This window comes from Balaenoptera borealis (genome assembly GCF_965194805.1).
Source record: "Balaenoptera borealis genome assembly, chromosome: 9".
NCBI lineage: Eukaryota > Metazoa > Chordata > Mammalia > Artiodactyla > Balaenopteridae > Balaenoptera > Balaenoptera borealis.
This window is the reverse complement of record NC_138873.1, coordinates 40,693,230-40,765,318: the sequence shown is the minus strand read 5'-3', so window position 1 is coordinate 40,765,318 and position 72,089 is coordinate 40,693,230.

Genomic DNA, 72,089 nt, shown 5'->3' with positions numbered 1-72,089 from the left:
ACCCCAAACACAGTAAGTTAAGCAAAATGAGAAGACAGAGAAACACACAGCAGTTGAAGGAGCAAGGCAAAAACCCACCAGAACTAGCAAATGAAGAGGAAATAGGCAGTCTACCTGAAAAAGAATTCAGAAAAATGATAGTAAGGATGATCCAAAATCTTGGAAATAGAATGGAGAAAATACAAGAAACGTTTAACAAGGACCTAGAAGAACTAAAGAGCAAACAAACAGTGATGAACAACACAAGTAATGAAATTAAAAATTCTCTACAAGGGATCAATAGCAGAATAACTGAGGCAGAAGAACGGATAAGTGACCTGGAAGATAAAATAGTGGAAATAACTACTGCAGAGCAGAATAAAGAAAAAAGAATGAAAAGAATTGAGGACAGTCTCAGAGACCTCTGGAACAACATTAAACCCACCAACATTTGAATTATAGGGGTCCCAGAAGAAGAAGAGAAAAAGAAAGGGACTGAGAAAATATTTGAAGAGATTATAGTTGAAAACTTCCCTAATATGGGAATGGAAATAGTTAATCAATTCCAGGAAGCACAGACAGTCCCATACAGGATAAATCCAAGGAGAAACATGCCAAGACATGTATTAATCAAACTATCAAAAATTAAATACAAAGAAAAAATATTAAAAGGAACAAGAGAAGAACAATAAATAACACACAAGGGAATCCCCATAAGGTTAGCAGAAACTCTGAAAGTCAGAAGGGAGTGGCAGGACATATTTAAAGTGATGAAAGGGAAACACCTACAACCAAGATTACTCTACCCAGCAAGGATCTCATTCAGATTTGACGGAGAAATTAAAACCTATACAGACAAGCAAAAGCTAAGAGAATTCAGCACCACCAAACCAGCTTTACAACAAACACTAAAGGAACTTCTCTAGGCAGGAAACACAAGAGAAGGAAAACACCTACAATAACAAACCCAAAACCATTAAGAAAATGGTAAAAGGAAAATACAGATCGATAATTACCTTAAAGATAAATGGATTAAATGCTCCAACCAAAATACATAGACTGGCTGAATGGATACAAAAGCAAGACCCGTATATATGTTGTCTACAAGAGACCCACTTCAGACCTAGGGACACATACAGACTGAAACTGAGGAGATGGAAAAAGATATTCCATGCAAATGGAAATCAAAAGAAAGCTGGAGTAGCTATTCACATATCAGACAAAATAGACTTTAAAACAAAGACTATTACAAGAGACAAAGAAGGACATTACATAATGATCAAGAGATCAATCCAAGAAGAATATATAACAATTGTAAATATTTATGCACCCAACATAGGAGCACCTCAATACATAAGGCAAATACTAACAACCATAAAAGGGGAAATCGACAGTAACAAAATCATAGTAGGGGACTTTAACACCCCACTTTCACCAATGGACAGATCATCCAAAATGAAAATAAATAACGAAACACAAGCTTTAAATGATACATTAAACAAGATGGACTTAATTGGTATTTATAGGACATTCCATCCAAAAACAACATAATACACGTTCTTCTCAAGTGCTCATGGAACATTCTCCAGGATAGAGCATATCTTGGGTCACAAAACAAGCCTTGGTAAATTTAAGAAAATTGAAATCGTATCAAGTATCTTTTCCAACCACAACGCTATGAGATTAGATATCAATTACAGGAAAAATTCTGTAAAAAATACACGGAGACTAAACAATACACTACTTAATAACCAAGAGATCACTGAAGAAATCAAAGAGGAAATCAAAAAATACCTAGAAACAAATGACAATGAAAACACGACAACCCAATACCTATGGGATGCAGTAAAAGCAGTTCTAAGAGGGAAGTTTATAGCAATACAATCCTACCTTAAGAAACAAGAAACATCTCAAATAAACAACCTAACCTTACACCTAAAGCAATTAGAGAAGGAAGAACAAAAAAACCCCCAAAGCTAGCAGAAGGAAAGAAATCATAAAGATCAGATCAGAAATAAATGAAAAAGAAATGAAGGAAATGATAGCAAAGATCAATAAAACTAAAAGCTGGTTCTTTGAGAAGATAAACAAAATTGATAAACCATTAGCCAGACTCATCAAGAAAATAAAGGGAAAAGACTCAAATTAATAGAATTAGAAATGAAAAAGGAGAAGTAACAACTGATACTGCAGAAATAAAAGAGATCATGAGAGATTACTACAAGCAACTACATGCCAATAAAATGGACAACCTGGAAGAAATGGACAAATTCTTAGAAAAGCACAACCTCCCGAGACTGAATCAAGAAGAAATAGAAAAGATGATAGAAACAGATAGAGAGATGTACCATGTTCTTGGACTGGAAGAATCAACATTGTGAAAATGACTATACTACCCAAAGCAATCTACAGATTCAATGCAATCCCTATCAAACTACCACTGGCATTTTTCACAGAACTAGAACAATAAATTTCACAATTTGTATGGAAACACAAAAGACCCTGAATAGCCAAAGCAATCTTGAGAAAGAAAAACGGAGCTGGAAGAATCAGGCTCCCTGACTTCAGACTATACTACACAGCTACAGTAATCAAGACAGTATGGTACTGGCAGAAAAACAGAAATATAGATCAATGGAACAGGATAGAAAGCCCAGAGATAAACCCATGCACATATGGTCACCTTATCTTTGATAAGGGAGGCAAGAATATACAGTGGAGAAAAGACAGCCTCTTCAGTTAGTGGGGCTGGGAAAACTGGACAGCTACATGTAAAAGAATGAAATTAGAACACTCCTTAACACCATACACAAAAATAAACTCAAAATGGATTAAAGACCTCAATGTAAGGCCAGACACTATAAAACTCTTAGAGGAAAACATAGGCAGAACACTCTATGACATAAATCACAGCAAGATCATTTTTTAACCCATCTCCCAGAGAAAGGGAAGCAAAAACAAAAATAAACAAATGGGACCTAATGAAACTTAAAAGCTTTTGCACAGCAAAGGAAACCATAAACAAGACAAAAAGACAACCCTCAGAATGGGAGAAAATATTTGCAAATGCAGCAACTGACAAAGGATGAATCTCCAAAATTTACAAGCAGCTCATGCAGCTCAATATCAAAAAAACAAACAACCCAATCCAAAAATGGGCAGAAGACCTAAAGAGACATTTCTTCAAAGGAGATATACAGATTGCCAACAAACACATGAAGGAATGCTCAACATCACTAATCATTAGAGAAATGCAAATCAAAACTGCAATGAGGTGTCATCTCACATCAGTCAGAATGGCCATTATCAAAACATCTACAAACAATAAATGCTGGAGAGGGTGTGGAGAAAAGGGAACCCTCTTGTACTGTTGGTGGGAATGTAAATTGATACAGCCACTATGGAGAATAGTATGGAGGTTCCTGAAAAAACTAAAACTAGAAGTACCATATGACCCAGCAATCCCACTACTGGGCATGTACCCTGAGAAACCCATAATTCAAAAAGAGTCATGTACCAAAATATTCATTGCAGCTCTATTTACAATAGCCAGGACATGGAAGCAACCTAAGTGTCCATCAGCAGATGAATGCATAAAGAAGATGTGGCACATATATACAATGGAATATTACTCAGCCAGAAAAAGAAACGAAATTGAGTTTTTTCTAGTGAGGTGGATGGACCTAGAGTCTGTCATACAGAGTGAAGTAAGTCAGAAAGAGAAAAACAAATACCGTATGCTAACACTTATATATGGAATCTAAAAAAACAAAACAAAACAAAAGGTCATGAACAACCTAGGGGCAAGACAGGAATAAAGAGACAGACCTACTAGAGAATGGACTTGAGGATACGGAGAGGGGGAAGGGTAAGCTGGGACAAAGTGAGAGAGTGTCATGGACATATACACTACCAAATGTAAAATAGATAGCTAGTGGGAAGCAGCCGCATAGCATAGGGAGATCAGCTCGATGCTTTGTGACCACCTAGAGGGGTGGGATAGGGAGTGTTGGAGGGAGGGAGATGAAAGAGGGAAGAGATATGGGGACATATGTATATGTAAAACTAATTCCCTTTGTTATAAAGCAGAAACTAATGCACCATTGTAAAGCAATTATACTCCAATAAAGATGTTAAAATAAATAAAGTGTCATCTGCAATGGGAAAGATGGCTTAACCACACACACACAAAAAAAGGGCTACCACTATTGCCAAGAATAAAGTGGATGTTTAAAAATTAAAAAAATTTAAAAATAATAATAATAAAATAAAAAGATCCTTTGTATTTCTGCAGTGTCAGTTGTTACTTATCCTTTTTATTTCTAATTCTATTTGTTTGAGTCTTCTCCCTTTTTTTCTTTATGAGTCTGGCTAATGGTTTATCAATTTTGTTTATTTTCTCAAAGAACCAGCTTTTAGTTTTATTGATCTTTGCTATTGTTTCCTTCATTTGTTTTTCATTTATTCCTGATCTGATCTTTATGATTTCTTTCCTTTTGCTAACTATGGGGTTTTTTTTTTGTTCTTCTTTCTCTAATTGATTTAGTTGTAGGTTAGGTTGTTTATTTGAGATGTTTCTTGTTTCTTGAGGTAGGATTGTATTGCTATAAACTTCCCTCTTATAACTGCATTTGCTCCATCCCATAGGTTTTGGGTCATTGTGTTTTCATTGTCATTTGTTTTTAGGTATTTTTTGATTTCCTCTTTGATTTCTTCAGTGATCTCTTGGTTATTTAGTAGTGTATTGTTTAGCCTCCATGTCGTTGATTTTTTACAGATTTTTTCCTGTAATTGATACCTAGTCTCATAGTGTTGTGGTTGGAAAAGATACTTGATATGATTTCAGTTTTCTTAAATTTACCCAAGATATGCTCTATCCTGGAGAATGTTCCATGAGCACTTGAGAAGAAAGTATATTTTGTTGTTTTTGGATGGAATGTCCTATAAATACCAATTAAGTCCATCTTGTTTGATGTATCATTTAAAGCTTGTGTTTCGTTATTTATTTTCATTTTGGATGATCTGTCCATTTGTGAAAGTGGGTGTTAAAGTCCCCTACTATGATTGTGTTACTGTCGATTTCCCCTTTTATGGCTGTTAGCATTTGTCTTATGTATTGAGGTGCTCCTATGTTGGGTGCATAAATATTTACAATTGTTATATCTTCTTCTTGGATTGATCCCTTGATCATTATGTAGTGTCCTTCTTTGTCTTTTGTAATAGTCTTTATTTTAAAGTCTATTTTGTTTTACATGAGAATTGCTACTCCAGCTTTCTTTTGATTTCCATTTGCACAGATGAATGGATAAAGAAGATGTGGCACATGTATATAATGGAATATTACTCAGCCATTAAAGGAAATGGAATTGAGTTATTTGTAGTGAGGTGGATGAACCTAGTGACTGTCATACAGTGTGAAGTAAGTCAGAAAGAGAAAAACAAATACCGTGTGCTAACACATATATACAGAATCTAAAAAAAAAAAAAGTTTCTGAAGAACCTAGGGGCAGGACAGGAATAAAGACACAGACCTATAGAATGGACTTGAGGACACAGGGAGGGGGAAGGGTAAGCTGGGATGAAGTGAGAGAGTGGCATGGACATATATACACTACCAAATCTAAAATAGATAGCTAGTGGGAAGCAGCCACATAGCACAGGGAGATCAGCTCGGTGCTTGTGTCCACCTAGAGGGGTGGGATAGGGAGGGTGGGAGGGAGATTCAAGAAGGAGGAGATATGGAGATATATGTTTATGTATAGCTGATTCACTTTGTTATACAGCAGAAAGTAACACACCATTGTAAAGCAATTATACTCCAATAAAGATGTTAAAAAATAAAATAAAATAAAATAAAAAAAAGTGGTATCTAAGGTCTGTTCTGACATAAAATTTTCTGGATGTAGGCAAAGAATAAATTCCTTTAAGAAAAATAAAACTGTGTTTGAGAGTTGTAAAAAGAAAGTCAGTTACAGAATATGAAAAAGGTTTTTCATTTTTCTATAGCTTGTTAACATAACGAACCTTGAATAGAAAATGCATGTTCTATCTGAATTGTGTTAACATACATGGCTTTATAGCTTTTTGTAGTCTTAAATGTTGGGGAAAAGAAAAGGTAAGTTAGTTCATAAGAGTCATATTTATATATGATGATATGAACTATGTTTTGCATATTTTCTATGTCTTTTTCAGGGGTGGTTTAATAATGTTAAATAATAAATTAATTGACTGGATAGAAATACATGCCTAAATTAAACATTTAGACAATAAAAATTCAGTTCTATAAATGATATTATCATTTATAATAAGTGACTGAAATGTTTGGAAGGAATTGTCTATCACTGACTATTGTTACTGACTCAGCCTTACACACTGACAAAGGAAAAATACGTACTATCATCAACAAACATACTTTGGTTGAGTTAGCTTAACTTTGAAGTTTGAAAAGTAAAGAGGGAACATATTTCTATGTGGAAATGTCTTAATACCCACATCTTCCATCACTAACTTCAAATGCAATTTTTTGAACACTTAGGTTAGAACATAAAGTGAGAAATAGAATCCAATTCTCCCTCCCCAGAAACTAGGGGAGACCTGTAGCAGCAAGGAAAACTAGAGAGGATGTATTCTACTTGTAAAAATATCAAGGAAAGAATGTATTCTACTTGTAAAATTGTCAAGGAATTTCCATGAGGTATAGGACATAGGAGACCATACTGAAGGAAGGATTGACTCTAAACTCTTATCCTATAAGATAATATCTTGCTCAGAATTAGTTGGAACATGCTACCACAGAATCTGGCATGTGAAACTTAAGAAGGCATAACCAGTCCACCCTTGACTAGTTAGCTTGTTGGGGGAACCTATCAATTCAATGACCACTGTATAAAGTATTCTTGAATCAAGATATCGTGAATAAAGGGGGTGAGAAGAAACTTTTAGAGATGATAGATATATTTAAGGCATTGATTGCAGTGATGGTTTCGTGGATGTTTACTTAGCTCCAAACTCATCAAGTTGTATACGTTAAATATGTACAGCTTTTTGTATGTCAAGCATACTTCGATAAGGTGGCTAAAATAATAAAAGAAAGCCCTAGGATGAATGAGGAGTATGGAGACTGTTCTCTGCTGGCCTACAAGAATTATCAAATTCTGTTTTAAGATGAAGCCTCTACACCCATAATGTAAACTAATTAGATTAAAGGATGTGCCTTAACTGTATTACAAAAGTCATTTGATATGGAATATACAGCATACATTCTATAGATACAGAATACACTTTAGTAAACCAGCTACAATCTCAGAATCTATAATAATTTACCATGAGTAATATTAAATTTATCAAAGACAAATAATTTATATGGCAAACTATGTTTTAAATAGATTGAAGTTTACTGAGAATAAACTTAAATTTTAATAGCTTTTAGAATAAATTATTCTCACACAAATGCAAAATTCTAATTAAAGTTGACTTTGACGCCTCTATTTGAAAAATACTCTATTAGCAGTTAATTGCTGATGTACGTGAAAACATGTGTTTCTTTGTTTTAAAAAATTTCTATACTGCAGCTTTTCACTAATTCAAACTGACTCCTCTCAAACTGCTTCTCACCTCTGTGATATTAATTTTTTTTATTTTTAAAAAATTTTAATTAAGGTATAGTTGATTGTGATATTAATTTAAATAGGTGATATTTTACTGCTATGGCATTCACCATTTCCAATTAAGAGTGATATCAGACAAATCAAATTCAAAATAAAGCAGAGGCTGCAAAACTAAATTTAAAAAAGATAACGTGGCAGCATTTTTTCTGGCTTACACGATATAAAGACACTTTTGTCATTAGCAATAGAGGCACGACCATTTTAAACTCTGGCAAACATGACAAACATCAACAAGAGGTACATTAGCTACATGTCAACTGCCACCAACCTAATTTTGGACCAGATAATCTGTTTCCCCAAGTAGCTAAGTTTCTAAAATATTATAATGCAAGTAACATAATTCTGAATTTTCCACCCTCTGTGCCTCTAGGTCTGTTAGATTTAGACCAAGATCCACATCAATCTGAGGGAAAGCTATCAAATCAAACTCTTCTTTCAGCCAAATCTGAGAGTGAGTAAATCTTCAGATCCTTCTCTTTAATGACGTGGAAATGGAAACAAGTCATCATAACCACAAAAAAATATGTGGTTCTAAATAAGGACACGTATTATAAGTCTGTCCCTCTGAAGTAGATAAACGGTGTGAAAAAGAAGAGAAAATATATAATTTAAAAATGTGTATTTAATGTTTTCACCAAGATTCAAGATAACATTGCATCTGTGAAATTAGGCTGGCAGTTATGGTAAGAGAATAAATTGAGATCAGTAAAGATAGTATGAAGATGTAAAATTGACAACTAATTTTAAAATTGTATTAGAGATAATAAGCAGGATACTGAAGGCTCAAGAAAATTAAATTCATCAAGTAAAGTACAAATACATTCTCAAAACTCAAAATAAAATAATAAGGAAAACAATAAAAATGAAAAATGGGGAGCAGATCCAATGAACTTATAATAGGAATCACAAAAGGAGCAAGCAGTTGATTGAAAGTTGATGAGTCTGGACATTCAGTCCAAGAGATTATACCAGGAATCAGAGCTGTGCAGAAGAAAAGGCATAGCATATCTTAAGATTCATTTCACATGAGGACCATTTCAGTAGAATTGAAATCTGCATGTTATATTAGGTGGTTACAGAAGGTAGGGGAGGATTCAGACTTTCACAACTGAACAGGTACAAAGAAAGAACCAAACCCAAATCAGAATTGTCAAAAACTAAGAGATCACCTTGGGAACTAAAATTCAGAAGTTGGACTCTACAAAGTGTTAATGTAACTGGGAGATGTGAATCTTTCAAAAATTTCTATGGATGAGGATGTGATAAGCTAGACAGCTGAGAGTGTTGAGGCAGTTTGATTAGATTAAGAAGAAATGGCAATTAAATATATAAGAGGAAAAAAGTTTCTGAGCTAAAGAAAGTTCTGAAAAGTCCTTTAGTATCAGGCAAAATTGTGGAAGTAGGGCAAAACATAGATGTATTCTAGAAACATTATAAAGATTTAAAAATCTAAATGAAATTGATAATTGGGGGAGGAGGGATATGAATCATAAAATAGACTCAAAAATAAGAAGCAGTCCACAGACAGAATTCTTGTTCTTTTTCCTCCCCCTCCTTCTGTCCTCCTCCTTCTTTCTTTCTTTCCTCCTCTACTTACCTGCACCCCTCTCTTTCTGTCTCTGCTGCATTAGCTCCATTTAAGGCCTTCCAACTGATTAAGCTAGGTTCACCCAGAGTATTATCCCCCTTACTTAAAGTCAATTCCATTTACTTAAAGTCAGCTGATTTGGTACTTTAATTATATCTGCAAAATCCCTTCGCAACAACACACCTTGATTAGTGTTTGATTGAATAACACAGGACTATAGCCAAGCCACGAGGACATCAAAAAAAGCCATCTGGACAACCACAACAGAAAATAAGGCTTTCCATCTTTTTCCTTTTTGCCCTCAACCACCCTTTTCCAGTTAAAGAAGAAGTCAGAATCCATGGCTAGTGAGCTGAGGTGGGCAGAATAGAGGACCCACAAGACAAGGTTTTGAGAAGTTGACTGACTACATGTCAAACAACACATTGCCTTCCAACCTCAAGGAGTACAAAATTGTTGGAAGGGAAGAAACTTTAAGTTCATGGTTTTTGTTATTACACTGAATAGGTCACTTTAACTACTAAAATTAGACCACTCTTGTGACTGAAAGTCATCATAAAACTTTTAAATGGGAGTAATTTGAAAATGTTAGGGGCCTACCAAAGATTTTATCTGTGATTAATTAAAAAAAACAGGCCACCAAGCAGAGTTACAAAGAGACAGTAAAGAAGGAACAGAGTTGTTTCTTCTTGAACGCTATGAAATCTCTTTTGTTAAATGTAATAGTTTTTTTATAATAATTTACATCTTCAGTGCTAGATTCCCCCCCCAAACTTCAGAGTAATATATCCAACTTCTTCAATATTCTAATTAGAGGTCCAATACTTACCATATCTGAACTTGATTATACTCCTAAATCTGCTGCATTCCAAGTCCTCCACTTCTCGGGAAATGGCATCAACCTCATCCTGCTTCTCAGTACAAACACGGTTAACTCATCCTTTTGCATCTTATTCTCTCACTATCCAAATACAATACACTGGATTTCAAAAAATTTTCCTAAACTAACTCTTACCAACATCCATTTTCACTCCCACCTTAGTATTATTCCCCATCGACTCTGGTCAGAATTCCTATAATTACCTTCCAATAGCTCTTCTGTTATCCTTGCCCCCTGTAAATCAGTTTTTAACTTGGTAGTCAGAGTTAACTATTTAAAACAGGTCACAAAAGTGAACAGACCCCATAGAAAGCAAGGTTAGGAAAACAGAAGAAGGTAAGGAAAAAAATGAAAATGTAAAACAGAAATAATGAGATTAAATAGATCCAAGGGAAAGTGATCAAAATAGTAGACATGCAATAAATATTGACCATACTATAATAGAGTAGGAAAAAGAAAACCCTATATTTCAAAAAACTTTCTGAAATAAAGACTTGGAACTAAACATCAAAAACATACACTGTGTACCTGGAAAAACTTATCTATAATGGTCAATATCAGGATATATTCTAGTAAAATTACTGAAATTTAAAGATAAATAGAAAAAATACTATAGGCTTCTAGACATTAAGACCAATTCACATACATGAGATAGAAAATCTGATGAATATAAGATTTTGAAAACAAAACTTTATAGTAGAAAAATGAATTAACATATTTAAGATACTCAAGGAATAGAAACTGTGCATCAGTGTTTTACATCCAGCTAAACTGACATTTTCATACAAACCCCACACGTAATCATTAAATTTAAAAGGTAGGGAATAATGTTCCTGAACTTATTCCTATGAAATCTACCAGAGAATACACTGTCAACAACCAAGAAATGACTTAGAAAAATTTTACATAAAGACTGGCTATGAGCACTAAATATATTTAACTATAAAATGAAGGCTATATGGTTGTGTTTAAGTGCAACAGACTGTTATGTAATTGTATTCAATATTTGCCCTGGTAATATAGGTAAGATACTTGCAAAATGGGAAGGAAGTGGGAGAGTACATATATGGAAAGTTAAATAAGCTCATTGATTGCCATATAGTTATTAGCAAAAATACACATACATATTACTTTCAATTGATGCTGTGGCAAAGAAAAAGCAGTGGAAAGAAAAGGTTATTAAGAGACAAAAAGAAGAGACTACTAGTAGCTTCAATACTATTCATAGGAAACAACCAAGAAAGAGTGTCTAAATGAAGAAGAGTGAAGGGTGTTATATAAAAATCTTAGTTGTAACTTTTTAAAAATCCATTAACATAAAAATATAAACTTTTCTAAATACCAAAAGATAGGGCTTCCCTGGTGACGCAGTGGTTAAGAATCCGCCTGCCAATGCAGGGGACACGGGTTCGAGCCCTGGTCTGGGAAGATTCCACATGCCGTGGAGTAACTAAGCCCAAGAGCCGTAGCTACTGAGCCCCTATGCCACAACTACTGAAGCCCGCGTGCCTAGAGCCCGTGCTCCACAACAAGAGAAGCCACCGCAATGAGAAGCCCAAGCACCTCAATGAAGAGCAGCCCCTGCTCACCGCAACTAGAGAAAGCCCACGCACAGCAACGAAGACCCAACGCAGCCAAAAATAAATAAAATAAATAAATTTTAAAAATAAACCAAACAAAAGATATAACAAGGGAAAGTGGGGCAGGGTAAGTGAAAGCATGCAAAGGAAAGGAAATAAACTATAAAACTATATATATATATACACACACACACACACACACAAATATATGTGTGTGTGAATAAACACTGATCATTCAAAAATATGTAACTGGACACAAAACACCTATTAAAAGAAAAAGTAAATTTTTCCTATAGGCTAACAAAACAAAGTCCAATTCTATGCTGTATTTAAGATAGAATTAGATGATAGATAGATAGATGATAACAGGCAAATAAAAAGAAGCAGAGGTCACAAGTCACAACCTCGCCATCCAACAAAACAAAATTTAGACCCCAAAATTAAACATTAAAATGGCAAAGGACACTTTACAAAGCTAAGACTACAGTTCACCATGAAAATATAATTATTATTACTTATGAATCCCATGAAAGAGCAGCAATTTTCATAGGGCAGAAACTATAGGCATGGAAGAAGTGAAAATTTCTAAAACATTAATAAGAGATACAGCACACTTCTGTCAGAGAATAGAAAAAGTTGTAAAAGAGCTTCACCACCCCTCAAGAGAGTGGGAAATAAAAGTGGAAGACATAAACGGCTATGCCAGAGTTGTGAACTGGATAAATTCATTGTTACCTAAGTTGTTCCAGAGCACAGAAAAGGAGGAAAAACTTGAAAATTATTTTTATAAGACAAATATAATGTAACGTTAACATAAAAATAAGACAAGATCAGACAAAAGACCTTACTGATAAATATTCCTCATGGATATTAAGGCAGAAATCTAAAATATTAGCAAAGTAAATCCAATAGCCTGTTAAAAATTAACATATATAGACCATAAGGGATTTATTCCAGGAATGCAAGAGTGGATCAATATTAAGAAAGCCATTTATTTAATCCATCATTGAAATAAACCTAAGCTTTTTGAAAAAGCATATGAATATCTCTTCAGATCTTATGACACTTAACAACTTTCAAAATCCTTTCATGTTAAAAGCATTCAATAAAATAGGAAGTGACTTGACTTCCTTAACATGCACTCAAACGTACAATCACACACACACAAACACACATAAGCCGTTATTGTGCAGTATACGAAACAACAGAGGCATTCCTGCAATGAAAGCAACAAAAAAAAGGATCTCTACTTTCTCCACTATAATTGAGCATTGAGTGGGAATAATTGACATGAGCAAGCTGCTGGATACAAGTATTTTTAAAGGACCAGGTAAACCTACCTCTGTTTATGGGGAAATAATTGTATAGCTAGAAATCATCCAGCAAAAATATTAACAGAAAAATTCTTATAAAATATAAGGGAACTGAGTAAAGTGTAATGATCTAAACCTAACACAGATAAATAGATAGTCTTCTCATGTAAAAATTATAACTGATTAGAAGATTCAGTGGAAGGGGAAACTCCATGTATCATAGCAAACAACAATAAAGGTACAGAAACTATGAGTACTGAAATAAAAAACATACACAAAGAGAATTTAACAAGTAGAAACACTCACCATGGCATAAAGAATATTCAATATCACATATATGTCAATTCTTTCTAAGTTTATTTATAAATTTAATGTAATTCCAATAAAATTATCATCCGTGTGTTTTTCCCTGGAGCTAGACAAGTACATTATAAACTTCATATGGAAGAATGCATGAGAAATTAGAGCCACAATAACCCTGAAAAAAAGAGTTTTCACACACACACAGACACACACAAAAAAAACACACATACAAATCCAGTTAAAAAGAGTACATGTGTATAATTTATTTAGATTAAATTCAAGAATAGTCATAGCTAATATTGTAACATGAGTCAAAAGAGCAGTTACCTTTAACTGGGAGAAGGCAAGGAGGAATCTGCTGTGGCAATGAAATTTTTTAAAATCTTGTTTGATTGTGACTGTATGAGTATATGCATATATAAAAATTTTAAGATTTGTGCAATTTATAGTACATGGGTATATTTTTTAATTAATAGACTTTATTTTTAGAACACTTTTAGATCCTCTGAAAAACTGAGTGGATACTATAAAGAGTTCTCATATAACCCCCTAACCTGCACACAGTTCCCCCTATTATTGATATCATGCATTAGTGTGGCACACTTGTTACAATTAATGAACCAATATTGACACCTTGTTAATAACAAAAGACCATAATTTACATTAATATTCATCTTGTGTTGTATAGTTCTATGAGTTTTGACAAATGTATAATGTAATAAATCCATCATTACAGTATTATTCAGAATAGTTTCAGTATTTCAAAAATCCTCTGTGCTTCATCTATTCATCCCTTCCCTCTTCCCTGGAATCCCTGGCAATCAATGAACTTTTTACTGTTTTGCCTCTTCAAGAATGTACTGTAGTTGGAATCATATAGTATGTATAGCCTTTTCACACTAGCCTCTTAGCAAAATGCATTCAAGGTACGTAAGGTACGTCCGTATGGTTCCATGGCTTGATAGCTCATTTCTTTTTATGTAATATTCAACAGATTGTTTATGCAATCACCTACTAAAGTACTTCATTATTTCCAATCTTTGGTGGTTATGAATAAAACTGCCATGAACATTTATGTGTTGGGTTTTGTGTAGACGTAAGTTTTCAACTTAATTGGGTAAATACCTAAGAGAGTGATTGCTGGATTGTACGGTAAAATTATGTTGAGCTTGCTTTGTAAGAAATTTCCAAATTGTCTTCCAAAATGGCTGTACTATTTTGCATTCCTACTAGCAATGAATGAGAGTTTCTGTTGGGTCCCATCCTCACTAGCGTCTGGTGTGCTATTTTTTGGATTTTAGCCAATCTAATAGGGATGGTGTATCATCACATTATTATTTTAATTTACAATTTCCTAGTGACATATGATGTTTAGTATCTTTTCATATACTTATTTGCCAAATGTATATCTTCCTTAGGGATGTATCTGTTCAGAGATTTTGCCCATTTTTTATTTGGGTTGTTTGTTTTCTTACTGTTTAGTTGTAAGAGTTCTTTGTATATTTCTGGATATAAATCCTTTATCAGATATGTGTTTTGCAAGTATTTACTCTCAGTCTGTGGCCTGTCTTTTCATTATCTTAACAATATCTTTTTAAGGGAATAAGTTTTTAATGTTAATAAAATCCAATTTAATTTCTCTTTCATAGACTGTGCTTTTGGTGCTCTATCTACAAACTCATTGCTGAACTCAGGGTTACTTACATTTTTGGTCTGTTATCCTCTGGAATTTTACAGTTTTGCATTTTACATTTAGGTCTATGATCAATTTCAAGTTAATTTTTGTGAAATGTTAAAGTCTGTGTCTACATTAATTTTTTGCATATGAATGCCCAGTTGTTCTAGCACCACTTACTGAAAAACATTTTCTTTATTGAATTGCCTTTGCTGCTCTGTAAAAGATCAGTTGACTATATTTGTATGAATCTATTTCTGGGCTTTCTGGTTTGTTCCATTGATACATTTGTCTATTATTTGGCTACTACCACACTGTCTTGGTTACTGCAGTGTTTTACTAAATCTTAAAGGTAGTGTCAATCTTCCACTTTTGTTCTTCTTCAGTATTATGTTGTCTATTCTCGGTCTTTTTGCCTGTCCATAGAAACTTGAGAATAAGCTTGTATATATCCACAGAATAACTGCTGTGTTTGGGATTAAGATTGTATTGAATCTACAGACCAAGATGGGAACTTGAACACGAAATAGCTCTCCATTGTATAGAGATTCTCTGATTTCTTTCATCAGAGTTTTGTAGTTTTCCTCATGAGATCCTGTAACATATTTGTTAGATCCAGACCTAAGGTTTTCATTTTTCTTGGTGCTAATGTAAATGATATTGTGTTCATAATTTCACATTCCAAATTTCATTGCTGGTATATAGACAGCAATTGACTTTGGTTTATTAACCTTATATCCCTCAACCTTGTTATAACTGCTTAGTTGCTGGAACTTTTTGTTGTTATTAATTCTTCAGAATTTTCTACATAGATAGTCATGTCATCTGTGAACAAAGACAGTTTTTTTCTTCTTTCTTAATCTGTATACCTTTTATTTCTTTTTTTTTATAATTTTTTTTTGATTTATTTATGGCTGTGTTGGGTCTTCGTTTCTGTGCGAGGGCTTTCTCTAGTTGCGGCAAGTGGGGGCCACTCTTCATCGCGGTGCGTGGGCCTCTCACTATCGCGGCCTCCCTTGTTGCAGAGCACAGGCTCCAGACGCGCAGGCTCAGTAATTGTGGCTCACGGGCCTAGTTGCTCCGCGGCATGTGGGATCTTCCCAGACCAGGGCTCGAACCCTTGTTGCCTGCATTGGCAGGCAGATTCTCAACCACTGCGCCACCAGGGAAGCCCCCCCCCCCTTTTTTTTTTCTTACTGCATTATCTAGGATGTCCAGTTCAATCCTGAATAAGAGTGGTGATGGTGACATCTTTGCCTTGTTCCCCATTTAGGGGGAAGGTATTGAGTTTCCCACCATTGATTATATTAGCTATAGGTTTTTGTACATGGTCTTTATCGGGTTGAGAAAGTTGTCCTCTATTTGTAGTTTGCTAAAAGTTTTATCATGAATAAATGTTGCATTTTGTTAAATGCTTTTCTCCAGTGATCATATGATTTTCTTCTTTACACTATTATTGTGAATGATGACAATTTTTGAATGTTTAACCAGCCTTGTATACCTGCAATAAATAGTACTTGGTCATGGTGTGGAGTTCTTCTTATACATTGTTGGATTTGAACTGCTAATATTTGTTGAAGGTTTTTTGCATGAATGTGCATGAGAAATATTGATAGGTAGCTTTCCTTTCTTAAAATGTCTTTATCTAGCTTAAGTATTAGGATAATGCCTGCCTCATAGATTGAGTTAGAAATTATCCACTCTGCTTCTATTTCCTCAGAGATATTGGAGAGAATTGTTAGCATTTCTTTCATAAATGTTTGGTCAGAATTCACCAGTGAAGCCATCTGGACCTGGAGCTTCCTTTTTTGGACGATGTGACTGGTTAAATTTATGTGTCAACTTGAATTTGCCACAGGGTGCCCAGAAATTTCATCAAATATTATTCTGAATGTGTCTCTGAAGGTCTGAGGGGATGAGATTAACATTTGAATCAGGAAACTGAGTAAAGCAGATTGCCTTCCCTGATATAGGTGGCCCTCATGCAATCCATTGAAGGCTTGAATAGAACAAAAAGGCTGACACTCCTCCAAGTAAGAGAGATCTCCTTCTGCCTGAGTGCCTTGAGCTGGGCAGTCTTTTTCCTCCTTTCAGACTCAGTTTGAAAAAGCGGCTTTTCTTGGGTCTTAAGCATGCAAGCTTTTGAACTGGAACTTATGGGCTCTCCTGGTTCTCAAGCCTTTAGACATACACTGTAACTATACCATAAGCTCTCCTGGGTCTCCAGCTTGCCAACTGCAGATCAAGGGACTGAGATTCTCAGTCTTCCATAATCACATGAGCCAATTCCTTATAATAAATCATATATATATATGTATGATTTATATGTATCCTATTAGTTATATCCTATTCGTTCTATTTCTCTGAAGAACCCTCACTAATACAGAAGGTTATTAATTATTGATTCAATTTTCTTAATCAACATAGGTTTATCTTGATTATTTCTCCTTTTGTGAGGTGGTAGCTTATGTCTTCCAAGGAACTGGTCCATTTCATCTAAGTTATCAATTTGTGGGCATACCATTGTTCACAATATTGCTTTATTATTCTTTTAATGTCCCTCAGATCAGTAGTGATAATCCCTCTTTCATTTCTGATATTATTACTCTGTAACTTTCTCTTTTTTTCTTAGTTAGCCTAGCTAGAGTTTTACCAATTTTACTGATAATTTCAAAGAACTAGCATTTGATTTTAGACATGTTAATTTTCCCTGTATTTGTTAATATTTTTCACAAGTAGCTTTTTATTTTGTTTGTGCTATCCTTTATCATTGTTGTTTTTTAGTTGTTTAATGTGTATGTAGTTAAACATAAATCTTTTCTTTTATGACTTCTGGGTCTCTTAAATAGCTTAAGAGAGAGTCTCTTACTCTATCTCACCTCCCTGAGGTTATTCAAATATTTTCCAAGCTTTCTATAGCTTTTTTGGTTTACATTAGACACTTACATTTTAATATAACCAAAATTTATTTTACCTATTATAAAGTGTGTATCTCAGTTATCTTCCAGATAAAAAGTCTGCACCATTTATTAAACGAACTATTGTTCTAGTTCAAGGACAAGCTAAACTATAGAAGCAGAGACAAACTTTCCATTTAATTCAGGTATATCACCCTCATCACATAGCATTCATCTCTGAGTCATCAGTTCCCAGATACCAAGAAGGGAAAAGGGAATATGAGAACACATACCCAATCATAAAGACAAGATCCAGAAATGACACATTCCACTGCCTCATTTCCATTTTCTTTCCTTTTCCCTTTGAGCAGTGTTTAGTCACATGGCCATGCCTAGATGCAAGAGAGCTTGAAAAATGTGATCTTTAGCTGGTGGGTCATGTACCCTGCCCAGGTAAAACTCTATTAACATGGAATAGGAGGGAAAAAGGTTAGGATGTCATCTAACACAATTGTTTTTCTCCTTCTAAATTAAAATGTCCACTAAATCCTTATATATGCTAGTTTTTTCCCCTGGATTTATTCTCTTCTACCTGTCTTTTGTTCTGTTGCTATACCAACATGATTACACTTTCCTTACAGTGATTTTACAGCAAGTGTTACCCATTGATGAAGTTTCTCTGCTCCCGTAATTTTGCTTAATTCTTCCACACAAATTTTGAAATTATTATAAATCTAAACCATTAATATTCAAATTAAATTGTGTTAATTTTGTTTACTAATTTTAGTGTATCTTCTTGTGATTTGAGAAGTCATTTTATTCAATGGCTATAACAAGCTTGCTAAATAAAAGTACTTCTTAAGTTTTCAAAGCCTGAATATAATGTGAGGTTTGTTTATTTGCAATAACCATACATTACTCATAATTTCTTCATGTTTATATATTTAGCTTCATTAATATGCCACTTAGTGTTTTTCTATCAAAGTCACAATATTAATATTGGTATTCTTACTTTCTTTTTGTTTACACTTGCTTTATCAAGCTTTCCTTGGAATTCTGAAATTATACCAAGAGATGTTTCAGTGTATGGGGAGGCATTTCTATTATTTATCACTGAATTTTGGAATTAATTCTTCATGAAAATAAGTGAGTCCTTTTAATTTACAAGCTTAAGCTCTTCCTTTGATCAAGAAACTAGCTCCATTACTTGTATGATTATAAATTCAGTATCTGTTCCTATTTCTATTTGTGAAACTCATCTTTTTAAATTTTTAAAATTTTATTTTTATTGAAGTATAGTTGATTTAAAATGTGATAGTTTCAGGTATACAGCAAAGTGATTCAGATATATATATGTATATATATACACAAACACATATATATTCTTTTTCAGATTCTTTTCCATTATAGGTTTTTACAAGATATTGAGTATAGTTCCCTGTGCTATACAGTAGGTCCTTGTTGTTCATGTATTTCATATATAGTAGTGTGTATATGTTAATCCCAAACTTCTAATTTATCCCTCCCCCTGCTATCCCCTTTAGTATCCAAAAGTTTGTTTTCAAAGTCTGTGAGTCTGTTTCTGTTTTGTAAATAAGTTCATTTGTACCATTTTTTTAGATTCCACATATAAGTGATATCATATGATATTTTTCTTTCTCTGTCTGACTTACTTCACTTAGTACGATAATCTCTATGCTCATCCATGCTGCTGCAAATGGAATTATATTTCATTCTTTTTCATGGCTGAGTAAGATTCCATTGTGTGTGTGTGTGTATATATATATATATATATATATATATATATATATATATACCACATCTTCTTTATCTATTTATCTGTCATTGGACACTTAGGTTGCTTCCATGTCTTGGCTATTGTAAATAGTGCTGTTATGAACACTGGGGTGCATGTATCTTTTTGAGTTAGAGTTTTCATCTTTTCCAGATGTATGCCCAGGAGTAGGATTGCTAGATCACATGGTAGCTCTATTTTTAGTTTTTTAAGGAACCTTCATCTTGTTCTCCATGGTGGTTGTACCACTTTACATTCCCACCAACAGTGTAGGAGGGTTTCCTTTCCAGCATTTATTATTTGTAGACCTTTTGAGGATGGCCATTCTGACCTGTGTGAGGATAGCTCATTGTAGTTTTGATTTGCATTTCTCTAATAGTTAGCAATGCTGAGATCTTTTCATGCGCCTGTTGGCCATTCTGTACACTTTCCTTGGAGAAATGTCTATTTAGGTCTTCTGCCCATTTTTTAATTGAGCTTTTTTTTTTTTTGATATTGAGCTGTATCAGCAGTTTATATATTTTGGAAATTAATTCTTTATCGTATCTTATATTTTCATTATCTATTTCCAATTCTTTGTGGTAAGATACATCTTCTACTGGATTTTTCCAAGCACTCAATCAGTTCAGCAGTAAGCACATTATTTTTCAAAACATTTTTTAATTTTTAAATTTAAAAATCACATTATTTAGTTTATAAGTCCTTTGGGGTTTATGGAAGTAATTAGGACTCTTCATAAATATTCAGTGTTCTTCTCCTTCTAAGCACATGGTATGATTAAATTTTCCTACCCTTACAATGTACCTTGTGACTCTCTTTGGCCAATAATAGATAAGCAGCAGTAATATGTGTTATAACTGGGCAGAACTTTAAGAGTTCATGTGCAATTTTTCATTCTGGGTTCATTCTGGGTTCCTTTTCCCCAGCCTTAATAATCATTGAGCAGCTTGCCCTTCCTGATTTCTGTACTCAAGTAGAAATGGAACTAGGAGTGAGATAGACTAGGGAAGTTCACTGAAGCTGCTATTTTCCCAGGGGTCTCATTATACCTTTCCACTAGTGAATCCCCAACCACTGAGAGCTGAACACACAATAAGTGTTTTAGAGTTTTGCGGGAGTTTTTTTCTAAGAAAAAAAAATTGGAAAGTTCGGGGGGGAGAAAAACGTAGATTTCACAGTCTACTGAGAATGAGTGAGAGAAGAATACACTATATATAACTGGATCTGTTAGCACCCAAACTAACAAATTTGAAAAGCATATGAGGGTTAATGAGGGTCATGTCTTCTAATAGTGACATACTTTGTTCTGTGTCTTACTCTTGATAAACTAAGCATATCAATAAATATGTTTACTAAAATTGTATCAGGTAAGTTTAAATAAAGGTAAATATGATGTTTGTCCTTACAATCACAATTCTGGCATCTGTTATTCCATCCTCTTTCTTCCTTGGTATAGTCTAAACAGGTATAGAAGTTCATTGCTGCTAAATCTCCCCTCAGTAAAGGAACATCCAAAGAACCCTACTCTATATACCTAACTAACATATTTTGAAAAGTTGGGACAGTTCCTATGGAACAAGCAGAAAGAACTGAATCTAGTTAGTTTTACTGCTACAGAGTGTCTGTTTTAAAGACTCATTCTATACAGGCAGATAGACAATAGTGTTTTGTAGAATAAACCTTACTATTCCCTGCTCAAGCTTTGGGAATTCTTTGGGAGATGATTAAATGTACTTAAGACCAGCCAAAATTGTTACATACTTGGGCTCCCAAGGTCCCAATTCTTCCTGATTAGCTTTTTCAGTTCCCAGTTACTTCCCTGAGAAGACTTTTCCTAGGAAAACATCAAAACTGATTATAGTATCTGTCTCCATATGGTTACAGATCATATCAATTTCCACCCATTTCACCTCCAAGGATAAGAAAACTTAAATCTTTGAAATACAGAAGATATTCTTATACCACACCCCCACCCTTCCTTTGAATAATTAGTACTGATCAACCTATAGTTGGCCCTGGGAGTTCTCCAAATGATTCCAAGATGTAATTTCTACTTTTTTGGACTCTACCCTTTTACTCTACTCTTTTAAAGGCTATATCAGTGATTTCAAGGTGATTTTTCCATCTTGGCCTTTGTGATGAAGTAGCTGACATTTCTTTCACTTAAAAACGAGGCAGGGACTTCCCTGGTAGTCCAGTGGTAAAGGATCCGCCTTTCAATGTAGGGGATACAAGTTCGATCCCTGGTCAGGGAACTAAGATCCCACGTGCAGCGGGACACCTAAGCCCGTACCCACAACTACTGAGCTTGCGCACCTCAACTAGAGAGAGAAAAAAAATACCCACACGCCACAGCTAGAGAGAAGGCCGCGGGCCACACGAAGAGCCCGGGCGCTGCAACTAAAAGACCCGACACAGCCAAAAATACAGAAAATTAATTAATTAATTAATTTTAATAAAGGAGGCAAACAATTACCTTCTGATAGTAGAGGTTGAGATATTTAAATTTTACCTATAGCGGTTTTGGTATATATATCACACACAATAATATTCTTTAGTGAAAATATGTTGTTTACCTCTCCAGTGTCAAATTCTCCTTCCTTCCAGCAATGATATTGTAAGTTTCTATTAAAGAATTTACTCCTCTCCAGCTCCCTGCCAATGTGGTTTAACTAAACTTGACTCTACCCTTGGGGCCCTAATTGGTCTAAGTTAGTTAGTCTATCTCAGCCTTTGGCTAAAGTGACTAGGTCAGAGAAGGACACAGAGTAAATGCATTTTTCCTGGGGCTCTGGTAAGAGAGATTTCTTTTTTCCAGTGGCTTATTTATGTGAAGTAGGAGGCTTAGATATTCTACTATAATCATCCTACTATCGGGCGAGGATGATGGCAACACACAGAAGAAGAAGATCTGAAGGATAAGTCCTGTTGACACCATTTAGGGGAGCAACAAGGGAGAAGGAGCCTACTTCCTTGGCATCTTCATGAAGCAGAGCACCATACTAGCCAGGTAGTTTCGTGAAAAAGAAAAGAAAGTCCGACCTTCTCCAAGATACTCTTATATTAAGCCTCTGGTACATGCAGCCAAATATATATTCAGACTAAGGCATATCTAAAAATATAAGCATGATATAAGCAATTAAAATATGTTTAATTAACATTGAAATGGTGTCCATTCTTTAACCTCAGCAGTGGACCCAGAAAATCTAGTGAGAAGAGAGAGATAGAGTATAACTTGGTGGTGTCATGTATTGTTTTCATTTCTTTTAGAATCATGAAACCACTTAGTACTGCACATTTAAATAAACAAGGCATGTGGTGGGTTTTGACAGAGTAATCTAAATAGCAACTGTGTTGTTATTGTTGTTACTATTTTTAATGAATGTTGAAACTTTACATAAAGTTTACATAACCAAATTTGATGACTATTAATAACGTTCTTCCTGTATAATTAGCACAATAATTCTCTATCCTACAAAAATTTTATTAAAGTCACTAATTACTCGTGAAAACTACTTTTCATTGGTACTTTAATAAAATTCATTGAGCCTAGCATTACAATGAAAAAGTTGTTACTTTGGTGCAAATGTTCAGTTTTGTTGATTTTTGCCTGATATTAGGGTAAACATGGACCATGTTTTAGGAATTCAATACTTTGGATATGCTGGATAATAAAATGAAGAGTCCCACTCAGTTCATAACAAAGTGGTCTTGGCAGACACACTGACAGAGGGGCCCAAGGCAAAGGTCTGGACTTGTAATTGGAGCATATGTGGAACTTCTCGTGGGTCTTCATTCCTCTGTGGTAGTAAAGTCTGGGTCCTTCTTTCTCTCTCATCCACATTCTCCCTTCCCACAGGCTCACATCATTTCTGTAGAAAGCCTCTCCTGTTCCTAGCAATACACAACAAGTTCTCTTACCTCAGAATTCATAGAACATACTGTCTGTACCACTCATTTAATACACATGTGAAACCAGGAGCCAAGTTTAATAAGAAGTTGTATTGAAGAATTAAACTTTTATGCATTTGTGCCATTTTGCCAACATATTTTAAGCATTTTAAGCACAACAGGCATAGTTATTATTAAACATATTTATAAATACACCTTTACTTCTTTGGTATTATATTGTATCTTCCTGAACACAAAATACTCCATAAAGGTTTTGTTGAAATTAGTCTGTCATCATTTTTATTCTCTTCACTCCATAATAATTAATGGATTACTGACTATGTAAGACTGAACTGCATATGACTGAACTACATATTGATGATTTAAACCACTTCAAAACTGTTCTCAATGCCTTTTTGAAACAAGTAAATATGAACAGTTTCTCTATACTTTGTGTGTATATATATAAAGATCTAGAGCTAGGTTGATCAATTTCAATTGGATTGTAAGGCAAGAACTATGATAATTATTTACTTTTGACTAAGAATTTTAAAATAAGAGTTGAGAGACGAAGTTCCAGTGCAGGGTAAGCACATCCTACTCTGTCTCTCCTACTGAATGCAGCTGTAAAACCTGGACAGAATGCATGAACAGCTATTTTATGTCTCTGAAAAGTAAATAGTAGCATATAGATAAGGAAAGAAGACCAGAATCAGTGATAAGTTTTCCATTTTTTCCCCTTCAATCTCATCTCAATGATGTTCAAAACAGAAAGGAGTATTGGGGTGCAGATAGAGAGCACTCAGGAAGGAGCACTCTAGCTCTGACTCAAGAATTATAAAGGGAACTCCTAAAACACAGAGTGTGGAAATGCCTTTTTGTCTTTTTCTCTAGTCTCTCACACCTTAGCCCAAAAGCAATCCTGTGGTGAGGTGGCAGCAGCAGTGGGAACTGGACCCTGCAGGAAGCACAAAAATCTGAAGAGGGAACCTATCTTTCTGATTGGTAGAACTGTAATCCCATGAAGGTAGGTCACATGACCCATTGCTTTTGCCTCTCTGTTCTCCAGATGTGAGTGCAGTCCTGGAAGCAAGTAGCAAAGCATGGTTATAAAGCACTACTTTACTGAGTAAGACTGAAAAAGGGAGCCTCAGAAAACTGGTAAGTACTGGAGAGATTGCAGAGAGAGAAAGAGAGCAACTCAGGAAAACAAGCCCTTAAAGTTGTTTTTGAACTCCATGGGCTCACCCTCAAGCTGCATAATGTAGATCTGATCACCGGTCCAAAGAATTTATGAAGTGAGCTAACTTACAGATTGCCATCCTGGTCCCTAACAACTGGGTGATGCACACAAGGTTTAAATTTAAATAGCACTGAACAGGCTTTGAGAACTGAACTGACAATGGAACCACAGCACACAGAAGGTGTGTTGGAACTTGTGTTCTGAACCTAACTAGGTTGATTGTCTGCTAAAATAAAATTACCAACATGTCATATAGGATTTACAACAAGATTCAGAAATTTGTAACATAATATTTAAAATGTCCAGATAGCAATCCTAAATTACTTGGCATATTAAGAACCAAAAAAATCTCACCTCACATAGAAAAAGACAATCAACTAATGCTAATGCAGAGACGACAAGATGTTGGACTTATTTGACAAAGACCTAAAAGCATCTATTATAAAAACATTTCAACAGGCAACTGTGAACATTCTTGAAACTTAAAATGAGTGGAAAAATATAAAGAAACACCAAAGAAATAGATACTAAAAAGAAGAAATAGTCATTTTATAACTGAAATATATATAATAGAAATTAAAAGCTCACTGGATAGGCTTAAAATTTAAATGGAGATTACAGAAGAGTCAGTGAACTTAAAGAAAGATCCATGGAAACTGTCAAATCTGAACACAAGCAAGAAAATACATTAAAAATAAATAAATACAGCCCCAAGGGCCTTGGGACAATAACAAAATGTCTAATATTTGTGTGTTCAGAGTCCTAGAAGGAGAGAAGGAAGAATGTGGTGCTGAAAAATATTTTGAATAATGATTGAAAATGTCCCAAATTAGATGGAAGACAAGAACCTACAGATTCAAGAATCTAATCAAAGCCCAAATGGGATTAACTCAAAGAAATTCACGTATAAACACATCATAACCGAATGTCTGAAAACTAAGAACAAGAAGAAAAAATCTTTATAGCAGCCAAAGGAAATGGCACATGTCCTACAGGGAAAGAATTCAAATGACTGCAGATTTCTCATCAGAAAACATGGAAACCAGAAAGAAGAAGGTACTTGAAGAAAAGAATTGTCAACCCCTTATTCTATAGCCAGCCAAAATATCCTTCAAGAATGAAGCTAAAATAAAGTCATTCTCAGGTGAAATTAAGTTAAGAGAATTTATAACCAACATACCTATTTTAGAAGAATTGCTAAATGAAGTTTTTTAGTCAAAGAGAAATATTACCAGAAGTAAACTTGGAAAAATCAAGAATAAAGACAAGCAACAGAAATAGTAAATATCTGAGTAAATATAATAGATCACTCCTCTTCTATTAGGCTCTTTAAAATATGTTTGACAGTTGAAAGCAAAAATTATAACATTGATGAGAATTTCAATTTATGTATATGTAATACATGAGATGCCTAAAGCACAAAGGAGAGAGGTGGTTAAAGAAAGCTACACAATAGTAAAAAATTGACATTCCACTTGCAGTGGTAGATAATTTATTCTAAGTAAGTCAAATGTTAAGTATTCATGTTATAATCCCTACAGCAACCATTAAAAAATACAAAGGTATACAGTCAAAAATATAATGGCAAAATTAAAATGCAACATTAAAAAACGTTCAAATAACCCACAGGAGGCAGGAAGGGGAATTAAAAAAGAAAGAAAAACAAGGAAAAAAAATCAGAAAAAATGATAGAACTAAAACCAAACATATTAAAATTACATTAAATGGAAATGTCCAACAAAACCAATTAGACAGATATTGCCTAAGTATATATGTTTTTATTCAACTTGTTAATATTTATATATATACATATATATATGTATGTATAAATATAAAAATCATGACTAAGTGAGTTTTTCCTAGTAATGTAGGAAGAAAAACTACATGGTCATATCTATTTATGCAGTAAAATTATCTGAAAAATTCAATATCCACTTATGATTTTTTTTTTAATTTTTTGGCCATGCTGCACTGCATGTGGGATCTTAGTTTCCCGACCAGGGATCAAACCCATGTCCCCTGCATTGGAAGCACAGAGTCTTAACTACTGGACCTCCAGGAAAGTCCCGTCCACTTATGATTTTTTTAAAAGAACTCTGAGCAAACTAGGAATATACTTATAAAACCTTATAAAAAGCATCTACAAAAAAACTATAACAAATATCATACTTAATGGTGAAAGACTACATGTATTTTCAATGACTGGAAATAGGACAAGGATGTCTACTTTCACCACTGTTGTTCAACGTGGTATTGGACATTCTAGTCAGTACAGTAAGTCAAGAAAAATAAAATGGATATGCATACGAAATGAAGAAATAAACCTGTCTGGACTTCCCTGGTGGTGCAGTGGTTAAGAACCGCCTACCAATGCAGGGGAAATGGGTTTGAGCCCTGGTCCAGGAAGATCCCACATGCCGCAGAGCAACTAAGCCTGTGCCCCACTACTACCGAGCCCGCACTCTAGATCCCGAGAGCCACAATTACTGAGCCCATGTGCCACAACTATTGAAGCCCGCATGCCTAGAACCCATGCTCCGCAACAAGAGGAGCCACTGCAATGAGAAGCACATGCACCGCAACAAAGAGTAGCCCCCGCTTACCGCAACTAGAGAAAACCCGCACACAGCAGCGAAGACCCAACGCAGCCATAAATAAATAAATTTTTTTAAAAAAAGAAATAAACCTGTCCATATTTATATATGATATGATTATCTATGTAAAAACCTGAAAGAATCTACAAAAAAATTCTAGAACTAAGTCAGTTTATCAAGTTTGCAGGATATAAATTAACACACAAAATCAACCATATTTCCACATACTAGCAATGTACAATTGGAAACCAAAGTTTTAAAAAAGAATTACATTTACAAAAAATAAAGTACTTATGTATAAATCAAACAAAACATGCACAGGATCTGTGTAATAAAAAAAAAATACAAACTCTAAAGAAAGACATTAAAGAAGAAGTAAATAAACAGAGAGACATATCATTTTAATTAGAAAATTCAACATAGTAAAGGTGCTAAATCTCCTCAAATGAAGCTACAGATTTAATGCAATTTCAAACAAAATATCATAAGTCAGCCCTGTGGCTTTGGTAGAAATGATTGACTTACACTTAGCTAGGTGCACAGGGCCAGGAGACAGACTGCATGGTTCAAATCCCATATTTACCTCTTCATTTGTGACAACATAGATGGACTTGGAGGGTATTATTCTTAGTGAAATAAATCAGACAGAAAAACACAAATACTGTATGATATCACTTATATGTGGAATCTAAAAAATAAACTAGTGAATATAACAAAAAGAAACAGACTCACAGATATAGAAAACAAACCAGTAGTTACCAGTGGGGAGAGGGAAGGGGAAGGGGCAAGATAGAGATAGGGGTTTAAGAGGTAAAAACTACCAAGCATAAAGGATATATTTTACAGTGTAGAGAATATAGCCAATATTTTATAATAACTATAAATGGAGTATGATCTTTAAAGATTATGAATCACTATGCTGTATACTTGAAACATAATATTATAGATCAACTATACCTCAATACAAAAATGTATCATAAAAATTTTTGTAGCTATGGACAAGGTGATCTTAAATATATTTGGAAAATAAAAGGAACTAGAATAGCTAAAATAATTTTGAAAAGAAAACTAAAGTTGAAGAAATCAAACAACCTAATTTTAAAACTTACCACGGTGTTACTGTAATCAAGATGGTATGGTACTGGCAAAGGGATATAAACATAGACCAATAGAACACTTCAGAAAGTCCAGAAATTGACCCATACAGATATGGCAAATAGATTTTTCACAAGTGTGAAGAAGTAATTCTGTACAGACAGAATGAATAGACTTTTCAACAAATGATGCTGGAACAACTGGATAACTGTGTGAAAAAAAAAAAATGAACACTGACTTAAACTTCATGAAAATTATTATATACAAAAATTAACACAAAATAGATCTTAACTCTAAATATAAAAGGTAAAACTTTTAAAAGAAAACATGGGAGAAAATGTTCATGGTCTGAAGTTAGGCCATGAGTTCTTATATAATAATAAATTATACTGCGTTGAAATTAAGAGGGACTGTTAAGAGAATGAAAAGACAAGCTATAGACTGGGGAAAATATTTGCAAATCAACATAACCAACAAAGGACTTATGTTTAGATAAAAGAACTTTCAAACTCCAAAGTAAGAAAACAAACTAATTAAAAAATGGGTAAAAATCTTAAACAGACCCTTCACCAAAGAGGATATAAGGATGGTATAAAAGCACATGCAAAGATGTTCAATATCATTAGCCATTAAGGAAATGAAAATTAAAGCCATGATGATATATCACTACACACTATTAGAATGGCTAAAAAAAAAAAAAACAAAAAAAAAAACGCACAGCACTGGTAATACCAAGCTCTGGCAAGGATGCAGAGAAACTGGAGCGCTCTCCCCTTGCTGGTGGGAACGCAAAGTGGTACGGCTACTATGAAAAACGGTTTCATAGGTTTTTACAAAAGTAAGCATACACTTACTTGATGACCCAGTAGTGCCATTCCTGGGTACATAAATGTTTATAGCAGCCATATTCATAATTTCCAAAACTTTGAAACGAGCCAGTCTCAAAATGTTACATACTTTCAAATTCTTTTTATACGACATTCTTGCAAAGACACAACTAAAATGATGGAAAACAGATTAATGGTTGTCAGGCATTTGGGGTGTTGGGAGCACATGACTTTTTGATACACCAGGGAGTTTTGGCAGTAAAGAGCTGTTCCACATCGTGATAGAGGTGGTGGTGATGACATGAATCTATACATGTGTTAAAATTCATAGAACAAAAAAAAGTCAATTTTACTGTATAATAACTTAAAAATTAAAATATAGTTGCAAGACAAATGACAGAAATGTTAGGATAGAGGAAGAGAAAAAGATAAAAATACTTCAGTGATCAAATAATGATTATTATGCTTGCCATAATGATTTTATATTTGTAATCTCTATGCCTCTGATAGTGAAAAAAAAACATGTAGTCTGTTTCCTATAAATCCTGAATATAATATTTTTTGTGCCTGATGGATGCCCTAACACATGATGCCTGACTGATGGCTATCAGCTCACATATTGTACACCATTTAAACACTGTGACAGGGGAGAAATTTCTGTTTGGGGATTTTTGCTGGCTTCTATGGCTTTTGAATTATGAGGTACAAACTAGCCACATGTCTTTTTCTATAAATCTAGTAATAAATTTCTCTCCTATCTGAGTTGTACATAGGAAAAAGAACATAAAGGTAATACATTCTGACACAAGGGGTTAAGGTGGGGATAGACTCATTTCCCATTTTCTTTCTTCATTATGGGTAGGAGCATTAATTGTTGTCCTGGCTAAGTTCCAGCTCTGGTGATTACTTTCACCCAAAAAATTCCCACAGTACTTTTAATTGAACAATTTATTTTCTACTTCCTGTCTTAAATCATATGCCTATGCCTATCTCTTTATCTAAGGTAAAATTCAAGAGGCTGTGGATGTTGCCATTCTCATAGAAAAAGCAGTACACTTTTTTTAAAAAGCATTTTATTCTCTTTCTGGATGAAAAAAGCTGAATAAGGTTAAAGTAAGAAACTCCCCTTCTTCAATGTAAAGGTAATTTAAACAGACTACTTACAAATATTTGATATCATTGAGTCTTCTTAATACAGAAAAGGCAGCAAGGCAGTGGACTCGTTAACATCTGATATTTTTGTAATACCTGAGAAAACATTAGATCTCCATTTTTCATTCTCAGTGTCAAAGAGATATCCACACTAGTAGAAACAGTGACCAGCCATACCCACTTATAAGTTTTCAGAAATGGTTTTTCATTTTTTTCATTTTTTTTTCTGGGCATCAGAAGGTAATCCTGAAATCTAAATGTCAATCCTAAGTGAGTATAACGTACTTTAATAAAGAAATGAGGCATTATTATTATAACTAAATACAACAGCCCTTTTTTGAAGATGGATTTGATCAGCAGGTCCCAAACTTGCCTAAGAATTGAGACACTTGCTTAAAATACAGATCTCCACGCCTCTCTTGGAAATCAGAGGGAAAGTTGTTATATAAGAAAATTTGACCTTAAAAACCCTCCATCATCCTTCCCAATCCAAAGTCTTCATGCCAATTCCCCATCTACCAGCCCACATAAGGCTCTCTCATCTCAAGAATGGCTACAAAGTGGAATTATCTGACAAGATTTTAAACTGATGCCTGATCCCACTGCAAAAGATTCTGATATGCTAGTTTTGAGAAGAAGAGTAGGCATTTGGTATTTACAAAGTTCCCCAGCTGATTCCAATGTGCACCCAAAGTTGAGAACTGAATAAGAATGGTGCTAGAATAATCCAGAACAAAAATGATGATACTTCTGCCCTGGCTTTCTGACCACACTAGAGCAGTACATAGGGTTCCACAGAGATGCAATGACTAAGTATAATAGAAAGCACAACAAGCTCAAGAATGACATAGATCTGGATTTGAATCTCAGATCCATCAGTTTTAACATGAACTACTGCCACTTAAAAGATGATTTGCCTGAGCCTCAGTTTCCCAGTTATGTAATGGGGAAAATAATGCCCATGAGTCAAATAGGTGAAACACTTGTCTACCATATTCAACTTTCTCTTCTGCCTTAGCCAACCTTTTCCATAGGCCCAGGAAGTTACTGTCTTATGAGTGGGGTGACCCTTTCTCTCCATCTACCTAGAAGGGTTCTACTTATGCTTATTAATTATTAACCATGCCAGCTTTTATTCTCAAAAGTTCTCCAGTCTGGAATATTAACTAAGTAGTCATCTTTCCCATATACCACATTTTCCACTCATCACTTAAAATTGACTTCCTTAAGGTAGAAAACTGACCTATAGAATGAACTGAACCTATCCGATTCTGTATATAACATTAACTAAAAGATGGAGTATATAAGTCATATAAGTCTATCTATGCTTCATAGCAAAGTACCCAAAAACTTAGTGGCTTAACACAACATGTATTATATCATAGTTCCCACAGGTCAGGAATCCAGGGGTGATCTCTCTGCTTCAAGGTCTATCACTGCAATTAAGTTCTTCTGACCTAGTGATCAAGAAGTAGCAGCTACTTTAGACTTATTGGTAAAACAACTGCGTATCAGAGGATGGGAAATAAGTCCAACAAAAATTCAGAGAACTTCTACCTCCATGAAATTTCTCAGGGTCCAGTGGTATGGGGCATGTTGAGAGAGTGAAGAAAAAAATGAAAAAAAATTGCAGGCAGGATGTGCATTTATACATTTTCAGGGTAAACCAGTTAGCTGTAGTAAGCTAGTAAAAAGGTCAGTTAGGGCATTATATTCATGAGTAGTCAATTACTCACCAAAAAAACAAAACAAAACAACAAAAAAAACCAGTTCCAATTTTCCAGCAAACCTTTATCTATGAAGCAAATGTGACAGCTCTATGTATAAGCTCTGCCAGGCCTTTTTAACCAACACCTTATCCTTTGGCCAGTTCTGCTCCTTTTTCCTTGTCAGAAACTTCTCACCATGTAGCTCCACACCCAGGCAACGTCCCACTTTTCAAAAGTCCCCACTGAATTTCAGAGTCCATGCCAATGAAATCCATGTAGGGTTTTTTTTTTCCCTTTAATTTCCTTAAGTTAATTCAAATGGATTTTTGCTTCTGCAATCAAAGAGTCTTTCACTAAAACAATTTAACTGAGTTACTGCAAAGATTAAATGAAACAGTGCAGACAAATCATGTAGAACTTAATTGGGACTCAAAAATAGAGATTCTTCTAAGTCATGACTACAATTATTGAAAGGACTAAACTAACTGAAGCATATGCAGAAGCAAGGGAATAAGTGGCTAAACAGTCTCAAAACCACGTCTCACAAGGAATTGCTAAAGGAACCAAAGTGTTTAGCCAGGACAAGAGAATCCTCAGAAGGCACGTGGCAATTATTTTTTCCAAACATTGAAAGCCTATCATATGGAAGATGACTCCACATACATAAAAGCAGGAAGCTGTGTGTAATGAAGAGGATGGGTGGAAGTATTTTAAGGGGCAAGACCTTCTTCCCCATTAAAAGAACTCAAGCATAAGAAGCTTTGTTGGGAATGTAGAAGATTTAAACCAGAAGATATTTAAAAGCTTTATAATTCTAAACATATATAAATTTGTGAAATAAAAGGAGAAATTTGATTTTTCTGGGCCTTAGTTTCCTCTTCTGTAAAATAGCTATGATAGTAACTGTCTTATCTACCTGCAGTTGTTGGAAAAGTCCAGTGAGACTTTAGAAGACTATCCAATATTCTATAAGATATAAATGGAAGAATCAACCCCTGACTAATTAAAATCTCCATAAAGATAAGAGATACATAATTTTAATCCTTAAATGAAATATTTATTGAGTCTTTATTATGTATTAGGCATTCCTTTAAGTTGTTAAAATACATTAGTAAACAAAACAAGGTAACAACTTATTTTCATATATAATGCCATATATGACCAAAACAATTCTTAATACTCTGGGGAATCTTAACCATGATAAATCTGCAACATGAGCTCAAGACTCAACCACCTTGCAAAACCACGGGGAAATAAAAAAAGAAAAGAAAACACTGAGCACTACCTACTAGCAGGAACTAGAATGCAGAGATAAAACTAGCTTTCGAAAAAGAAGAAAGTACTAATAGAGTGTTAATCTCAACCTTCCACTTACTCCCCTCACCCCCTTCCACCACCACTCCATCATGAACAAGAGTAGCTTTACCATTTGGCCTTCTCAGTATCCCCTGTTCTATCCCCAGGGTTTGAGGTCTCATGACACTATCTACTAAGGTAGTGCTTAGGACCTGTTTCCCTAACCACGGATAGTCTGATAATTGGATCACTGACACTGCCCCTGCCTCCCAACTCCCCTTTGAGAATTACTATTGTTTTGACAAGTATGTTCTGAGAGGCTCCTTAGGAACCAGGCACTGGGTTCTAGGCACAGGGGATACAACAATGAATAAGACATTATTCTACCTTACTGTGTTTGTAGTCTAAAGAGGATATAGATAGAGAACATATGTATAGAATATAGATATATCGCTATGTTGTATACTTGTGTGTGTGTGTGTATAAGAAAATTAACAATTTTCCTTTTTAGATCAAGTAACAGGTAGATATCAAACAATTTTCCTTTGTAGATCAAATCAACTGGAAATTTTCTCAAAATATATCCTTATATATTCTAATTTAGTAGATCTGAAGAAATGAAATTTGGAAATTAATTGATAGGTATATTGGATTCCAAATCATTGTACCAACAAGAGAATTAGATTAAAAAATAAAATTAACTGACAAAGTTTTCTCTTCCACTATCCCATCCCATTTATAGCAAAAACCTTTAGTTTTATGGGGCTGAATTAAACAATGTGCGTGATTTGGTATTTATTTCATGTTCATTTGTAACACAGACTTCATTTAAAATTTTTAATATTTTAAAGTTTCTTTAAATGTTTATAACATAGCCCAGTCTTTCCTAAATCATTCCTAATATAAGAGCCTGTTTAATCAGAGAGCTATAACTACTGTATCTCAAGTCAACTTGAATAACTGTAGTGGTGAGTGACAAAGTCTTCAATAGCTTTGCTGAGTAGAATGTTTTTAAGTAGGAAACAGATGTAGAGCCTGTACTATATTTCTCTTTCCATTCACATTTTCAAGAATGGTGTGTGGCTTTGTTTATCTTTCCTGAAAGGTATGAGGACTTTTGCACTGTTTCATTATTGTTACTGTTTCACTAAAAGAAGCTGACAGCTCTCTTAACATTTCCTTCTATTATCATGCACTCCACAATGCTCAGGTTATTTTCACTCCAATAGAATGAAAATACACCACACTTGATCTGAGTTGTTCTCCCTATAGAAGAATGAAGCCAGACTAACTACAGGCCCTAGACTGCTTCTATTGTTCTCTTGGGTGATACTTAATCACCATCAGGTTTATAAAATTACTTTTTAGGTCAATGTAAGCAACATGGCATAGCACAATGGACACTAAAACCATAATCTTTTTTTTTTTCCCAAGGAAAATCTCAGATTTTAAAGGATATTTAGCAGATACCCAAAGAAATAATAAAGCAGCTAGATAGTTCTGAACATTAAGAAGCAGGATATTATAGTGAAAAGAAATGGGCTATGGAGAGAGACCAACCTGGGTTTGAATCCTGGCTCTGACATTTTCACTGTAGCTTTAGGCTACCATAATTGACTATTTGCCTCATCCTTAACTATAAAATAAGATTTTAATACCAATCATTCAAGGTTGTTGAAATAAGTGAAGATGTATCATAAGCTCCTAATATAGTCTGAAAATAGTAACTAAATGAATGGACACCTGCATGAGAAAACATCTGCCCTTTAGTCAGTCAAAATGCACGTATTATGAACACCAACTAAATAAAACATGGTGTAAGACACTACAAAACCATTCAAATGCACTAGTAATAAAGGCCTTTTAGTTATTCATCTAGTATTTTTATCTAGTCTCTATCAGGAATGACTGATAGAATCATTAAATGTATAGGTTAACTTGTTCCTATCATCAGTGAGATTATAGGTACATAATGAATCAATGAGTCATCCTTTCTGAAGCTGACCTTCAGGTTGCCACCCATACAATAATCTCTTCCTTTAGTTTCCCCCCTCCCCATCTCTTCATTTACTGGAGTGATAGACTTCTACAGGATTACAAAGGAAGAAGGAAGGAAGGAAGGAAGGAAGGAAGGAAGGAAGGAAGGAAGGGAGGGAGGGAGGGAGGGGGAGGGGAAGGGAGAGAAGGGGAGGGGAGAGAAAAGAAGAGAAGGAAGAAAGACACAAATAGAAAAGTCTGAGATTTGGTTTAACCTGATTTAAGAACAAGCTGTATTATAACTCTCCTTAAAGAATTAGTTTTGGTTTTGTTTTGGTCCTAAATAAGTGGTTAATGGAAGGTGACTTTAATAAATTTAGGAAAAAAATCCTAACCTTCACATATTTTTTTCTATAAATTCAATGTTGCCTTCTTTCTTAATTAGGCAAGAAATACATGATCTACCCTATTTATAAAATGTTCAAATAATATACACACGTACCAAAACACGAAACTACTCTGCTACCTCCATCTGCTTCCTATTATTTTCTATCGTCAGCAGTCATTTCCTGCACTCTAATATAAATACAAAATATATACAACATGAATAGATGGATCAGTGCATGAATGATTAGACATTTGCAGTCAAGCAGCCTTGGGTTTAAATCCTGGCTCTTCTTCCCAGCTGTGTGACTTTGTGTGTATTACTAAATATCCCTAACCTCAGTTTCCTCATGTGTGAAAGGGGATAATAATGATACTTTCTTGCAGGGTCACTGTGAGAATTTAATTAGGTAAGTCATTCAAGTTCCTCAGCATAATGTCTGGCATAAAACGAACATGCAATAATTCGAGCTGTTATTGTTCTTTACATCTTCTTCATATATTTTTTTTTTGTTAACTCCCTTGTTTTCTTACAATGAACTAATGCAATTCATTAATATATGCTATTTTTAATTTTCATTTATTTTATGTTTTAGTAGACTAAATTTTTTTAGAGCCGCTTTAGGTTCACAGCAAAATTGAGAGGAAGGTACAGAGAATTCCCATATGCTCCCTACCCCTACACATGCATAGCATCCCTCATTATCAACATCCTCTACCTGAATAGTCTACATTTGTCATAATTGAACAAACGTACCTACATTGATGATGAACTGACATTAATACAAAATCATCATCCAAAGACCACAGTTTCCATTAGGACACACTCTTGGTATTGTACATTTTATGGTTTAGACAAATTTATAATGGTATGTATCCATCTCTATAGTTTATACAGAGTAGTTTCTCTACTTTTTACTTTTTTTTTTTTTTTTAAATTTATTTTATTTATTATTTTTGGCTGCATTGGGTCTTTGTTGCTGCGCATGGACTTCCTCTGGTTGCGGCGAGTGGGGGCTACCCTTCTTTGCAGTGTGTGGGTTTCTCATTGTGGTGGCTTCTCTTGTTGTGGAGCACGGGCTCTAGGCACGTGGGCTTCAGTAGTTGTGGTACGTGGGGCTCAGTAGTTCTGGCTCATGGGCTCTAGAGCGCAGGTTCAGTAGTTGTGGCACACGGGCTTGGCTGCTCTGCGGCATGTGGGATCTTCCCGGACCAGGGCTCGAATCCATGTCCGCTGCATTGTAGGCAGATTCTTAACCACTGTGCCACCAGGGAAGCCCTAGTTTCTCTATTTTTAAAAATCTGAGTGCTTGCTGATATTCAGGAAATGTCTTCTATTTATTAAGAATATTTCTTGCTTACCCTTCCATTAAGACTACTAGCTTCAGAATTTTGTGACACTTCCTTTTTATTTACCTGTGTGTTTTGCTTACATAGGCCAACTTTTCTGTACATAAAATGATGGTCACTCTGCTGTAGTGTCCAAGCATCAATACAGGTATATCAATCACACTCTTCTCATAGAAGAAGCAAGGGAGAAATTACAAAGAGCAGTGATAAAGTCCGAGCATTGAACAAAAGAAGGAGTAGAAAAGTGTTAACAAAATATGTTCATTGCACACATCAAAATGAAGAAATATAGACCCAGAGGAAATCCATATAATACTGCAGACTGAGAAAAGTAACAGGAATACCTGTGACACTAGAATAGTCTTCTCTTGAGAAACACTGTAGCAAGACAAGCTTAAAGATTTGCACAATTTCTGATCTGGTGTGGTATGAGAGCAATGAGAAGCTCATGGCAAAAACTATCCCCTTAGCTATCTGCCAAGATGCCTGAAATGTCACCATTAGAGTTTTTATATTTATATTCTTTATTAAAATACAATGTCCATAGAAAGGGACATATTATAAGTTATCAGCCTACATGTAAGAGAAAATGATTAAGGCTAATTGAGAGCAAGGCACTCTTGGTAAGGAAAACAGAATAGGTGTCTAAAGAGAAGGAACATTTCTGGTGTGGGAAGTTATGTTTGAATACAAGGGAAAGCCAAACTAAAAAGATAAGATGAAGGAAATTATTATATCAAAGACTAAAGTGAAAACAGTCCAAACAGGCAAAATTTCTCTCTTTCATTTAAGATAATGACCTACAAGCCACTGTTATACCTAAGCCCTCCAGAACGGAATTGTAATAGCCCATCTTCAATGATAAAAGAAAAAGAAAAAAAAAAAATCAGAGACTCTAGGGTTGGGTAACCTTGCAAGGATTGCCATAGCTACAGACTCTCTGATTTATGGCAGTGTTAGGAACTGGGGCCTTCTCCTTTCTGAAGTACTACAACATGCTATAAAAGGGCACTCTGAATCACAAGGCATGAAACAGCATGTCGAGGGAGGGATATTCCAAGTCAAAAATAATGGTAATAAATCAGAAGCAGTGAATGTGGCTATATGGTTTTATTTTGTTAAATAAAGTCTTTGCTACACTTTTTAGTACACTCTGTTGGTGACTAAAGCCATGACTGTCACACACAACTATAGGGATTTCTCTATTTAATAAGTATTCTCAAGCATGATACACTATCCTGCACTCAAATATTACAGAAATGAATATATTCAAGATATATATGTATAAAACCATATTTGTTTCTTTAATAAAGTAACTGAAAGCCATTCTTATTTTTAAAATTAACTATAGTTTGCCTGTAAATATATAAAGATGTAACAAAGCCCTGCTTTAATTATTAAAGCACATAGTGGGCCCTATGTGTGTGTATTTTAATTTTTAAATTCTCAAAAAGAAAAGCATAAATTTATACAGAAAGATCAAAGTTGATTTAGTTATTGAATTAATTAGACATGAATAGTAGTACTTTCCTCAAAGAACATTCTGTAATCTTGATTTGAATTGAATAAATTTTAAAATTGTAAAATTTCTTAGATTTCAAAGCAGTTCAATAGGTTCAGTCACATAATTAGTTATTTGTGAATACATGTAAAAATTGTATATTTGAATAATTAGACTGCCATCTGTTTGTCATGCAGTTTGTTTCATCCTAAAGTAGATTCTTGGGTGCCAGGGCTTTAAAATTTACTCTTTTGAGTACTTATAAGTGATTTCAAAGTCCATGACATAATAACTTACAGTTTGTCTTTGGCACAAATTATCATGTCTTGGCTCTCATTGACCTAAGCCAAAAGTTACTGTGGCTTCATGTTCTTCAGGTTTACATGAGTAAATCCCATGTTTGATGTTCATATGCAGAAAATCACCTTCTCCCACCAAATAAATAATTAAACAAATAGAAACCAATTGCTGGTACTTGTGAAGGCTATAAACAGACTGAGGAGAGAGGGGTAATTAATTCTTAATCCTAAATCAGAGGTTTAAGGTAAATTAAAAATAGAATTTTGAATGACATTGTTTATTATTTTACCACTTACTCGATATAAAAAAACAAGCAAAAAATGATGCAAAACTGGTTTAGTGTTCCAACTAGTGGACAACTGTCCATCTATTAAGATAGAAAACTGAAATCAAAATGGAAAAGGCGATGATTTTATGGTACAAGGATGTACAAAATGACTAATGATTCCTAATGGAAAAGTGATTCATGTGAAAGCTTTTAAAATATGTTCATGTTTGTGATTTGAGGCATCATAAGGAATCTGGTTGATTACCTTTCACAAACATCAATATAAGAATAGCTTTTTTCTTAATATACAAAAGAGGAAGGTGTTATACTTTAAAGAAAAGGCTATACCCTGAAGAATCAAATGAACCTAAATTCCAACCCAAGCATCACTTTTTTAAAAAAATTGGAGTATAGTTGATTTACAATGTTTCAAGTGTATAGCAAATTTATTCAGTTATACATATATATATGAGTCATATATATATATTCTTTTTCAAATTCTTTCCCATTATAGGTTATTAAAAGATACTGAATATAGTTCCATGTGCTAGATGGTAGGTCCTTGGTATTTATATATTTTTATATACAGTAGTGTGTATCTGTTAATCCCAAATTCCTAATTTACCTCTCCCCCTTTCCCCTTTGGTAACCATAAGTTTGTTTTCTACAAACATCAATTTTTAATAGTCATGTAACCTTAGAAAGCTACTTAACCATCTTTAAGTCCTAGTTTCCCCATCTGCAAATGGGACTTAAGGTTGTCGTGAGTATTAAATGAGGTAGTTTACAAAGTGCCCGCATATAGGACGCATTCAATACTTTTTTTTTTTTTTTAAGAAAAGCAAGTGATATCTGATTTAAGTTCTTTTTTTTTTTTCTAGTGGAAAAAATGACTCCATACTATTATTCACCATAGACATTTGTGTACCCTCCAATACTGAAGTACAGTTTGTGGCCACAAGTCAAGTCTAGAGCCAAGAGCCTTAGCTTCAAAAGTAACTGATTCATCAACTACTCATTGATAACACATTTAAGTAAATAACCTAACTGGTCAGATAGGCCAAAATTTACATAGATTAAAAAATAATAATAAGTTAAATCATAAACTAAGCATGTATTTTAGTTCAAATTCCAAAGTCTAATTATTTCTTTACTAAAATACAGGAAACCACTTAATTACAGTGTTGATCAAAATGCATAAAAATGAACTATGTCTTCCTTCCATGTATATAAAATGGAGTCTCATGAATATTCAAATATACTTATAAAATAAAACCATTATTTTATCTATCAGTACATTTTTAAAAACATCTTTATTGGAGTATAATTGCTTTACAATGTTGTGTTAGTTTCTGCTTTATAACAAAGAGAATCAGCTATACATATACATATATTCCCATGTCCCCTCCCTCTTGCATCTCCCTCCCACCCTCCCTATTCCACCCCTCTAAGGGGACACAAAGCACCGACTTGATCTCCTTGTGCTATGCGGCTGCTTCCCACTAGCTATCTATTTTACACTTGGTAGTTTATATATGTCAATGCCACTCTCTCACTTCGTCCCAGCTTACCCTTCCCCCTCCACGTGTCCTCAAATTCATTCTCTATGTCTGCATCTTTATTCCTGTTTTGCCCCTAGGTTCTTCAGAACCATTTTTTTTTTTTTTTTAGATTCCATATATATGTGTTAGCATACGGTATTTGTTTTTCTCTTTCTGACTTACTTCACTCTGTATGACCGACTCTAGGTCCATCCACCTCACTACAAGTAACTCAGTTTTGTTTCTTTTTATGGCTGAGTAATAGTCCATTGTATATATGTGCCACATCTTCTTTATCCATTCATCTGTCAATGGACACTTAGATTGCTTCCATATCCTGGCTATTGTAAATAGTGCTGCAGTGAACACTGTGGTACATGACTCTTTTTGAATTATGGTTTTCTCAGGGTATATGCCCAGTAGTGGGATTGCTGAGTCATATGGTAGTTCTATGTTTAGTTTTTGAAGGAACCTCCATAATGTTCTCCATAGTGGCTGTATCAATTTACATTCCCACCAACAGTGCAGGAGGGTACCCTTTTCTCCACACCCTCTCCAGCATTTATTGTTTGTAGACTCTTTGATGATGGCCATTCTGACTGGTGTGAGGTGATACCTCATTGTAGTTTTGATTTGTACTTCTCTAATGATTACTGATGTTGAGCATCCTTTCATGTGTTTGTTGGCAATCTGTATATCTTCTCTGGAGAAATGTCTATGTAGGTCTTCTGCCCATTTATGGATTAGGTTGTTTGTTCTTTTGATATTGAGCTTTATGAACTGCTTGTATATTTTGGAGATTAATTCTTTGTCAGTTGCTTCTTTTGCAAATATTTTCTCCCATTCTGAGGGTTGTCTTTTCGTCTTGTTTATGGTTTCCTTTGCTGTGCAAAAGCTTTTAAGTTTCATTAGGTCCCATTTGTTTATTTTTGTTTTTATTTCCCTTTCTCTAGGAGATGAGTCAGAAAGGATCTTGCTGTGATTTATGTCATAGAGTGTTCTGCCTATGTTTTCCTCTAAGGGTTTTATAGTGTCTGGCCTTACATTGAGGTCTTTAATTCATTTTGAGTTTATTTTTGTGTATGGTATTAGGGAGTGTTCTAATTTCATTCTTTTACATGTAGTTGTCCAGTTTTCCCAGCACCACTTATTGAAGAGGCTGTCTTTCCTCCATTGTATATTCTTGACTCCTTTATGAAAGATAAGGTGACCATATGTGTGTGGGTTTATCTCTGGGCTTTCTATCTTGTGTCATTGATCTATATTTCTGTTTTTGTGGCAGTACCATACTGTCTTGATTACTGTAGCTTTGTAGTATAGTCTATCAGTACATTTTTAGTGCAGCTTATGGTATTTATTTATTTAGTAACTGTAACTTAGGAAATTAGTAGCATAGGTTAAGAGAAAATTCAATTAACTAATCCACCAAGTTTTTATTATTCTGCTATCACTTTTGATATTAACTTGCTTTTGATCTTCAGTCAATATATAAAATATATACTGCTTTGTACTGAACTATAAAGTTTAAGAAATATTTTTGAATTAGGATTTTACTGTACAATTCACTATAAATAACAAATCTTACTTCATGTTTTATTTACCTTTTCAAAATTTTTAAACCACCTCTGTTAAAAAGAACCTCCTGGTTTAACATGAAGATTAAAACAATTTTTCTCCAAGTTGTTAGCAAATAGCTTGCTTTTCTTTCTATTCCATCTTCAAAAATTGACAGTTATCATCTTTTTAAGAAAGTAGATAAAGAAGAACAAGATACAGATCACTTTTGCATAAACTCTCCATGACATGAGTTCATCAACATGAATCAATCAGGGATCAACAGGAGGTAGTAGAGAAGGAGCAAGGGCCTGGCACTTTGCTAGGTACTATAATATGGAGCCATTACAAGAATTAAGTCCAGAGATAAGCTAAAACTATGTATTGTACATCCTAATCAATATTCAGAATAACCGTTTAGTACCAAATCAAAAGGAGGCTCTGAACTGAAAATACATCAAAAAGTTATCTTTTGTTGTATAAACTGTAATCAAATACTGAATACATCTCTGCTTGTCAGGTTGTAAAATAAGGTTGCTAAAATGAGTAAGATTTCAATGTCCTCTCTCTGGATGATTCAAGGGGACATAAATTATTGCCCAAGTACAAAAGCGTCTTTGATCACATTATGGCAACAGATTATTTTGAAAGTGTTATAAGCAATTCATTCATTAGTTTTTCAAAACACGCCTTAGACTTTGAAGTTATATTTTAAACAAACCCCCAATTACAATTTGTTTATATGGTCTTACTATTCAACATGTTATTGATAATACTTAATTTAATTTAATATCTTATGCTAGTAATAACAAGACATCAGTTCAATAAAATAGATTTATAAGTTAGTCATTGACTATTGTTTAAAATTAATTAGTTTACTGGTAACCTACCTCCTTCTTAAAAGCATCTGTGATGGTCTACATACCATCAAACTGGAAACTATTTAAAACAACAGAAGACTAAAAATTACAACTTGAAGGAATGCTGGCTTAGGAAAACTATAAGATTTAAGTTCAAAACTAAATTCTGAAACTCTTATTAGGAAGAGTGAAAAGAGCAAACGTTACTTACCAGTAGCAAATGAGGGAGAAGAGTCCTAACTTCCTGTTGCAGAAGTAAGAAAATAGTTTGCATAGGTTCACTGAATTTACAAAAAAGAAAAATGAAATGAGAAGTATTGCATTGCGTATATATTAGTTTTAGTGAATACATTAGAAAGTACTTCAAAAAAGGCAATTCTATGGGGTAGGGCTAAACTAAGTGGATAGGGAGAGAATCTAGATATGAAACATCTCAAAACCTTATTATTCAAGAACAATTAAAAGTTGATGCCTCAGTTTGTCTAAAGTTTGACAGTAGATTAATGATAGAAACATCCTCACTATCTACTAAGAACCTAAGGTGCAAGTATTCTGTGTACTGTTTGAAAGAAAATGTGTCAGATACCAAGTGTTTGAATACTCTAGTAAAGTTATATTGTAAGAGATAATTTTTAATTGTGTAAAGTTAAGTGTCCACTTGAATTCTTGACTAGGTTTATAGCTACGTAGAAGTAGGCTGCAGGAATCTCTTTAGATGGGGTCTATATTTTTTTCCCTGCAAAATAATTAGATCTGCTCATATTGTCAGTTAAAATATCAAAGTTCTATATTGTTAATATGAACAAGATAAAATTGAGTGATCATTTTAAAAAATATTTTATTCAATATTGTCTCTTCACGTTGATTTTTTTTTTTTTTTTTTTTTTGACCGCACCCTGTTGCATGTGGGATCTCAGTTCCCTGACAAGGGATCAAACTGGCGCCCACTGCATAGGAAACGCAGAGTCTTAACCACTGGACTGCCAGGGAAGTCCCAGAATAATCATTTGTTACAGAAGAAGTTATCTAATGTTATCTCTACCTCTGAAAAATGAAAATATGGGTTCTGTAATATCTGGACCCTCATTATCCTTCTTCCCCTGACACAAAGAAGAAGTGTCCATTCCCCAAGCCAAGACTAACCTTTTCACATGTGCCAGTGGATATCATTCTCCCCTACTTTCTCCAGGACTATACTCTTATCAATTTTTCCTTTCTAGTCCTCATTATCCTTTTATTTTTTTTACTGGTTCTACTGGTTTTGAACTAGAATGTTCAAATTATTCTAGTTTCTCCAATTTTTTTTTTTTTTTAATTTTCTATTTGCCCACACCTCCCTTCAGTTACAGATTCCTCTTACTGTTTTCTTTTCATAGGCAGGTTTGAGTTTGATGCTGGGAAAATAAGTAAGGAGCACATTCATCTAAAGACTTCTGTTTTTATTTCTGAGTTCAGGAAAGAATGGGTCAGAATTTTGAAAATAGTTGATAAGTTTGGAACAAGCATCATGAAGAGAAAAAAAGTGCTTACTAGCAATGCAAATTGAGGTTATTGAGCTATTAGAGTGACCACAGCTGATATCAACTTTCTCATCTAATTATTATATATGTTGAGAACTACATGTCTTTGGTAAAGAATAAGACAAGTGAAAAGATTCCACTTAATGAAACTGTAATTTTGACTATGAAAACTAACTCTTAAACTTGTGATTTCAACAAGTACCTCAATCTATTTTGCCTTAGGCTTCCATATTTGAACATATTTAGATATCAACCAAATGGTTATAACTGATAAGCTTTTGAGTTTCTGAATATTATATGACTGGCTTGAATAAATATACCTTCACTATTTTAGGTCCATAAGAATATTTTAAATGAAAAATTTACCCCTGAGTAATTATGTCATTTTAAAAGAAGAAGTAAAACTGTCACTGTTTGCAGATGACATGGTACTATACATAGAGAATCCTAAAGATGCTACCAGAAAACTACTAGAGCTAATCAATGAATTTGGTAAAGTAGCAGGATACAAAATTAATGTACAGAAATCTCTTGCATTCCTATACACTAATGATGAAAAATCTGAAAGAGAAATTAAGGAAACACTCCCATTTACCATTGCAACAAAAAGAATAAAATACCTGGGAATAAAACTACCTAAGGAGACAAAAGACCTGTATGGAGAAAACTATAAGACACTGATGAAAGAAATTAAAGATGACACACACAGATGGAGAGATATACCATGTTCTTGGATTGGAAGAATCAGTACTGTGAAAATGACTATACTACCCGAAGGAATCTACAGATTCAATGCAATCCCTATCAAACTACCAATGGTATTTTTCACAGAACTAGAACAAAAAATTTCACAATTTGTATGGAAACACAAAAGACCCCAAAGAGCCAAAGGAATCTTGAGAAAGAAAAACGGAGCTGGAAGAATCAGGCTCCCTGACTTCAGACTATACTACAAACCTACAGTAATCAAGACAGAATGGTACTGCCACAAAAACAGAAATATAGATCAATGGAACAGGGTAGAAAGCCCAGAGATAAACCCACACACATATGGTCACTTTACCTTTGATAAAGGAGGCAAGGATATACAATGGAGAAAAGACAGCCTCTTCAGTAAGTGGTGCTGGGAAAACTGGACAACTACATGTAAAAGAATGAAATTAGAACACTCCCTAACACCAGACACAAAAATAAACTCAAAATGGATTATTTAATGTAAGGCCAGACACTATAAAACTCTTAGAGGAAAACATAGGAAGAACTCTCTATGACATAAATCACAGCAAGATCCTTTCTGACTCATCTCCTAGAGAAAGGGAAATAAAAACAAAAATAAACAAATGGGACCTAATGAAACTTAAAAGCTTTTGCACAGCAAAGGAAACCATAAACAAGATGAAAAGACAACCCTCAGAATGGGAGAAAATATTTGCAAACGAAGCAACTGACAAAGGCTTAATCTCCAAAATATACAAGCAGCTCATGCAGCTCAATATCAAAAAAACAAACAACCCAATCCAAAAATGGGCAGAAGACCTAAATAGACATTTCTCCAAAGAAAATATACAGATTGCCAACAAACACATGAAAGGATGCTCAACATCAGTAATCATTAGAGAAGTACAAATCAAAACTACAATGAGGTATCACCTCACACCAGTCAGAATGGCCATCATCAAAGAGTCTACAAACAATAAATGCTGGAGAGGGTGTGGAGAAAAGGGTACCCTCCTGCACTGTTGGTGGGAATGTAAATTGATACAGCCACTATGGAGAACATTATGGAGGTTCCTTCAAAAACTAAACATAGAACTACCATATGACTCAGCAATCCCACTACTGGGCATATACCCTGAGAAAACCATAATTCAAAAAGAGTCATGTACCACAGTGTTCACTGCAGCACTATTTACAATAGCCAGGACATGGAAGCAATCTAAGTGTCCATTGACAGATGAATGGATAAAGAAGATGTGGCACATATATACAATGGAATATTACTCAGCCATAAAACGAAAGGAAATTGAGTTATTTGTAGTGAGGTGGATGGACCTAGAGACTGTCATACAGAGTGAAGTAAGTCAGAAAGAGAAAAACAAATACTGTATGCTAACACATATATATGGAATCTAAAAAAAAAGTGGTTCTGAAGAACCTAGGGGCAGGACTGGAATCAAGACGCACACATAGATAATAGACTTGAGTACATGGGGAGGGGGAAGGGTAAGCTGGGACAAAGTGAGAGAGTGGCATGGACATATATACACTACCTAATGTAAAATAGATAGCTAGTGGGAAGCAGCCACATAGCACAGGGAGATCAGCTCGGTGCTTTTTGTCCACCTAGAGGGCTGGGATAGGGATGTTGGAGAGAGACTCAAGAGAAAGGAGATATGGGGATATATGTATATGTATAGCTGATTCACTACGTTATACAGCAGAAACTAACACACCATCGTAAAGCAATTATACTCCAATAAAGATGTTTAAAAAATAATATAAAAACCATCTAAGAATAAAAAAATAAAAAATAAGATGTGTGACTTTGTATTCAAAATGCAAGAATATGTTTTCTGGATTGAGATGTGGTCTCACTCAAAGGGTGTTCACACACCCACACAAAAAAAATGAAGAAGAAGAGCACAGCAGAGGTAGATTGAGTATTCAATGTAGTGGTGCAAGGAACATACAGAGTAATTGGTGGGATCTACACAGAGCTCCAATCCCTCATTGCAGTCTGTTCCTGACATAAATCCCAGCCTTAGGAGCCCATAAAATTCTTCTATAAATCCTCCTTTTTAGTTAAGCTTAGTAAAATTTTTCTTGCTACAAATTTCTAGCTAAATTATTTGCAAAGAATTGTTTCTATAAGCCATCTCTACTTGCTCACCTCACATCATTCAAAGGACTTCAGTCCACCTTTCACCTATACTACTTAAGCAACATAAAGATCAAATAGAGCATCTTCTATTATACTCCATCAATGATTCAAAATTATGTCACATTTTAGTTTGCTTCATAAGTGGACCATAGTATTCTTGCACATGCTTTTGTTTTACTTGGAGTTTCTCCTTACATTGATCTTTCTTTTTCCTGAAACATGCAAACATATTCCTTTCTGAGGCTCTGAGAAGGAATACTCTCCGCTTCTAACCCCATGAAACCCAACTACACAGACATAAAAGTACAGACACTGCTGTCTTGCCGTGGTTAATGCCTGTTCACTCTAAAGTTCTCAGTTTTACTATCGCTTCCATGTTAAGACCTTCTCTAACTCTACCCAAATAAATTGTTTCCCTGTTTTACTCTCATAGCATGCTATGCTTCTTCATGGAAATAATCACAATTTTTAATCATTATGTAATTGTTTAATGTCTGTCCAAACCCCTACCCACCCAACATCCTTTAAAAAACTATGGACCCCCCTGAGGAAAGATGCTTTATTTATTTTATTTAACACTGTATGTCCTATGCTTTTCCCACACTTCATGCCTAATAAATGGTAATACTTCCTCTCTAATTTAAACACAGATTTATGTTTATTAGCCAAGATATTGTTAGTACTCATATTATTCTTTGGTTATAAGGGGAGTATTTGAGGGTGTTAATTCTTTCAAATGTGTAATTCTCAGAGCATGAATAGAAAATAGTTTTCTTCTTGTGTGTCAATGTTTATCTACTAGTATTCACTGTCTATAATGCAACCTTGAGATGGACTCTGAGGCTGAGGTTAGGTGCAGCAGGAAAGAGTAAATAAGAGAGAAATTCTCTCTGCTAGGGACAAAGGAAAAGTTAGTGGGATGTAGTTCTTCATTCTCATGTTTGACATCTTTGGCCTAGTAAAATTATATTACCCATGGTGCTAATTACATATCTAGTTGATTAACTGTCTTAACTGAAGTATTACTGAGATTGAAGTTCCAAGATCATCTTAGCATTTTACTGGTTTGAAAGAAATACAGGCATGAAATTTAATTTCCAGTTTAGTCCAAATGCTTCTATAGCCTGAATCCATTCAAAAGGTCTCTTTGAGTAAGTCAGTGGGTAGATCCTAGTTTGCATATCATATTACTAAATCAAGGCTAAGGAGAATTTAATATCCTCTTTAACTCTGGCTCTGAAGTATCTTAACCTCACTAGTTTCATTTGCCCATCTGGAAAATGAAGATCATAAAACCTTACATGAGTAACTATTAAATGAAACTATACATTTTTAAAGTTATACTTAATTACATTTTTGTGAAAACAATATTTTTTAATATTGGCTTCAATCTTGGTGTGATGAAATGGTAAGTGGCAAAACATCAAAAGATGATAGCTTAGACACAATTTCTAAAAATGAATAACCACTTTGATTTGAAGCAGTAATGTATGTTAGTAAAGAGAGGACCCAGCCTTGGATATGATTCCAGAAAAGATTTTAATAGTTTCATTTGGAACTAATACCACTTAACTCTTACAAAGTAGGACTCAGTAATTCAGGTTTCATTATGTAAACACCTTTGGCATTTCATTTACTTTCTGGGCATAAACAGCTCGTAAAACAATAGAAGAACAGGATTATCTCAATATTAGTTCTTCGATTAATTCTCGAAATGGCTTGAGGACAGAAGCAAATGTTTCAATCTGTTGTGTACTACGTGAAATTAGGATTTTTCTTCTTGAAAAAAATATAATAACTTTTAAGGTAAAATCTGTTTGGAGCTCAGTATTATGATTTGTGATACAAATGAACAACATCAAGAAAGTAAGCAAACACAAATGTCATAGTCAGTCCTACTCCCAGGTTGTAGTCTAGACATTGTCATTAACAATATCTATACCCCTTCCTTAGTCTTTTTTCAAGTACCTCAGTTTCTGTCTGTTCCTAGTCCTTTTAGTACTATAATCCCAGTAACTTTTAAAAATCTCCTCTGTGACCTATAATAAATTGATTATACAAACTTCCATCACTCTCATTTCTCCATTTTACACATTATCCAGACTAGCTTCCATGTTTCTTCATTAAAATCCCTTGCATATACTTTAAAGGCTATGCTAAGCTAAATCTCAACTCACTATCTACTTGATGCATATGTGCACTATGCAACCAGGTTGCCCATAAATTTATGACCACAAACCTCAGGTAGGCGTTAGTGTAGTAATGAATCTACTAATATTTCCTACCTTCTCAAAGTTCTAACGCCTCTTCTTTCATCCTCACCTCAGACCATGATTTTCTTCCAATTTTACTGAAACACACAAGCAACAAGAAGAGTCCTATTCAAGCACTTGGACACAAGAACTGCCTCTGTCTGCTTACGTTCACCTCTCTTATTAGATGAACCAGTTGTGCTCCTATCTAAAGCCAATCGCTCTACTGTGCACTAGATTACATTCCTTTTGCCAAAGGAATGACGTCACATCACTCTGGCAACTTTCCCCTATTTTTCCCACAAAATGAATTACTTTTTTCAACTACATTTTTCTTATCCACAAACATTACTTTTATCATCTTAAAAAAACAAAAAGAAGCACACAAAAATGCTTGACCCTGCATCCCCATCTAGCTACAACCCTTTCTGCTCACTTTTACAGCAAAACTTATTGAAATATTTATCAGTATTTGCCACCTCCTCCCACTCTCTCTTGAACTTGCCCCAATTAGACTTTCACCTTACCACTCTACCAACACCGCTCCTGACAATGTCCCCAAAGAATTCCATGTTGCTCAATCCAATGATCAATTCTCAGTCCTCTTATTACTTGATTTATCAGCAAAATTTGATATAACCAGTATCAATGGCCACTCTTCAGTCTCCTTTGCTAGTCCCTCTTCATCTCCCTAACATCTAAGTGCTGGAGTATACATGAACTCAAGTCTCTGTACTCACTCCATACGTGATCTCAGCTAGCATTGTGTTTTTAAATTTCATCTATAAATTATTTCCAAATTTATAGTTCCATTAGATACCTCTACCTTGAACCCCCAACCTGTAGTTCCAATCATTTACTTGACTTAGCTACCTGCATATCTAATAGGCATCCCAAGTTTTACTTGTCCAATACCAAACTCCCAGTGTTCTCCCAAAAACCTGATTCTCCTAACATTCTTCTTCTCAGTAGTAGCAACTCCAATCATCCAGGAGTTTTGTCATTCTGGGACAAAAGCCCAGAATCATGTTTGTCTCATTTTTTATTTCACAGCCCAAATCAACATGTTAGCTAATCCTACTAGATCTACCTTCAAAACATCACCTTAATCTGTGTATTTCTCATGACCTCCATTTCTGCATCATCAAGGCATAATCATCTATGACCTAAACTAGTGCAAAAGCCATCAGTATGGTTTCTCTGTCTTCTGCTACTATCTCCCTTGCTCACTTTGCTCCAGCCACACTAGCTTCCTTGATGACTTTGAAACAGGAGAGGCATGAACCTGCTCAATGCCTTTGTCCTTGCTGTTCCCTCTACCCAGGTTGTTCTTCCCCCAGATATCCACATGCCACATTTCCATCTACTCCTTCAGATATTTCTTCAAATATCCCTTCTGGTAAGGCCTTTCCTATCTAATATTATATCCCATCCATCTCACTACATAACCTTAGTAGACATTTTATATGTGTATATATGATATATATTTGATATATGAATGTATTCTATATGGTATGTCAGAGACAAGCATTTTTTTTTCAAAACAGGATATATTAATCACTCAAAGCATCAGCCATTAATATGGTCAATCACATTCCTTTGGCATGCTTTACTTTTCTTGCTGACCTGACAAATTAATTACATAGACAATATTTTCTACTTTAATATATCATTAATAAAGATATGGCATTAGGTTTAGAAGAAAAACATAATAGGCCTGAGATAATTATAAAATCTAACTTCTATTAATTTCCTTAGGTTTTTAAAAATTTTTTTTATTGGAGTATAGTTGCTTTACAATGTTGTGTTAGTTTCCGCTGTACAATGAAGTGAATTAGCTATATGTGTACCTATATCCCCTCCCTCTTGGCCTCCCTCCCACCCCCCACCCCGCATCCCACCCATCTAGGTCATCACAGAGCACCCAGCTGGGCTCCCTGTGCTATACAGTAGGTTCCCACTAGCTATCTATTTTGCACATGGTAGTGTATATATGTCAATCCTAATCTCCCAATTCATCCCACCCTCCCCTTCCCCCAACCCGTGTCTACATGTCCATTCTCTACATCTGTATCTCTATTACTGCCCTGCAAATATGTTCATCTGTACCATTTTTCTAGATTCCACATATATGAGTTAATATTTGATACTTGTTTTTCTCTTTCTGACTTACTTCACTTTGTATGACAGCCTCTAAGTCCATCCACAACTCTACAAATGACCCAGTTTCATTCCTTTTTATGGCTGAGCAATATTCCATTGTATATATGTACCACATCTTCTTTATCTATTCATCTGTCATTGGACATTTAGGTTGTTTCCATGTCCTGGCTATCGTAAATAGTGCTGCAATGAACATTAGGGTACATGTGTCTTTTTGAATTATGGCTTTCTCAGGGTATATGCCCAGTAGTGGGATTGCTAGGTCATATGGTAGTTCTATATGACTCTCATTCACATTTTTCATCTTTAAAAGAATATAAGCTTTAAAAAGAAAACAATATATTATTTTCTTCTATAATTTCTTATAGTAGTGCATTTTTTTGAGCAAATAAAATTTGGTACCAAATCAAAAGTTTCAGTAGTAGCAACACTACTTTTCAAACATCACTGATGATTTATAAAAGCAAATAAAATCATTAAATGTAAGAATAAAAGCAAGGGTTGACTTGACTGAAGCCTTTAATGCTACATTTGCTAGCCACATCAATGGTCTAAAATCGTGTTCTCAAATTTTATCATTCATTAGAATCATGTGAATGGCTGGCTAAAATGTAGATGACTATAAACCTCATGCTATAGTTTTTGACTCAGTAAATCCTGCATGAGGCCCAATAATTTGCATTTTTATCAATTCTCCAGGTGATATTAGCTCAGAAACCACACTTTGTAAACCGCTGGCTTAAACTATCTTGCAGATTTACTGAAAGATAAACTCTTTCCAGAAAAAAAAACAAAAACAAAAAACTCCCACTTTCCCCATGCTTAGAGTAAGGAGATGGTATTCATTTTTTTGTTCACCGTTTGGTGTTAGAATTTCCTTTTGCCTTTGTGGGATTCAGACCACACTTCACGCTGATACCACTAAAACAAAGCAATTTTAGGGCAATATGGCTTTAGGACATGTATCCAATAATACTGTAATGTCCTAGATTATGTAGCTACAGCTATAATTTATAATCTTATACATATGACTCTCCATTGTGTTACTTCTGAAAAGGGAAATCCGGGATAAAATGAACAGAAGTTTTAGAGTATCGTGAAGAATTATATCAAAATCAAAACAATGGCATTTCAGAGAGTCTGATTATGTGGTATTATTCTTGATTTACTAACTAGATGTGCAGCTGAATCTTTTAAAATCCAATTGCCAACATAAAGAAAAAGCCCTTAGCCTCTCCCTCATAGCTTCTACTTTCCATTGACATTTTGCTATTAAAATATGTCTTCTGACAATCTAGATGATTTTACAACCACCATCGTTTCTCTTCACACTCTTTTCAAGATTAAAGGGGCTATGAAAAGAGATAGAAAAATAAGACTATGGTGTGTACTGCTGACTGGAAAGTAGTTAGTGTGTGTGATTCACTGTAAAGTATAGTTTGATTGAGAAAAATGAGACTCTGGAACTTACAAGGTTTATCTATTCCTTTTATTTACAGTTCCTGGTAAGCAGGCAACTAAGAAGGCAACTCCTAAAATGAGCACAGTACATCACAGTTAGCTATCATGACTGAGCCTACTCAACAGGTAACATTTGTTTTGGCTATTGCTCTTAATCCTAGTTTAAGCCACTTCTTTCACTGTACTCCCATTCACTGCAGTCTGTTAGAAGGTAATACAGTACCATTTCATTCTGCTACATTCATATTTTAAAGGTAATAAACTCTAAGGCATTTGTATTCAAAATAGTGATATCATTCCCATCTATAAATTTTATACACTAACATATCTAAGTATTATGATTTTTAAAATATGTAGTACTTTTTGTTGAAAATGTTGACAGAATAGGAATGTTAAAGTGACTGCTATACAGTCCCCTGAGACATAGAAGCACAGAGTTATGAAGATGAACACCTTCATCTGGGCTCATAAAATTTTAACACATATCTTCTGTGGTGGTTTAATTTCTAAATTTAATTCTGAATCTATTTTTTTAATTACTGTCTTGATTGTTGTTATAGAAATTAGTGACTGAAGAACAATTAGGGGAAAAAAGCTCAAAACCAGAATTTCCATAGAAATAAAGGACTGAATGTGATCTACAGATTATTCTGACTATTCAGAATTACTGAGCATATGATGTGCTAGAAGAACACCACAGATTTACAAAACTCAAAAGCTACCATGACTTTTTCTCACAAAAGAAAGGGTATCCTACACCAGAAAATTAAAAGTATTGATTTAACAACTGTGCTAAGATAATCATGAGTTTGGCACACTTTGTCTCTATGGCATGACATTAAAAACAAAATCCAAGGACCTAAATGGAATATATTAATGTGTGGAAGTCAATGAAAACTCAAGATACTGAAATTGAGAATAAAATTTTCTTTGATTTATATGAAAAAAGCCCTTGATCATCAGCTACTATCTAATGGGCTTCTCCATTCCTTAGGAATAAGTAAAAAATAAATCTATGAACCTCATGATAAATACCACTAATAAAATATCAGATGGTTTAAAATAAACAAAAGCAAACTAAGATTTTAATCACTATTGACTATGTCTTAAGAAGGAATGAAATACAATTCCAGAAAATTAAAAAACAAACAACAACAAAAAACCAAAAACGCTTTCTCAGGAAAAGAAAAAAGAAACAAAGGAAAGTTTACCTTTCAGGGATTTCCCATTAATACTAGAAACTAAAATCTCTGCCATAATTCTAAACATATTTGTTAGATCCAGCATGGTTGCTCATGTCCAAAGCAGTGGAAAGCAATAGGCAAAGGATTACTGGGGCCTCATTTATCCCTTTGTATTTATGTGCTTTTTTGATATCCTGCTTCATTTTTTAAATGATTGAGGATGCTTTCACAGTTATGGTGTAACAAGGTAAAAAGTGGATGGGGAAATAAGGGCAAGAAAAAATAAAGATTGGAAGATAATAGGAAGTAGGATAAAATATACAGATACAGCTGATGATATAGATAACGTTAGATATATAGATATAGATACAGATGTTGATTACAGTATAGATACCATAAACTCCTACAGTTACCAAAGGTGGGTTACAAATTTGCCTCTAGGCTTAATTTTTTTTTTAATATTTATTTATTTGGCTATGCCAGGTCTTAGTTGCGGCACGTGGTATCTTCATCGCCGCGTGCAAGATCTTCGTTGCAGCATGTGGGATCTTTTTTAGTTGCAGCATGCGGGATCTAGTGCCCAGACCAGGGATCGAACCCAGGGCCTCTGCCTTCGGAATGCAGAGTCCTAACCACTGGACCACCAGGGAAGTCCCAAGGCTTAAATTTTTTAATTGAGAAAATCACATTTTCTAAAATAGTCAATTTTATGCAACCAGTAATGATCAAAAGTAAATGAACGTATTTGAACCATAATAATTTCTCATTTGTTTCTGATATTCTTCAGATTTCTCCACAGTCCTCCCCTAAAAGTTCCCAAATTTTATATTTTGCAACTGAAAGACAACAGTTGAAACTTAACTCCTCTTATCTGCTAACAACCTTGATTTTCAAGGTAAAATATTGCTATATTTGAGATCTATGTAGGACTTTAATACACTGTTTTCTGTGTTTTTTCTCATACCATCACTACTAATTCATCTACATTTCAAGTTATTATTACTCCCTAGAGGAAATCATAAATCATGTTTAATATATTTTTTCATAGGCAAGGGAAAAAACTGTCCATTTTGCATTATTAATTAAAACAACAAGAGTTAGTTTAACACTTACTGCTAATGGGGTCAGGAGCCATTGACTAAGCAGAGTAGCACTGCTGCTTTTCCAGCCTTTATCTAAAGTGCATGCCGGGTGACTTTATCCACCCATTTAATCTCCTAAAATTTTAAATCTAATTTCTCCTTTTAAATCCTCTTTTCTTGTTTTGTTTTGTCTCCTAACCCTTGAAGTTCTCTTAGATAAGCTCTAAATTCAGTTGAAATAATCCCTATTGATTCTTGTGTTTCTCATAAAGTTCGAGAACAGGAAAACAAACTCAGATCAAAAGCTGAAATAAATGTCACTGAGCTAATAAAAACAATAAATGCATTTAATATTTAAGCCAGCAATAGATATTTTCAGCAGAAAATATACATCCAATAACAGCAAACCTCCATAACATTTACTAAATGCTCAGCTAATCCTTATATACCCCTACATGGCAGGTGCCATTATCCGCATTTTACAGATAAGGGAATTGACAAGAGGTAGATTAGTTTGTCCAAAACCACATAGCTACTGAGGGATGGAGCTGTGATTCTAATTCTAGCAGTCTGCTCCAGCCCATGCTGGAACCTCTAAACTGCATCCCCTAAGAGGGAACTGTTCAAAGGCTGATCACCCTGTTCCATATGCAGCTTCTTATATGATCTTGATTATTTGCGCTCTCATATCCAGCTGCTCACACTCCTTCTTAGCAATTTAATGCTACCAAATAAAGCATTTAAAATTTACACAAAGGAGAAAAATTTTGAACTCAGACATTACACAGGACTGGGTCCTGATAAATAGATTTTTATAGGTAGAAATGGGAAGGCACTACTAATGGAAGAAACATCAAGAGCAAGGACAAAGTGGCAGGGAAGACAGATGTAGGCTCTGGAGTGGCAGCTGCGGAGCATGCCTTCAGTGTGCAGTGTTAGGAGAAGTCGGAGTGAAATAACCACTGAGGACCAGATGATGCGAACCTTGAATTTCAAGAAAGAACACAAGTGGAAGTCCTAGAAGATTATGGAATCAGAGAGTAATATGATAAGACATGTGAATTAAGAAACTTTCTTTTGCAGCAGTGAGAAAAATTGATAGGGAAGGCTGAAGGCTAGAGATGATGGGAAGACCAATTAGGAAGCTATTAAAATTGTCCAAACTATTGGAAAAGAGGGTGTGGGTCAGGTCAGTGACAATGTTAACAGAAAGGAGAGGATGGATGCAAGAGAAACTGCAGAAATAGAATTGACTTTTCTTGGTAGTTTCTTACACTTGGTTTCTGAGATAGAGAAAAGAAAATTAAAAATTAATTCTAAAACGTCATGACTAGTTGATTGCAAAAAATATGGAGCCATTAACCCAGCAAAAGATCATAAAAGAAAATGCTTAGCGTTAAGACAAGTTTGATTGTGAACATGATTAATGTGAGGTGATAGGACAAAATCTATGTAAAGAACCCTATCAAGTATTTATTGAGTATGGAACTCAATGGAGAGATTGAGGGGATAGATGTATATTTTAGAGTTGTCAATATAGATGATAGTTGAAATTATGGCAATAAATGACACAGCAGAGAAAAAGAAAAAGAGAAAATAATATAGAAAAGGAAACCTGAGAAGAGATTCTTGAATACATATATTTAGAAATAAAAGGAGAGTTAAGAAGGAAATGTCAAAAGGTTAGCATAAAATAATCACACAGAAGCCAAAGAATAAATTTTCATAAAGATGTGTAAAGTCTAGTTTCTGTAACAAGGTCCTTAATTCCCAGAACACCCATAATGGCTCTGCTTCCATGATACTAGCCTGACTATGCTCTACGGTGGATATTACAAGAACTATGTGAAAATCATGATTCTAACAACATAATTAGTGATTAAAAAAAAAATGAAGTCAATAAAGATATCTTGTGGATTATAAAAAAAGAAGATAATGAGGTAGAAAACGATGAGAAATGAGAAAAAGCTATTTGATTTTATAATTAGGTAACTTTTGTTAGAGAAATTTCAGAAGAGTGATAGGGATAAAATTTATATTACCAGGTACTGAAATGTCAATATATAGTATACACGGAAGTGAAAGCAAAGAGTAGGTTCACTGAGAGTTATTAAATGGTAAAATATACTGTTGTAAACATTTGTTATATTGCTATTTATTTCATTTTAATTACTTTTGGTAGCCCAGCATGTGAACCCTGTCCTACATTTGTGGGATGTCCCATTGCATACATTTTGGTGGGTGACTTGAGAAGCTAGAAAGGTGAGGCACACTCCTTTAAGCCCACCCTAGCAGCTAGGGTGAGAACACAGGGCTGGGGCTTGTCCTTGCACATGCTTTTGCCCACAACTTTGATTCTGGAGTGTGCCACACACTCCAGACAAGGAAAGAGAACAGACAGTTTCTTTGAGGAGCACCAGCAACATCCTATTTCTAGAAGCAGCAGAACCAAGTGCCAGCCCCAGCAGCTAGTGTATAGTGGTGGTGGTAATGGCACTTCTCAGGCCACTTCTGACACATGAGTTTGGCGTAGTCCTGGCTGTATTGCCCATCTTGGTTCTTTTCCAATTTTTGACTCTGGTTTTCTAGCCTTCCAGACAGTTTGGAGAACTACTCGATATGCTTTAAATACATGACTTACCTGTGTATATCAGATAGAATTGATTTCTGTTTCTCACAGCTAAGAATACTGATTGATGAGTATGACAAAAGATCAAGGTAGCTAGGAATTTTAGGCCTCTTGCTTGAGAATATTTGAAAAGTCTCAACATGGTATACAGGCTGGATAAGAAAGCAAGTGAAAATAGTGAAGGATTAATTTTATGGAGTAATGAAAAGTCCATAAGGACTTGAGATCTTGATGGGGATAAATAATAGGTTCATAAGAACAAAAGAGTAACAGAGATTAGAGGAGAAGTTAACTGTCCAGTGTAGCACAAGTCACCAGATGATATGATTCCATGCTTTCCAGACAACTACAGGCAATCAGCCTGACTTTGCCACTGGCTACACACCCTTAAGGAGCGGTTGCCAGACTAACAGGAAAGAGAGAGAGTCCATATTTATGTTACTTAGTGCCACTGCCTCCAGTTTAGATCTTCAGATAGCATTTCCTCAGCCTCTTGATTCTAGTGCATCTTGTGGTTCTCCCTGACTGACTTGATATCACCTGATTTACCTTACATTCCTTTTAAATGTTTATGTCCAAGTAATACTTGCATATAGCAAAAATTGAAAAAGAAATGAAAAGCATGTAAGGAAAAACAACAGTTTCCTGCTTCAATCCTCCACAACCTAGTCCTGTTCCCCAGAGGAAAATATCTCTATTTCTATTTTTAGTTCTTCTGAAGTAAGAGTAAATTAAAACAAAAACAAAAGACCTTGAAAATCCCCCACTATGTACACTGTATACAAAATGAACCAATATTGTTAACATTCTGGGAGTAAAAATCTTGAAAATATATATAAATAGAATTGCCATAGGGTTACATGACTATGTAACCCTAGTTTACTCTGCAAACTTCACACTTTATTTCTTCTAAAACAAGATTCCTGTGTTGAGTGGTATGGATATGTTAGCTTGTCTATTCATTTGTTTTTGTTTGGGAGTTTCTTTAACATGGAACTGAACCTCTGAGATTGGAGACAGAGTGGAAAGTGGTAATGGCTTTTACTGTTTTTAAGTAATCAAGGCAAAGCAAAAATCAAAGTGTACAGTTATTCATATTTTATTTGCCTAAGTATCTAGTGCTTTTCATTATAAATGACTGGTCAATTTTTTTTTTAAGTACTTATCTTCCCCCAAAGAAAAACATAAAAAATTAAATTTGGTTGCAATTTATATAAATTAAGATATCATCTAAATAATGATTTAGAATTTAAAAATTACAAACCTAACTGACTTCAACTACCTGATATAGAATATGTAGACATTTATTATCAGAATATTTTAAAATTTTAAAAACATGTCTTAGGGTCAGGGCTAAAAATGTTATCTATTTCATCCTTCTATCCAATGGAGAAGCTTTGTTGGAATATTTCTAATTCAGAACATCTATATCTTGGAAAACTCTAGTTATTAGAAAGTTCTTCCTTATTTTCAGCCAATGTGCTTTCTATAATGTTTCCTCTTTTGTCAAAGTTAAGCTGACTTCAAAAACACAGCTTAAGTATCCTTCATTCTCCAGAAGCTTAAAATATTAAATAAAACATTTCTCCTAGCTAATATTCACAACTTTAATTACTTTTCATATGACATCCAAACCTGTTTGTCAGTCTCTCTTAAAATATGTTGACCTGAATTGAACACAGTATTCCAGGCATTATATCATTGGTACAAGCATTTCACAGGATCAGAATGTTCTACTTCTTGTAACACAGCCTAAGAAAGAATTAGCTTTTATGTCAAATGTGGTATCATATTGACCCTGTGGTCTTCCAAAGTCCTAAGTGTTTTTCATGTACTGCTCTCAAGTCAGGTCTTCCTTTAGACCATTAAATTTGCGTAAGTTCTGTACCTATGATTCAGTGGGGAAAATGGTGTGTTCACTGCATAGTTCCATTTCACAATGTTTTCAGCCATCATTCATTTACTTATGCACAGCACAAGCCAACGAGTGATTTCAAAGACCACAGAATAAGTTATCAGCTTGCTATGGGCTTGACATAATGAGGCTGTCAACAATTTTTTACTCAAGTGAAATAAATAGCCCTAAATAATAATTATGTATTCATTTAGTGTTATTACTCCTCAAGGCATTTTTCAATCACTGATTTCTAGCACATCATGTAATATAGGCAAGAAAATGTTTGTTATGATAGGACTTACCACATGTGAAAATATATTAGCTTTATCTTAATATAAAATCTTGAAAATTCTTGCAGGAAAGGGAGCTCCTCTCTTGGTAGTAGGCGTAGATAACTTTGTTTTCGCGGTAGCTCTCCAATCTGAGTTTTACATATGTCACATTTTTGTCTTTTCATTCTAAATGCCTTTCCAATTACCACTTTTCTTCCAGTATCTTTATTTGAATGATCATAATTTCTCCTCATGATGTCATGACTTCCTGTGGGGAAATAACAAGGGTAGTTATAGTGAATGCCAGTTGGGTATAGGAAAATTCGGGCTTCTCTGACTTAGCTTCAAAAGAAAACAGGGGAAACAAACAATTACTGACCATCCTCTGTGGTGCAGACACTAGGCTGAAATATTCCAGAGATATGATCTCATTTCAGTCTCATAAGATCCTGTAAGGGACATATTATTTTATTTTTGTTTTATAAATGAAAAAAATTGGCAGAACTAAGACTCAAAGAGATTATTTGGCCCAATAGCAGAATGTGATTTAGCTGCGATTCAAACACAGGTTTTCCTGATTCTGTATCCATTTTATTTCCTCTGAAAGAGCTTAAGTGAAATTCATTACATATAGTAGGGGAATTAGGAATGCTTTTAAGCACCAAAAAAAAAAAAAAAAAAGTGTGGCATAACCTCTTCCTGTATCCAGCATAAAGAGATTCTGCAGAGGCATCAGAACCCCAGTTTCTATATACAACAGGGCTAAAGAACTTTAAATATGAACACTGTTTTAAGGAAGTTCCAGGTGAAGAAACAGATTGAATATTATATTTCATTGCACAAAGTAAAGTTGAACAAAATTCACAAATTCAGTTCCATGGCCTACTAGTGAGAGTTTAGAAATAATTAAGAGACCCCAGAAGACTTTGAAGAATCCAGATACAGTGGGATAGAAGAGAGTTACATAAGGCATCTGCTGCATAACCGTCACTAGCCTGTAGATGTGATGATCTCACTCTGCCTGTTTCCATCTACTTGTGCCAATTTCAAGGTGAATATCTTATCCATCAAACTTGTCCATTCATCTCCCAACTGTTTGATTTTCTTTGCAAAGATGAAGTAACAAGGTGATATTTTATGTTGTCTTTTGTCTTTCATGGGTTCAAAAAACTAGCTCAGTTTGTTCAAATTTTCCATATCTTGAAGGAATGTCTAATGCAGCTTTTGCTGTGGATGGATTTCCTTTTCACAGGTGGCTGGCTTGCTTACCAGCTGTTGTTTGATAGTTATTACAGTTAATTTACTTAGAAAATGAGGCTTTACTCTGCAGCACAAGGGTATTTTACCCTTAGCTGACAAATCCAATGCCCTTCTAATTGCACTGGCATACTCAGACTGCCTTGCCTCACCTTACTTATAAATCTCTGGCTCAGAAGTGTAGGAAGTACCCTGGGTTTAGAAACCCCTTAGCAACACACTTGCAATCAAGAGTCATACTAAGAGTTCTATTTCTTCACAACTATAGTTGGAGGGTTACCAGATGAGCATAGGAGAAGACCATTTCAATCTTTGGAATAGAAATCAGAACACCAAACCCTGACTCATTACGAGGAAGAGAATTATATCTAATCTATTTTATTGTATAGTAAAATCCCCTCAGATCTTCATAGCTTGCATTCAAAAGCACCAGGTCCTTGGATTCAAGGAGCTTAGGGTACCATGGTGAGAGAGTTACATGGTGAAAGTCAACTCAGTTGTTCTTTTACATTGTTCAATTTCCAGTCAAACAAAAGTTTTGTTTCTGTCATTACTTCGATGCAATTGCAATACATATAGTGTGTTGTCAGGACTGTTAATGAAAATGGATGAAAAAATTGTCTAAACTGGATGTTTGGAGGAACACCAAGAAAACTCCATGACTCAAAACAAATTTCCTACTCAGATGCTACACCTTTAGAATGTTATTAATTTGTGCGTTTTTTTCTTTGAAGTGTATTTATATTCCCAGGGTGAGCCACATGTTTAAAATATTAATGTGATATTAGATCTTTTCAGAATGCCTTTTTCCTAACAGGAGCAACTCATGGAAATAAGTTTATATATAATTATTAAGTGAAAAAGATAAATAGAAAATTACATGCATATGTATATGTATGTGTGTATGTGTGTATATGATCACAGCTATTTAAGACAAAAATACAGAAACAGATTGGAAGGAAATACAACAAAATAGTAACAATCATTGTTACCAGGAGTGTGGATTCTTATATTTACTGATTCTGAATTTTCCAAATGCTTTATATATTTTTTAAATAAAATTTTAAAACAGTAGGCTCTTGATAACAATGGTTAGTATGCATTTCATATTATTGAAAAAGGTAAAACGAAACACTGGCACTAAGAACTGGCTCTTAATGCACCCTCATTGTTCCTCCTCCTATAAGTTGCCTGGCTGGTTCTCTGGCAGTTGTTAGCACCCAGGATGTCCTCCCACTTCAATTGTAATTTTGTGGGTAATGTGTTCCTCTGACCTTGGTCAGCTCTCATGCTCTACAGAGTTATGTGTACAGACTTCTCTGTAACTTTCCCCATGTCTGTAAGTGCTTAGTTTCTACATGTCACTATCACATTCCTCTGTAAGGGTGAATCAAATTTTGTTGTATTTCCCTGTCCTTTTATTTAAGAAGTGTCTTTCCCAGGGAAAGGTATTTGAGTATCTTTCCACAAACATCAATCCACTCTTCTTTGCGACATTCATCTTCTGTGGGATTTTGTATTCCCCATCTAGAAATTGTCCCTTAACACATCATGGCATTGTTCTTTTTCATAGTACTATGAGATACTAAAATCGTACGTCAGCCTGTTTTTCTATCTTGTTCCTTCAGCTTTTTAATTTTTTTTCCCAAGGGAAATAGTTGTGAGTGTCTCTTATTAAAGGCATCACAGTGCAAGCCAATTACAGTCTCATAATACATCATACCGTGCCTCACACTAGGTTGTTTCCCAAACTAGTGAGCTACTTTTGTTCCATCTGTCTGCCTATAACCTGGTTAAATAATAATAATAAATTAAAAATAAAAAGTGAGGTCATAGAATAGTATGGCAAATTCCTTAAAAACCTTAATGTACAAATCAAAGAAGCCTGTTGAGAACTGAATGTTAATAACATTTTAGAATACTATGCCTTGTTAAAAAATTGTTAACCAGTGAAACCACATAAATCAGGTGTTTAATTCAAGGGACTCCTTGAGCTAGATTTAAAAGGAGAGGAAGAAAAACCTGTGATTGGCTGTGATTTAAAAGAAATCATACTGGGCATGGTTTAAGATTTGTTACATCTCTCCTGAAAGCTCATAAAGCAATTGATTAGCAATATATTTAACAATTTTCAGAAACCTTGAGGATGTAAAATGTCAAATGTAACCAGAAATCTTTTTTTCAGGGAGAATATATATTTCAAGATTCCATAAAAAAAAGAAAAACAAGAAATAAACAAAAAAAAAGGTTTCATTAAAATTAGGAGAGCAAGGATGAATTGTATTACAGAAAGACTGTGAATTTGAAAGCAGACATTGTCATTTGGAGTTTGGGATCAGCATCTCAATTTCTCATCTGATTTGTATTAGTCTTCTCAGATGTAGAAGGATTGTGAGGTTAGCTAGGGCTATGTCTTGCAGCTGCTCTGCTTTACTGAGGAGGCTAGTCCAAGGAAGCTGAGAGCTGCTTCAGGTCCTTTGGGAAAAGTCGATCCACTGGTTTCACACCACATTATTGCCTTTCAAAGCTGAATAATGGATTTGCAAGTGGATTTAAGAAAGTTAAGAGGAAACAGAATAACTTCTCATTATAATTTATTCTTATGTCTTTCTCTTTCCCTTAACCTATCTCAGGAAATATTAAGCATCATACTTATTTTCATTGATGGCTGGAAATATTTGCTGATTTTCAGAAGTAAAACTACTTCCATTTCCATTTTATAATATTGTTTCTATTCATAGACAAATTTTTATGTTTAAAAATATTTTGATGGTATGAGCTTAACATTGACAAATATACTTAATACAAGATAAAAAATATTCTATTTAAATTAGACACCAAAACTATGATGTTAGACTTTGAAAGAGACTCTCGTTTTAAATGTAGATCCTGTATTATTCCCTATTGATACATGAAAGCTAACAGATGGTATTAGTTCTCAGAAACAATTGACAAGTGTGATATTTGTTTTTCCTTTTCCATTTTAAAGGGGATATAGGAATATTTTTTTAAAAATTATTTTCCCTTTTGTTATATAAAACTTTCCTGCTTTGAACTTAACCAACTCAGCATGGCTAGTTGAAAAGTAAAATATGCAGGGATTCAGTTACTCATTTGTTTTTGTTATACCTAACAATTACTTTGAATTCTTTATACTTCCACAGTTTTCTTCTGGTTTGATTGTTCAGGAATCAAGTAAATACTGTCTGGATCTATATGGTATCTATCTCCCTTTACTGTCTTTTGCCCCACAGCAAATTCGAGTTAAAAAGCAGGTGGTATCTATTATGTATGCCTCCTCCCTTCACTGAAATCACTTCCTTGTGCTCCTGGGTAACATAAATTAAGACTAAGACAATTGGCCTGCAGGAATATAAGAGATTTCATAGTCCTCATGGTCAAGACTGACCCAAGGGGCTTCCCTGGTGGCGCAGTGGTTGAGAATCTGCCTGCCAATGCGGGGGACGCGGGTTCGAGCCCTGGTCTGGGAAGATCCCACATGCCGCGGAGCAACTGGGCCCGTGAGCCACAACTACTGAGCCTGCGCGTCTGGAGCCTGTGCTCCGCAACAAGAGAGGCCGCGATAGTGAGAGGCCCGCGCACGGCGATGAAGAGTGGCCCCTGCTCGCCGCAACTGGAGAAAGCCCTCGCACAGAAACAAAGACCCAACACAGCCATAAATAAATAAATAATAAAAAATAAAACTTTCTTAAAAAAAAAAAAAAAAAAAAAAAAAGACTGACCCAAGAAGTTAGAAGCTTCCAAAAGATTTCATATGCTTCCAAATTAAAATAAGGAACCAAGTTTTCTCCTACCAGCTACATCTTCTCCCAGCCTCAGCATCACACCATAATCACCCATATCCATAGACAAGTAGGGGAAAAGTGAAGCAGACAGAAGCAGGCGGGAAGAAAATGATTCATCAGGCTTGCATTCTATTCTTTCCTTACATGGGAGTAGGAAACCCCCCCCAGAAAAGAAGGGAGGTGACCTTGTCAAATTCCTTTCTAAGCATGTTAATGATAGGCCTCTAGTCAAATATACAAGTAGTATTTCCTAGAAAGGCTTTATGGATAGAATGCTTCTAGCAGGATGTACCAGCTCTGTCTAGGATTACCTATGGAAAAACACAAATAAACAAATAAAAATAAAGAAAACTCAGGAATCTATGAATAAATAGAAATAACATGTAGTCTACATAATCATAATTATGTATACAGAGAAGTAGCATAACTGAAGCAATCCCTTTTGGGTATGTGATTTAGCCAAACACATCACTCAGAGAGGTCACATGTTAAATCTTGGCCAGAGCATGCGACCGAAAAGGGACCTGGGGAATGACATCAGCTATGTCAGTCCCCTTCAAGCTTCACTATTCTTTAAGACTACTGTATCCTTGAAGTTATTAGTAAAGCTCACACAAGATAAGATCTCTCACTCTCATAAGTTTGATTTAAAATCAGATCTGTTGTTATCTCAAGAGAAATAACTCATGGCTGCCCCCTTTTGTCCTGAGAGGTCTCTGATCCTGTATTGTCAATTTGAGTTTCAACATTTTATGATTCCCAACATTCATCCACAAACCCTCCAAATTCTGGATTTTAGCGGACATTTTGGCACCCTATTTTAAAACCCCAAATTTCCAATTTCTGGATTTTTATGTACCAGAGCCTGAAAAACATATATCCTTGCATTTTACCGCCAAGCCTACATTTGTTGAGAATTCTGGCTAAACCAAGGTCTTAAATTATGTCTGTTTTATACAGATATTCTACTGCAATTAGAACAAAGAAGATAATAGTCATCCATAACTTTTCTGCCTTTGATAGCACTCTTCCAATGAAAGGACAAATGTTTCTGCCCCTACTATTCCTAATTTTATTTTAATATTAGAGTTCGATGCAATTAACATTCTAACTGATAATTTTATATCAGATATAAGCTTAGTAAATCAAATATTAGTCATTTTGAGTGTTAATAGAATAGCGATATATTAAAATTTAGATACTTAATTATTCATAAAGCATTTATTTTTTTTCCTACTATGTGGCAGATGTGGTACTATGCTAAAAGCTATGGCAAATATAAAATATTATCATGATTCTTTCTTGGAAGAGTGTTTAATATGTAGAGAGAGTAAATCCAGTAACCAGGTAATTAAAATAAAATGTGACAAATGTTAGATTAAGTGTTGAGTGCTATGGAAACACAGAGAAAGAACTGATGAGCTGGAAGGAGGAGTCAATAAGATTCCTCTAAATGGGTGGCTGTTCGTCTGAGAATTGAAGACCGAATAGGAAGTCAGGTCATTAGGTGCAGGAGGATGGAAAGGGCATTTCACTGAGAGGAAAAAGCAGGCATGCAAGCAGAGCATGAAAGATGGTAACTGTTCAGAAACAGATAAGAGAGTGTATGGAGTGACTGGAAGACAAAGGATGTGCTGGAGTACCACCAGTCTCTTGTAGGAGACCATTTTAGAAGCTATTGCAGTGGCTCTGGCTTGAGATTTTGATGGACTCAATTAAGGCAGTGGCAGAGAATATTTTTAAAAAAGAAAGAGAAAAACAGGAGATATTCAGTAGGTTTATTGAGTATGCTATGAGTGAAAAATAAAAGAATAATATTTATACAATAGAATCTTACTCAGCCGTAAATAAGAATGAAATAATGCCATTTGCAGCAACATGGATAGATCTAGAGATTATCATACTGAGTGAAGTAAACCAAAGACAAATATCATATGATATCACTTATATGTGGAATCTAAAAAAAAATGATACAAATGAACTTATTTGCAAAACAGAAACAGACTCACAGACTTAGAAAACAAATGTATAGTTACCAAAGGGAAGAAGTGAGGGAGAGGGATAATTTAGGAGGTTGGGATTAACATACATACACTACTATATAAAAAATAGATAATCAACAAGGACCTACAGTACAGCACAGGGAACTCTACTCAATACTGTGTAATAACCTACATGAGAAAAGAATCTAAAATAGAAAAGATATATGCATATGTATAACTGCATCACTTTGTTGTACACCTGAAACTAACACAATATTGTAAATCAACTATCCTCCAATATAAAATAAAAATCCTAATAAAATGATTTAAAAAAATTTTTTTTAAATAAAATAATAAAGGAGGATTTGTAGCAGTAGCAGGCCTCTAGGCCTTTGGGTTTAACAATCTGGTGATGAGATCAGCTTGCATAAGGATTACAGGAAGAAAAGCAGGTGTGTTGAGAGCCAGACACAGACCACGATTTCAACCCACTGAATTCCTCCCAGTTCTTGGAATAAACTAAAATTTTGTATATGCCTCTGAATCCTCTGTCCATTCTATTCCCTCTGTCTGGGATGCACTACCACATTTTACCCTTCTTCATGACAAACTTCCTCAGGGCTTTCAGACACAGACCAAATATTATTTTGCAAATATTTCACAGGGGAGTAAGCATTTTATTGCTTATATATCTTCCTCTATTATGTACCTTCCTCACATGCCATCATCATTATTTCTTAGCTTTTCTTCTTCCTCCACTCAAACTATAAGGTACTCCAGGGCAGAAGCCATGCTCATTCCTTTAAACTCTGCACCTATCACAAAATAAGCACATGAACATTAGTTTTTGTTTCTGGTGTTTGTTATGCCTTTTCTAAATTAATGTTAAGAATACCAAAATTGGTTAACTTCAAATTATGTTTTGTGCAAGCAGAAAATCCTGCATACGTCTTAAGAATCAGATATAGGCATGGTTATTCACCTTTGCCTGTAAATAATGTCACATGTTTTCTTGCGTGCATGTAAGCATACAGTTAGTATACATTTATGTACATTCACTAGCCAGGATAAAAACTATAATAATAATAACAATAACAACAACAATAATAATAATAATTCATTTGATGCTTCTCTGAACACCCAAAACATTTGAAAAGACAATTAGTTGCTGTTGTTGGCATATGATGTCTGAATTTTTATGATTCTAGTCAGTCAGTGAATCAGGAATCAGTGAATTTGTCACTTTCTATTTTCTAGCTTGGTTGCTTTTGTGCACCATCATTCCACCAATGTCAAGTGTTAATGCAATTGACTGGTAGTATGTACAAAATAATCTCTCTCTCTCCTTTTTTTAGTAGACTGTGGTTTTAAGAGCTAAACTGAAAATCTTTTTGATCTAAACAGTTCTAATTACCTTGTTTTAAAAAAGTGTCCCTTTAGTTGATTACCTTTCTAAGTTATCTCACTAGGAACATGGCATTCTTTTTTTTTTCACTAGGCTCTGTTTCTTTCAACGACTTTCCAGAACTCCCAATGAAGTATAAAAACCCAATAGTGTACAAAAACTTTGCAATTTCCACTGGGTTCAATTCCAAATAAATCAAATGTTGAGGTCAGTCCTAAGGGCTACATGATATGTCCACATTAGAGCAAAGTAATAAGTGAACCCAAAACATCAATAGCTCACAGAATCATAAGCGTGGAGAATTAGGGAAAGGGGAACTTTTCCTGAAATGCTTCTAATCAGAATATGAGCTCTAATGACCATGTTTATATTAACTTCCAGCAGAGATGGCCACCCAGGCTGGAGTATTTTCCTGCTACTGCGTGCTCAAAAAAGATTTCTGTGTTTTGAAGCAATTTAACCATCACATTCATGGCTGCAGCTTCTTGTTGCTTTATTTTTATAAAAAAGCAGTTCTTTTGGTGTTGGGTGTTCTTTACTGTTTAGACGTTCTGTCAAAAAGGATTTTTTCAATAAAGAAGTCAGTGGATACTGTGTGCCATTGCTCCCACACTCGTTTGAAAGCTAACAGGGAGTCTTAGGGCTTTCATTCACTCTCAAGCACCATTACTGCTGAGTATATTAAATAATACCCCCTTTTTAGTGCATTTTCAATCTGAAAGAGAAATCTTGGATTTTAATATGTGATGTGCACTTGTACTGACAAATTTTCTTTAAAAAATCACTCAAAAGTTCAAGATTATAAATTGCTGAAAACTGTTTTATCAATATTGCTTTGAAGCAACCAAGGATTTCAGGGCATAAAAATGTTGGAAATTTCCATTATGAGGCCTTGTGTGTGTCTTCAAGTAGTTTTCCCTAATGAAGTGGGATACTCAGTGTTCTTAGAGAATTTTAACATGATGTAATTTCCTAAGGGATTTCCAGATAATCACAACTAACCCTAAACCAAATGCAAATTTCCCAAGGCAGTTTTACATCATGGTGCATCTCCCAGATTTAGGCCTGTCCAATCAGAGTTCCAGCCCGGATATTCTGGGTACCTCTGAAGGGCAGTGCCCATCAAGGATGTCACTGTGATAACATCAGGCTACCCTTCTTAATGGGTGGCTCAAGGATGTTCCCAGAATGGAAAGTCACATCCTTGAAAAGCCTCTATTTTTTTCCCCTAGCAATGCCAGTCAGTTAACATTAACTTATTGTTAGACAAGAAATTGATGATAAACAGACAACCAGTTTTACTTATCTAGGATTAAGAAGGAAAGTAACTTTTCATATAACATACCAGAAATCATGTGAAGCACTTTATATGTTTAATCCTACCAAGAATCCTAAAAAGAAGTCGACATTACTTCCATTTTTCATATGAGGAAATCCCTAATCATAGAAGACAATATCCTAAATATGATAGCTGCTTGCTTTGTACATTGTTTCATTTTTTAAATACTCTCAACAAAGAGAGATCCTTCAAAGGATTCACAGCTGTTCATGTCACTCATCTATAATAATCATTTACTGCTTTTCATAAAAGCATGAAGTCCAAACTCCTAACTTGATACTGAGGCTCTCTCTACCATCTCTCCATAAGCCACATTCCTTTCTTCTCGCTAATGTTCCAGATAACGTCTTCTGCTTCCAGCTCTCCCAACGAGCTGGTTCCTTCCTATCCTAGGCAGCATATGCTGTCCTTTCCATTCAGGAAGATCTCTCCAATCATCTCCACTCCCAATTCATCAGGTTAACTTTTACTCATTCTTTAATTCTTGGAATAAATAGCACTTACTCAAGACAGTTTGAAACTATAATTTCTGCAAGACTATTGAAATATATTTTGGTACTATGAGGGCACATACTAAATCTTGTTATATATTGTATAACAAGATGCCCTCAAAACATCCTCTGTTTAGTCCCCTGAGTATGTATTTCCATTTCAATTAATTAACTTTTTTAATCATATACTTTTCATATCACCTATAACCACAAGGTTTAAGGGGGCATGAGCTATCTGCTTCATTTACTGTTGTACCCACATGACCTAGTGGCACATAGTAGGCATGCAGTAAATATTTGTTGAATGAATAAATGACTTTCCCACATAATTAGCTTCCTATTTCACTTCAAAAAAATCTTAGGGGAGTTTATTCCGAGTTAATGTTTCCAAGGATTTTTTTTTTTTTCAGTTTTCTTCCATATCTTAAAAGCACTTACTTGCCTTTCTATGAAATATGGGAACACACAAGGTTGTAACATGTTAAAAAAATAAAATAAAAGACTGTTGTTTTCACTCTTGAGGCCCCCGACTGCATTTGCATCTGTACATCTTAATATTGATTATATAATTTAACCGACATTCAACAAGACATCATTTTGCTTCTTGACACTCTCATTTAATATACATGTGTTGTTTATTACAAATATGTACTTTGGCGAGTTATAAAGAAAATTTGAGGTTGAGTAAAAAGAAATCCATCTACCAAACACATAGCCTGACATTCATTCCACTACTAAAATTGTATTAAATGTAAATAAAAATGAAATACATGTATTTGAGTTTCTTTATAAAAGAAGAAGAGCACATGTTCTGATTTTACAATTTCTATCTTGTGTGATCCCTTTGCATCACTAAACACTGCTGATAAGTCCTTTCTTAAATCTCCTCTCTGAGTTTCAATGACACAAAGCTTTTCCTCCTAATTGTCCTCCTTTTTCTCTTATTGTTCCCCATCACTCCATTTTCTGGCTTCTGTTCATCTATACATTCCTTAATCAAGCATATATTAAAAGGTCATTATGTATCTTGTGCTGAGCTTCATGCTGGAAATATGATGATGAGGAAGACAAATACAGTCCTTATCCTCATAAATCTTACTCTCTTTTCATCTCACTAAATCACTTGAAGAGTATCAACACAATTTTTGCAAACATCTATATGTTGATAACTCCAAAATCTGTATCTAGCAGACTGCTCTCCTAAGCTCAAGGTTCACATAACTACCTGTGTAATGGGTATAACTACCTA